Here is a 72,089-nt window from a genome sequence, read left to right as displayed (position 1 = left end):
ATTACTAAGAAGGTGTTCTTTTGAGGTTTGAGGAGACTGAGAATCTCTGGGTTTAAGGGATTTGTGAGGTTCCATAGTTTAGATCAACCTCCTCAAAGGAAAAACAACAGTTGGTTTGGACTTATTTTGATTCACAAGGAATCAGAGCATCTATCTGTAAGATCCCCATCCCCACTGTGCAACGGATTCTGGGTGCTAGCAGCAGCGGAAGTAGCACATCTTGCACGGGGCAGGGTCCTACACTCGGGGCCTCGCCCACGGATATCCAGACAGGTGACTAATTTCTCGGTTCTTCTAAAACCGAACTTAGAAAAACTTCCCTTGCCCGGAAAGCACAGGCGATTCTTCCAGGATAAAATTTTATTCTAACGTAGTCAGGGTCATTACTGACCAAACTGATCTAACCGAACCTAAAGTCACTTGGTCAGATCAAGGAAGAAACTTGCACTTGGATCATAGAGATCAACGCTTTTTTCCCCACCATCGAGAAACACAACCGTTGATTTCTTTTTCCATTGAACAATTACTTTCCGGGATTTACTTTATCTAGTGTACTACAATAGAAATTGAGTCTCAATTTACGGATCCATCAGTCCAGCCTAACCCCATCCAGTCCCATGGGTTAGCCAACCACCCAACCACTGTAGTGATGGGATCCAATTTAGAATACATCCATTTTCACATCCTCATTCATACATCCACATCCACATACATACAACCATACATCCACATCCACATCCATACATCCACATCCACATCCACATCCACATCCACATCCACATCCACATCCACATCCATACATCCATTTTCACATCCACATTCATACATCCACATACATACATCCACATCCGCATCTACATCCATACATCTATTTATAGAATATAAGAGAATTCTTATTTTTGATATAACATTTCTTTACGCATCTATTTATGCATAAATTCCATTTTAAGGAGAATAACACTTTCGAAATAAAAATAAATCTTTTATGCATCTTCCTATGCATAAATTCATTTTAAATGAGAATGACACTTTTGAATTAAAAATCAATCTTCTATGCATCTTCCTATGCATAAAATCAAAATTGACGAAAATAACTCTTTTGAACTAAAAATAGATTTCTTTATGCATCTTTCTATGCATAAAATTAAAATTGATGAAAATAACTCTTTTGAAATAAAAATAGATTTTTTAATGCATCTTTCTATGCATAAAATCAAAATTGATGAGAATAACACTTTTGGATTAAAATAAATTCTTTATGCATCTTTTCATACATAAATCCAATTTAGTAGGAATTACACTTTTAGAATAAAAGAATTTCTTTTATGCATCTAATTTATGCATAAAATCATTTGTGATGAAAATCATACTTTTAATATAAAAAAATATCCTTTATGCATATGTTTATGCATACAAATCATTTATGATAAAAATCACTCTTTTAATATAACAGAATTTCTTTTATGCATCATAAAAATCATTTATGATGAAAATCACACTTTTAATATAAAAAAATATCCTTTATGCATACAAAAATCATTTATGATGATGAAAATCACTCTTTTAATATAAAAGAATTTCTTTTATGCATCCATTTATGCATAAAAATCATTTATGATAAAAATCATACTTTTAATATAAAAAATATCCTTTATGCATACAAATCATTTATGTTGAAAATCACTCTTTTAATATAAAAGATTTTCTTTTATGCATCCATTTATGCATAAAAATCATTTATGATGAAAATCATACTTTTAATATAAAAAAATATCCTTTATGCATATGTTTATGCATACAAATCATTTATGATGAAAATCACTCTTTTAATATAAAAGAATTTCTTTTATGCATCCATTTATGCATAAAAATCATTTTTGATGAAAATCATACTTTTAATATAAAAAAATCTTTTATGCATATGTTTATGCATACAAATCATTTATGATGAAAATCACTCCTTTAAATTGAAAATAAAATTCTTTATGCATCTTTCTATGCATAAAATAAGAATTGATGAAAATAACACTTTTTGGATTAATTTAAATTCTTTATGCATCTATCCATGCATAAATCCAATTTAGTAGGAATTACACTTTTAGAATAAAAAAGTAAAACCTATTTTTACACAATTTTAGAAAATTTTGCCATAACCTCCTTTGTATGGCTGACCATTTTTCAAATTTTAACTTTCTATAATCAACTAGAATTTCACCAAGAGTATTTAATTCATTCTAATGTAAGAAATTTCTACTTATTTGAGAGAAACATTATGAAAAACTTGATTTTATCCATTAATCATTCATCTAGGATAAATAATGGTTGGATTTACTAAAGAAGAGAGGGGAATGCACGTGACGCTTGTGGGTTGTGTTGCAATGCTCTGGTGAACTCCAAGAGCCTAGAGAGGTGTAGATTTATGCATTATGTGGAGTGTATGCATCATTAGGATCACTTAGGACCAAATTTTGACCCAGATAGACACTTTAGATGTGAAGGGGTGGCTTAATATGTGAACAAGACCTTAGTTTTCATGGGAGAGAGGTAGTTCTTGCATGAGGAAAAAATCGCCCACTTCAAGGGAGGAGAAGAAGATCTTGCTGCACATTTTCTTGAGCATTGATAGCAAATATGGGCCATTGGGTAGAACTTCTACATGCCTATGCACTCTTTTCTACGTGTTTCTTTCATTTCTATGCATTTTAGAACCCTCGGAAAGAGGGGATTAGGGGGATGTAATTCTCTTAATTACACACAAATTCGTGATCTAATGGAGAAATTGAGCATCGAAGAAGCTGAGATTTAATCCATTTAGAGTCCCCAAAGGAAAATGACACAGTTTATAACAACAATCGCCTAAACAATTCAATCTACTTGAGGCTAGTGTTCTTTTTGCAACAGTTAATTAACATGATAATTAGGGAATATTAAGAAAATTGATAAAGAATTATTGAGAAACTTAAGTATAAAGATGTGTTATACTTAGATTCATTGAGTTATAATAATTAAACATATAAAAGATAAGATTAATAGGTGAATTAGGCAAATTAATTGAAAATGGTTGCACTTGATTTTACAAAGGAACTATATAATTTATTAATGGTAATTAAGATAAGACTTAAAATAGAGGAAGAAAACACTAAGAGAAACATAATTTGATTTTTGGAATTTTTTTGAATAATATTTGTTGTTTATTAATTAAATATTAAAATTATTATAAAAATAGTTAATAATTATTTAAGATAGGTTAATGATGGAAATAAAAGTAACGGTATTTATCAAAGATGTGCTTTACTTTGATCTATTTATATTAAAATATTAAGCCTAATTTAATTAGTGTTAATGGTTATAACTAGTGAATTACTAGTTATTAAGATGGGCTAGAAATTATATACTTGCATTATAATAAATAATAAGTGATTTTTCTTTATTGTAAAAAATTAAGGGTAGTTTAATGTGACATACATTAGGGCCAAAAATGAAAAAAAAGGCCCTTTAAGGTTTTGATTAAAACACTAATTAGCTGAGGTTTTAGTAGAATGAGACCTCCAAATTTGGCCGTTCCGAGGCACTTTTGGTGCATTTAAGAGACGGGCCACAATAAATGCTAACATTCCTTAAATCATGTCAAAGGTACTTTTAAGTCGTTATTCTCAATGTTATTTGAACTTTTGAAATGTCTATTGTACAAATATTCCCACCAAAACACGCCCGTTTTTCCTCTCGTCATCATTTGAGTGCTCTCTCTCTCTCTCTCTCTCTCTCTCTCCTCTTCTCTTCTATTCTTTTCTGTTATACCCTTGCAAAATGGATTATACTCTAATGTCTATCGTTAACTCTTTACTCAATGCAAGAGAACGCAGATACAAACTTGCTATTAACATAGATCATGTCTATTCATCTTGGAGAAGTATTCATCACCGAGCATTGTTGGACAAAGATGAGGCAAACAGACTATGACTAGAGGGAAGAAAGCACATTGATTTGTGGGTGGATGGAAGTATTTATCCTAATGATCCTTCAACTGGTAGAGATTTGTAAATGTTCATGACTTGATTAGATTTGTTGATGGTCTGCTTGGTTACTGTATGAAGTTATATTCAGCATCTTCTGTGTGCTCAGTCCAAATGCATTAACTGAAAGAAACTTTATTAACATCTCAGAAAACTATTTCAGAGCTTTATGATAAGATTAGAGAGCTAGAAGCTGTAAACCACTCCTTGAAAGAGAAACTAGTGAACTTGAAAGAAACCCTAGGAGGATTCAGAGAGAGAAAGAGAACTTTAAAGAATATAAGTGAGTTGTCTGAAAGTAGTGGGGCTAAAAAGAGGAGACTCAACCTTGCAAAGAAATGTGTCTCTCACAATTCGGGTATTAATATTCATCGAAATGAGGAGAGAATCAAGCTTCTCATTAAAACCATGAACAAGGCAAGACATGGTCAGAATTCTTCAATCTCCAGAGAATAAAAATTTGAGAGATCTTACTCTTAAAGAGTTGGTAAGAGACTTAAGGACCATTGTAAAACCAAATGAAATAGTAGAGACTTGTGACACTGTGGGGTACTACTTGCAAAGGTTACCAAGCTCTTTCTGGATTATGGTTTGCCACGATCCCTTTCAGTTTCTACTGCTAGGAGATTGCTATGAATCAGAAAATTCCAAGTATTTTTAGAGAGTACATACATATTGAAGGGATAATGCCTTATGGGAAGTAGAAGAAAAAGAGTACACTTGTCTACAATGCATTCAACAACATATGGGTGGATCTTAGAAAAGTATAAATTGCAATGGTGCATATATGGGTGGATCTTAGAAAAGTACAAATTGTAATGGTGCATATGTATAAAATTACTATAGAAGAATGTGGTGGTGTGCTAAAGTTCGTGTTGAAGCTGGATGAGGCACATATCCAAAAAGGACAAAAGATGGAAAGAGTAAGCATATCTATCATGAACAGGGCAATTGAGTACAGCAATGGTAGAGGAGAGGAACCAGAACATAAAATCCAGTCGGAGATGGAGCTTTGGTGGGTTGGTGCAGCTTAGATACCAACTAAAAATCATCAAACCCTCAAATAGTTGTTCTCCCACACAATGTATATGTTCATAGTTGATGGAGTGAGTTGGCAATTTCAAAGTGGAATGGCATTTGGGTGCTGACTTAAAGACTATCAAATGTATGCTTAGAATATGCAACGGGGCTAATGCAAAGTATCCTTGCATTTATTGTATGGAAGGTATGGGATCAAAAGAGTGGAGCAATTTGCGACGACCAGCAAGGAGAGTCCCAATGAGAGACTCTATAGATCTGAGTAAGTTCAAGAATAAAGAAGACATTTGGGATCCCATTCTTCCTATCTCTCTTAAGAATGTTCACATATGCACTTTGCTACAAAGATAAGAATAATTGACAAGCTTCTGTGATTGCATCTTGATTATGCATATTCTATTAAACCAACATTGTTGGTAGATCAATGTATTGATAAACGTGAAGCATTGTTATAAAAAATGGGCTTTCATGGGGGTTAGGTTCATTGAAGGAAAGATCCAACAGTTTCAGGAAAAACACGAGATGTCTTGGCAGATGTCTCCATGGGAGGTGCAAAAGCCAGAAGATTTTTAGGAAACCATAGTAAAAAACAAGTGAATGTTACGTGGGATTGTTGGAAAGAATTGTGTGAGATCACGACAAATGTTGCCAGTACACCACGGCTAACAAATCTTAGAATGGAGGTTTGAAAGCATCTTGACATCTTTTTAAATATTCTTAGATAACAGAAGACATTAGCTACATATGCGCAAGAGTACAAAAGTTCTATTTACAAATCTCATTCAAATAATCAAAGAAGCATGGGGAGAAAAAGATATCACATACTATTTGGTAAGACCCCTTTGTATTCATGATACACTCAGTGGAATTGACATATGCTATTTTTTTTTGTTATTGTGCAGCACATCCTCCATGTACACAGGCCATATTTTGTTGAGGAGCATGGACCCCTAGCAACATATAGTAACCAAGGGATGGAAAAGTCACATTACCAGGCACTCACATCATTCTGTCAGAGCACAAGACATGGTGGAGAAACTAAAAGAAGAAATGCTCTTGCAGAGTTATTCAACTGGTTTTTCAGAAGACAACTACAAAGAATGCATAAAAAAGACATTTCGGACACATAACACTGTAAAAAAGAGAACTGTTGTATTCATAACTTTGTACAAAAAGCTGTCTATTGTAATCTGGAGTATTTACAAAAAGTCTATTCCAAAGTTTTCACATCATCATCCTTTATCAGTGCTCCCCTGGAGTGTAGAAATTTCCTTCTATTATAGCCACCTAGTGTGTTTACATCGGTTTTATTTACAGCTAGAGCATACGTAGAGTATGTTAAAAAATATCATGCTTTAGAGGTAAAAAACCTAGGGCCATAACCAAAAATTCTAGTAGCGGCTGTCTTCTTAAGAAACATTATTTTGTAGCAGACTCCTGTGCTTTCTTAATACATAATGATAAAGCATGAGTTGAGTCAATAAACTTGTCATCTAAAGTAGACACATCTAAAGTAGCAAATTCATCATTATGCTCATTCTCAATATCAATGAGCCCTTCAGCAACTTCACAACCCTCTGCATGATGGCAAGACAATAGTCCTCCCTCAAGTTAAATAACTTTTGAATATCAGTAAGGAGTAAATACTCCTTATCCTTGATAGGAAAGCTTGGCAGTGAAGGAACAATATATTTATGCTATGGATCTCCACATTCATTGGGTGATTGAACAATTGTATATGCCTTTAATTTTGTGATTTCATTATCCTTGCAAGCCTCTCCTCCTCCTTAGGTCTAAGTTCCTCCTCTATATCATTATCCTTGCAAGCCTCTCCTTCTCCTCAGGTCTAAGTTCCTCCTCTATATCATTGGCCTCTAAATCTCTGAGAAAGAAAAAGTTTGAAGAGCCTTCCCTACCCAAGTTGGGATGATCACTCATCTCATTGACATTATCATTGACTGAGAAGTCAATAGAGCCATGGTAATAAAGTTCTTCAAAAATCACGATTCACTCGAACCAACTTCACTTGCCCACTTTTGACCAAAATGATCTAGCAAATCAATTCGCTAGAACTGACTGCACATTTCCTCAAGTTCCTCCTCTTCACCTCTATTTAACAATGGATAAAACTATGAATGCAGCAGCTTTGATCATTCTCTCACCATTCTCCTATAGCCTTTTGGATGAGAGGAGCATTCTACATTTTCTACTAAAAACTTTTGAAGTTTGTACATACTACCCCTCTTTGTAAATGTTTGTCTCGTTGGACAGAGGAGGTTCTAACAGGGACATGGACATACTCCTTGTTATCAATCAAGATAGAAGGCCCTGCAAGTTCCTCAAATTCATCAAAGTCCTCTTTGATAAATTGCATGGCATGATTAATAATCACTGAAACATCAATTTTTGGATTGAAAATATCCTTAGCAACTAGAAAGAAAGAGGCCTCAATTCCACTTTCAATAAGAAAATCCAACATTCTCTTTATAGGAGACACCTCTACTATCTTAGAAAGACCAGGAGCCTTGGGTGATGACTTAAATTTCTTTGATGCTATATAGGACCTGCCTTTGGTGACTTTGTAAGCCTTCCACGTGTTTTGGATACACTAGACTTTGATTGGGTATCTAGTGCACTAAGAGAAAGATTTGAGGACCCAATAGGCTTTGTTGGTGGAGAGGGTTGGCTTGTTTCCTTCACTTTCTTAGATGATTTCGTAACTACTGTAGGAGATTTGGAAAGCCCTCTCTTTTTGGAAACTTTGGATCTGGATGGAGATATTTGTGAAGACTGCAAACCAATAGGTGTTTTTGGTGAGGTAGACCTTTGAGATGAATACTTTGAACCACCCATTGGAGATGGTGACCTTGGTGAGGCATGAGTTGGTGATGGGGAAGATGCCATTCTGGAACGGTGCGATAAAGGAGACCTTCAAGTTCTATAAATCAAGCCTTCGCGCCATTATGGATACTATGGAAAAATGAAACGAGGGACAACATATGTATACCACATTTACATACCTTGTATAATGACAAATCATGGAAGGCCACGTGTGGAATATATCGTTGATGAAAGATCCAATAACAAAGTGCCATGTGTCACTAGTAGCCCCATTGGAGACAACGAATGGCAATGTGCCATGTGTCCAACGGTCAGTGAGGTATATATAGAAATGTGTGACCACATTATTTATTTTCGACTTCGAGAGAGCTCTGTCCTTGCGTGCGACCACATTATTCCTCCCAAGTGAAGGCTCGACATGCCCAATTTGAAGGTGATCCCTTGTGATCTTCTTCCTTCCGTACGGCATGAAAGGATCTAAAGTAGCATGCGGTGGACAAGGTTGTAGGGGTGAGACGAGGTTGTAGTGGTGAGACGAGGGCCTTATATTGTTTATTAATTCTCTTAATATTGAGGTTGTTAATGCGGTGTGGTATTGTGACACAAAGTTGGGGTTTTGACTCCGGTCACTTTTTAGAATCAAAACACACTTGCATGAAACCTCACAGCCTCTTCACCTCCCTTTCTCTCTCTAGGTTAAGATAAAGATAAACACATCAATGGTGAGATCATAATTCATGGAAGGAAATATGAAAGGCTCAGGAGAAGCAAGAATTTCTGCCAGTCTTGCAGCTCCAAACAAGAGGGCAATTCTTTGTTGGAAGAAAATCTTCGGACTCAGGATTATGTGAACGGAAACATACGGGGAATGTTGGTAAGGTTCATTCGTTCGAATTGGGAGATTTGGATGGAACATCTTAAAGTAAAAGAATACAGCAATCACTTACAAGAGGATTAGATACATGGGATTTATTTTTTAATAAGAGATTAAGAGAAATTAATCATTATTAAGAAGAAATAATGGCCAAAAGTCTATAAAAATAGAGATACCCAGAGAGTTGCAGTTTCAAATCCATATAGATTTTACAAAATAGGATTACATATCTACGTAGATCTTGAAGAGAGCTTCGCACCTATATAAAAACTTTCAAAAACGGGCAACTGAGCGAAAAGTTATGAGCATTTTACTACAAGACTATAAAACTGCATTCGCCTAAAAGTTAGCAAATTTGGGAGAAATTCTGATCATCAATGAAGTAAAGGATTAAGAAATTAGTTACATGAGTGGAAAGAGCATATAAAGAGCTTCCTAGCCATATGATCAATTTTAGAAACCAATACCCGAGTGATGAGTAATTACCGGTTGAAATTTGGGTATTAGACCACAAAAACTGCACTTCCCTCTCTTTGCATGAAACCTCAATTTTCACATAGCCTTTTGCCTTTCATCTCCTTCATGATTCAAGCTAGAGGGTAAGGGTTAACATTGCTCAGCGGATAATTGTAAATATTTACCTATGGTCCCCAAGGTCTTTCCACATGCTCATTACCGCTAAAACCATTGGTACTTCCAAACAAAGGAGGGTGGCAATAAGGCAAGGGCTACCTTGAGAAGTCACAGGCCCACCAAGATAATAACTCCTTATCCCACTTATCATGAATCATCAAAGAGGTTCAAAATCGCGTTAAGCATGAGGAGCTAATGCTAAATGAGACATTCACATGTAAAGAGAGTGTTTGAATAAGGGTTTGAAGACAAGAGAATGGCAATGACACAAAATGCTCTCTTTACATTCACATGTAAAGAGAGTGTTTGAATAAGGGTTTGAAGATAAGAGAATGGCAATGACACAAAATGCTCAATTGAGGAGGCTTCATTCCTTTGAAAGGGAGAGGAGGGCTCCTTTTATAGGTGGACAATCACCCTCTCTTCCATTGTTACAAATTACAACATAAAAATCTTCAACCCTTCAGTGACATAAGGGTAGATATTACCATCAATTGTCCTCTTAGGTTGTCTTCTATTGATTATTAAATTGAAGATTTTTTGACTTTGAAAGTGTGATGAGATAATAGCCAAGTCTAAGTGGCATGTAGGTGGAGATCCCACTTACACATGGCGGAATTCTCCTCTTCCATGTAGGCATTCTAGAAGAATATTTCCCTAATTATGCACCTACACACACTCCTCCACATGCCTTCCACACTCCCCAACTTGAAGCCTTATGGGTGAATACTATATTAATAATACAATTAAAATCCATGTGAGCCTGAAGGCCCACTTTTATTTTCCACATCACTAACTAGCCTATCTACCATACCAAAGTATTTATCAAGCATACTTGTGGCATTTACAATGTGTGCATCCTAAATCAAGTAAAACCATTATATTTGAAGATAGAATGGTGTTATTAGGGTAGCCGCCAAGCTGTTGCATCACCACGCCGTTATTCCATTATGGGCGCCGCAATCTTCTTGGACAAGCTTCCACCTTATTACCATTGAGAAACCATCAAAATATGTACAAAATTGAAAATGAAAGATATCAATTTTTTATGTCACAGTATCATATCGTTAGAGGAACCTTAGATACTGTAGGAGTAAAGGATCGTAAGTTCCCTAGGATTGGCTTCGGGCTCTTCTTGCGTAGCTCACTGTACCATTAATTGGTTCAATTTAGTATAGAGAAGCAGTCGGGGTAGTTATCCGCTCTGCACTTGGCTACCCAGCGTTTATGGTGGGCCTCGGAGAGCACGATACAATGAAAGTTGGTTTATGCATATACATCTGCAATATCCACAGATATTAGACAATTAGTTAATCATAGACACATCAAAGGTTGCTAGTAGTGTTTTTAGCCATCCATAAAACGGCGTGCGAATCGCCTGCATCTTCATGGGACTTTACCACCTACTCGCACCTTACGGATTGTTGCGCATGTCCTTTATTGCAAGTACCTTATGCAACCTCCTTAATGGTCTTTGGTTTTGAGATGCTGTGTGTGCTTAGCACTTTAGCAATCCTTTATTGTCATACCTTATGCAACCACTTTTTGGTTTCAAGAGATGGTGTGTGCTTAGCACTTTGGCAAATCCTTTATTATATCATATCTTATCCTTTTGTGTGCCTTTTTGAAACCACTGGTGGCCATGTACATCCTTTCTTTATTTCTTCTTGTTTGATGGTCTTCTGTTAATCTAGAAAGGATTTTGACTACTGTTGTAGGGTTTCTCAAATATTCTCAGTTTGCAATCTATGGCAAGGACAGAGAAAACTGCAAGGAAAGTATATACTAAAGATCCAAAGATAGCACAAGTTGCTGCACCTAGTCTTAAGAAGAAAAGAAGGTCAAGATGGTATTATATGAAGAGGTGTTTTTCAGAGATCAGGAAGGCCCAAGATGACACTCATCATCTTATCCCAAGGGCTGCCTTCATCCGTGTAGTAAAGCAAATATGTGACAGGATTGGTCTCTTGACCAAAAGCATTACCCCATACAAAAAGTGGCAAGGTTTTGCATTGTGGTGCTTGCAAGAAGTAGCTGAAGACTTTCTTATAGATTTCATGAATGACGCCTATATTGCTGATGCACATGCACATAGGGTCACTTTAATGAACAAGGATTTCTCAGTGGGTGGTGAGCAGGCTTAGGTATAGATTTGATAAAGTTCTCAAGCCACTGCCCATCACCACAGATACTAGGGCCTTTGATATCCTGACAATTCCTCCCAAGAGAGGTCCCCCAAAGCTGAAGAGCCTACTACTGAAGATGTTACACATGAGTATGAGACAAGAAAAGCACTTGACCAAAAAGAGATGCTTCTCGAGAGGGAGGATAATTTTTATAAAGAGGAATTTAAGAGTCTTGGTGCTAAGAATTATGATAGAATGGGCAAGGTATTTGGTCAAATGATTATCAATGTCTCCTCCAATCCTCAGAATGAATATTACTTGAGCATTTCACCTGAGGACAAAGTGATGTTAGAGAAGAGAGTTATTGAAATATATGACTCTGTATTATTATGTTGCATGAGGTAAGCATCATTCTTTAGCCACAGTTTTGTCCTTTTCTCTCCTTTTTGCATACTTAATAATGTCTTTGATTACAGGGCATACATTTCTACAATGCCCACAGAGGTTTCAAGCATCATATTTGTGGTTGATCCTCTAATATCAAGTGATATCTTTTCAAAGACAGGATCAAATATTGAAGTGTTTTTTAGTGCATATGACAGCCTGAGAAACTATTATATATTCATCCCATATAATGAAAGGTAGTATTTTTTAATAGTTTTATATTCATAACTCATGTGAGTAGATATTTTCTTACTATTGTTTTATTTGCAGTCACCATTGGAGTCATACTCATTGATGTTTTGGATAGAGAGGTTACTTTCATGAACTCCTTAGCTGGTATCCATGGTCAATGCAAAATGTAAGTATCTCTTTTTATCAACTATCACAATTTTGTTACAAACATTGCACTTGTTTGATATGCTCTTTATTGTAGTGCTTGCAAAATTGTATTAGCATATTTAGAGAAGAATTATGAAGACCTTGCAGATCTAGAGAAGCCATTCAAGTAACTTCAGCAAGAGGTATTGAGAATTTAGTTTGGATGTTTCTTCATTTGAATATGGCTTTCTTCTAATTACACTATTATTTCAGGTTCCAATTCAGTCTGACAATACTAGTTGTGGATGGAGGGTGATTGCAAATGCTTGTAGGACAATAGATTTTAAGTTGTTAAAACAACAAGTCATTGTGGATGGAGGGTGATTACAAATGCTTGTAGATTGTGGATGGAGGGTGATTGCAAATGCTTGTAGGACAATAGATTTTAAGTTGTTAAAACAACAAGTCAATGTAAGAACCCTAGAGAATCCTTTGCATTTCTCTTAATATATTTGTACATTATTTTTCTTAGAACTCCACTTTTTTTTACAGTGTAACAAATACCCTGAATCTTATATTTGGTGGATAAGAGAGAGATATATTGAGATTATATTAGACAAAGCAATTACGCATGTAGATCCTGACTCTCCTCCTCCACGAGATCAAGCTCAGAGAAAAGGGAGGAGAAGAAGCTGAAAAGACCAAAAGGCAAAGGCAAGGGTTTGCCAGTGCATTCTCCTTTAAAAATTGAGAAGATGCAAAAAGCCTCAAAGGAGACCACTGCAAAGAAGTCCTTTTCCAAAGAAGAAATCTCAACTAAAGAGGACCTCACAAAAGAAATCTCATGCAAAGAAGCCCTCTGCTCTCAGAAGCCCCTCAACTTCGGTGCTGTTCCTGCTCAAGGACAAGAGGAAGCAAAGTCTAGGAGTCCAAAAAAACCAAGTGAAGCCCAAGAGCAGGCAAAGTCTGGGAGCCCAAATAAGCAAAGTGAAGATCAAGAGCAGGCAAGGTCTGGGAGCCCAAATAAACAAAGTGAAGATCAAGAGCAGGCAAGGTCTGGGAGCCCAAATAAACAAAGTGAAGATCAAGAGCATTAGAATATTTTGTAACTTCACACATACGTAGTGACATTTTGTAACTCGCAAGATGTATTTGTACCATTTATTGTATATAAATCACAATTCATTTATGAAAGATGTAGTTATCTACTAAATGTTTGTTCACAAATGGCAATGGTCAAGAAAAATATCAATTGTCTATTCATTCATGGTTCAAAGATAACAACAGTTGGAGGTAAACAACTCATACAAGATATAGAGCATTCAGCTCTTCTTCAATTGTAGTACCATTGACCTTGAATTTATAACTAGGGGTGGTGTTGTCAAGAACTAGGGGTGGTGTTGTCAAGAAACTCTAAGGTTTCCCTAACATCTTTTAACGTCCACTGAGAGGTAACATTAACCTCCTTTCTTTCAGCATGTGGAATAACATGCAACTCAAACCTAAATGACATGCAATCTATATCAGCATGTGGAATAACATGCAACTCAAACCTAAATGACATGCAATCTATATCAGCATGTGGAATAACATGCAACTCAAACCTAAATGACATGCAATCTATATCAGAATCCAAAGATTCCTAGGTACCCAACTTAAGTTTGTATCTCCTATAATCATAACCCATAGTAAGAGATTGTCGAGAGATATTTTAAAACAAAGCCAAGGATTGAGGGCATGCATTGCACCTTATGTAGTCACCCTTATGGTCATACTCTCTAGATTTCCAAAATAGTCCTATAATGTTGTCCAAATGCTCTGCTGGGAAGTTTCTACTTAGCCATGATGCCTTTGTCCTCTATAACTCTGTGTCTTTGAAGCAAGATACAAAGACATGTAGAGGCACGAACCATGATAACCGTATCCTCCTCGAGATCCTTCCCGAAGTCATGGCCTTTTGAATATCCTAGGATATTTTATGTTTGAAGCTCTGCATCGTCGCTTCATCTGGAATGTCCCAATTAAGAGAAGAAAGGCTTGGCACTGCTAAATCCTCAATTTGCCCATACATACCTGGTTTTGGGGGAACAACGTACTGTGCGTAGTATACAAAAAGATTACCCTCACTAAGAAAAGCCGCATTCTGGTCACCATACATGAGCTCTGCAAATTCTTTGTGAATGTCTTGGAAAGTACCATTGAAGCTCTCCACAAGCTGCCACTCAAAACTTGTTGACGGAAAGATATCTGAAGAAATCTGAAGTTAAAACCTGTATTAAAAGAAAAAACATATTTGCAAAATTGAACTACAACTTACAATGTGCTTGCATAGGAATATGTTGAGTTGGAGGTAAGTACATATCCCTTGCCATGTAAACATGTTGGACCTGAGAAAACTAGCCTTCAGATGTAACCTTGAATGCAGCAATGTGTCTCTTCCAGTGGTATTTTGTATCCTCTCTTTTCGTTTTCTTCACCTTGTGAGATCCCTTGCATGAGGGCAACATAGTAACCCAGTCGTTTACAGTGAAACTCTTGGGTTCCCAAGTTCCATCATCCCTTTTGTTGTATATGACACAAGAGTTTATTGAACGAGAAGGAGGTCTTGTGGATTCCATATAGAATAGAAGCAAGAGAATAAGACAATGGAACTCAGTGAGGTCGAAAAAGAGATGAGAGAGAGCTAGAAGATGCAATGAAGCTCAGTGAGGTCGAAAAAGAGATGAGAGAGAGCTAGGAAATGAGAGCTTCTAGATGTTGAGAAGAGGAATGAAAATGGTATGGGTGCCAAAAGGAATATTGGAGGTAGTTTGTCTAAACAAAAATTTTGGCATTAACTACATGCCATCTTTTTTCAAATCTTTTAACTGCTTTTGCCAGTATAACGGATTCTAGGGACCACCACAATCCATCTGAATTTGGAGATTTCGGCTAAATTAGAGGAAAAAAGCTCGAAATGGACTCTACTACTGCCTCCAAAGTAGAGACAAGAATACCCTATTCTTGTGCACGTGGCACTCTCTTTGGCTCTTTTCTTAATCACGAGATTAGTAAAGGGCCTTTTTTAGGCGTTTTTGGCCCTAATGTTAGAGTTGATATGATTTATGGGATTATGATGGAATGCTTTTTAATTAAGATATAATTAATTTTCTTAATTTATATACATAATTTTGGAAATTTAATAAGTCAAGATCTATGGGATTTTTGATAATATTTTAAAAATAGACTTAGGTTTATTTTTCTATTTTACTTGAATTTGTGGAAGGATTTGACCAGGAAAGATCATTAGCTTAGAGTCTTAGTGTAAATTGGCCATATTTGGTAATTTACTAGAGGCTAGATGGGTAGAGAATTTAGGGCATCTTAAAGAAGAAAAAAGTCATATATTGTTTCGATTTAGAATCTTGTAAAATATGAAGTCAATAGGGTATGCCTAGCGAGTACTTCCTTTGTAAAATGGAAGTGATGTAGCGTATAGATGTGTTTCTATGAGCATGTTTGGATGTTATAAAGATATCTTAAACATTTAAATGAGTACATGTTTGAGTGGTAAAGTATGTTATCAGATTATATGAGTATTAATACATATAAATTAAGCGTAATTTGATATAATTAAAGGAAGGCAAAGTTATGTTAGGACTATAGAGTAGAGTGGGTGTTAGAGTATAATTGTGCTCAATTTAATGGTAGTTTGCCAAGGCATCTTTGGGCATTAATCTATATGTGATGCAGACATGGGGCAAAAGGGCTTGCTTTTTCTAGGCGTGGAAAGCTAGAAGCAGAGGTGGCCTGCACAGCAACAACCTGCCCATACACCAATTCTCAGTCTTGTCAAATGTCCGTTGGGCTACCTACATCTTCTAGAACTCCTCAAGATTTGTAACATAGATGCATTGCATCATGAATAGATGGCCTGTAAATTCTCATGGCAAACAGAGAAGCAGTTTGCTTTTTCTAGAGCAGACACCGAATCTTGGAAGCCTTTGCATTCCTATATTTTGTTGACCTTTTGTAGTTACCCTATTGGATCCGGGATTCATGGACATGTATTTAGAGTTGCACATATTTTGTGCAAGAGCATATGTGAATGTGTCCACATAATTTAACAAGAATTATTGTCCATAAATGATGGGATATTATGCACATTATTATCTACTTAGCTCTTACAACTACCACACCTGCCCGTTTGTGCAGCACCAAAATTAGAAATTATCAAGCTCTACTAAAAAAAGCATGTAAAAAAATATCACTCATTAATTCTCAGAAAAATATAATATTTTTTGAAGAGACGTGTTTTTTTAAATGATGTGTCAAAATTCACAAACTACGTGTTGTTAAACTAGGAGCATTTATGTATAAAAGTTCACCTTTTATGTATTAAATATCATAACATACACATTATCCAAAAATCACATGGTGAGTAGAAAAAATATACATGTTAGGGGAGAGAGGCGGATGGATCTGTATGTAAGAAAAACACTTTTGGGAATTGAAACCATCTCGGGGAGAGGACAGAAATGGTGATGGAGTTAAGGTTTTACTTCCTATATGCCGTTTCCTGCACAATGTACCACTCTTCTTGTCTTCCTTGACATCTTGTCAACAAGGTGCAGCCTTGAGGGGCCCCATTAGTGATCACTCAAACCAAGAGGACATACCATTCCCTCACACACACTCTATAGAATCGTGCAGAGGAGGACATAATACATGGCCTCACGTGCAATGAGATCCCCACCATGCGAACTGTCACTTTAGCCCCCTTTGAGAACAGACAACTAGACTCTAGTGGGAGGCTTGTGGCCCAACACGTGTTGCTCCCTTCCTTGTTCAAGAGTGGAAACCCTAACTTTCCAAGTTTGGTCCTACATAATTTCTTCCATCCACCTGCTCTGGCGATAGACATTAGAGCCCGTGAACATGGAGGATTCATGCCGTTCCCTTTCACCCACTCCCCCCTGCATCACGGGTCTGGTGCAGCTCCTTAAAAATAGTAGCATGGCATACCCCCCTTCCTCTTCGCCCGACCTGACCTCCAAGAGGAGCTCTTCGCATGTGTGGAGAGCAACTATAGAGGTACACCCAAGAAGATGGCAAAGAGACTGGTGCAGAGAGAACTCATGTGGGGACCCAAAAAGAGAAACGTTGCTGACACTTCATAGGCTTCCCTCGATGCTCAAGGAGGAAGAGGTATATTGCTCAACAACTGACCGCCGTCACATCTTGGAGGAGAAACTGTTCACACTAGTGCTGGTACATTTCCATCAATTTCCCTTCCTTCATTTCTGGTTTCAGAATAGAAGGAGATGTACCAAGCCCAAGCCCTTTGTTGGCATGTGTCATGGTCCTTGCCCCCCCCCCCCCCCCCCCCCCCCGGTTGAATTCCTTAAGGCATGGATGAGAAATAATTGGCCGATGCAAGAGCTAAAAGTGGTCCGAACCCAAAATCTCCCAAACAACAAGTTTTGGTCCAAAACCAATATCTCCCTAATAACTAGCTAATGCGAGAGCTAGAAGTGGTCCAAACCTAATATCTCCCCAACAACAACTTTTGTTTTCTATTTCGCACAGAAGCTATGGCCCTCACAACACCTTGGCTTGCTGGTTAGTGGTGGTGCTAAAAAATTTTCCCCTCTCCCTTTTCAAATGGACACATGATGTCTCCCCTCGTGGTAAGTGGCAAGTGAATTGCATATAGCCCAAATGGCATAACCATGTAGTAAATACCCCTCTCAATCTCCTAAATGTCGTCTTATACTCATCAACACTCTTTATCCTTATTTGATGGCATTCAAACCTCAAGTCAATCTTGGTGAAGACATGGGCACCCTTCAACTTATCCAAAAGATCATCAATGTGAGGTACAGGATACCTATTCTTGATAGAAACTTTGTTCAAATCACAATAATCCACACACATCCCAAAGGTCCCATCCTTCTTCTTCACAAGAAGCACCAAAGATGCAAAAGGAGATTGGCTTGGCTATACCCATCCGATATCCATCAATTCTTGCACTTGTTTCACCACCTCATCTTTCTCCACTTTGGACAATATATATGGCGGCTTGTTTGACAGGTCTAGCATTAGGCTCAAGCTCTATCCCATGATCAATAACTCTTTTCTGTGGCAAACATTTTTGCATATTGAATAAATCCTTGTACTCATCCAATAACTTTTGCATGCCCTTGTGCATATCCTTCTTGTCCGTATCATTGTCATTATCCTTCCAAAGCTATAATACATATACATGGCCCATTTGCTTAAGCTCTCTCTCAAATTGAGTAGCATTGATTAAGGTAAGCTTTGATGCATTAAATCCCATCAATGTGACACTTCGTTCACCGTGCATAAACCGCATAAAACCTTGCTTTAGATTCATAGTGAAGAATCCAAGACTTGAGAGCCAATCACAACTAAGAACCATGTTGAGAACAAGCAAATTAGCTTTGCATGTGTAATCTTTTGATAGCTCCAAACTCACATCTTGACACATCATTATATAATCCATTTTAGCCCCATTTGCCACTTGAACTTCATGAAAACTCCAAAGGTATGGGGTTTAATTTGAGAATGCACAATGACTTCTCATTCACAAACTGTGCGTACTTCCGCTATCCACCAAAACATGAGCCACTCTACCATTGACATCGACCTTAAACCTCAAAGTGTTTGCACCATTGCATCCCGCACAAGAATCATGAGATAAGGTGCACAAAACACGCTTCATGTTTGCTTGATCAAAAGTACACATAGGCATCCCATCATTGTACTCTTTCAAAGTCTCTTACAATGTACCACTGGGGTCAAAAGGAGACTCCCTGTCTAGTGCATGATCATCATCACCCTCGATGAACTCATTATAATCACCAAAGGCCTCATTATCACGTTCATCTTCAATGACTTTGGACAAGACCATATTGACAGTGACATACCACTGGGGTCAAAAGGAGACTCCCCGTCTAGTGCATGATCATCATCACCCTCGATGAACTCATTATAATCACCAAAGGCCTCATTATCACGTTAATCTTCAATGACTTTGGACAAGACCATATTGACAGTGACGTTTTCATGTCTCATTATGATCCTTATGCTACTTCTCACCACATTTATAGCAAAGGCCCTTGTTTCTCAACTAATTGACTCGGTCTTCCTTCATGAACTTGCTTTTGTTGACACCACCATTGGGTGGCTTTCCATCCCCACTCAAAGCTTTAGAAGGAGTCAAACCAAATCTGAAATTTTTCTTGGAACCACCACTAAAGACAGTAGGATACCTAGGAATGGTGGGAGTTGACGAGGCATCCCTTGCAAACTTTCCAAGCATTGAGGCATTTGAATCAGCCCTACCTTCACTCTTTGTCGACCCTCTATATGCATATTTGTCTTCATAGATCACGGCACACATAATTGCTTCTTGGAGAGTAGAAGATATTTGTGCTCTTACATCCACCCCAATGTTTGCTTTGAGACCCTTGATGTACTTTAGTATCTTGAACTTTTCACTAAATCCATCTACGGAGAGAATGAGCTTCAAGAACTTTTGTGTGTAGTCCTTGACCTTGCAAAGCCTTGTTCTTAGTCATCCCATTCACCAATCAACTTGTCATTTCTCAACTTAGAAGTAAAGTCAAGCTTTGGCAATGGAAGAGAATCAAGTGTGTGAAGCCTTTGATGAACCATTTGCACCATTAGTAACATTAAATGCAATCCCTTGATAATCATTAAATGCAATCCCTTGATAATCATTGTGAGCAATATTCTTTAAAAAAAAACTCAAGGCCTGTAGGGAAATTGCCGCCACCTTATATGGAGATTTGGAAGAGATAATGGTTACCAACACTTGCTTAGAGAGGTTAAAAATGCTCACAAATGCTTAGCAATAGTACAACAAAGCCTCTAATCATGATTCTTGCCCCCTCAAGGAAGCTAGGGTTTGTAGGAAAATGGCCCCAAATGATGCACAAAAATTACAGCAACAATTAGGGAAAATCAAGAAAATGCCAAAGATAAGCCAAAACTGATAAAGTATGGTCAATTTTTCTCCCAAAATGACCAAGAAAATTAGCAAAATGTAAATTTTCAAGATTTCTTAGCAAGATTGATGAAAACCAAAAATTAATTTTTAGATTTGGAAAAAAATAAAAAATAATTGAAATGAATCAAAGACGAGCTTTGATACCATTGAAAGGATGGGAGAAAGAGGGATACTCGTCTCGTTAATGTGGAGTCTAGGGACATGCAGACCCCTCTTGCATGGATGTCTATGACATGGGAGAGTTCTGCATGAAAGATTTCTAAGCAAGGCTTGATTAGTAATATCAAAAGTTGATTAAGAGTTAAGTACAATTAGGGTTTATAGCTATGTTATATACTTCACCCATATTCACACACTTATTGCCTTGCCCCTCACATTGGACCATGCCCATGGCCCCTTTTATTTGGTCCATTACCCTTTTTATGCTTTAGCACTTCATTACGACACTAGCTTCCAAGAAGTCCTCATTCAAGTCAAATCAGATCTTAAGAAGAAAGAAGAGATTAGTTGCCAACACATCATGAGAGAATGGTGGGAAAGGAAAGTTGATCGACCTACCAAGGAGATATTTGCTCTGCTAAAGGAAGAAGAGCGAAAGAGATAATTCCTCTTCTAAAAAATAGTCAAGGGACCAATGTGGAAAACATTAGAGGAAAATCTCAGACTAGTTGAGGGCCACTTCGGTAAAATTTTTAGTGCTCCCGTTAGTCACATCAAAGGAGAGAGCCTGAGCATGCCACGCTGGACTAAGGAAGAACTAGGAGCACCATTTTTTCATGAAGGCAAAAGTCCCGATTTGGATGGGTTGCCATGTTAATTCTTTAAAACCTTTAAAGAAGTTCTCTTAGTCGCCCTCCTTATTTGGGAAGAAGTAGAAATATTTGGAGCTCTCCCTTTCAATATCACAATGAGGGAGTTATTAAATTGATCCACAAAAGAGAGAAAAAGGACCTCATCCAAAATTGGCACCCTATTCTATGCTCACTACTGCTTATAAGATCTTTGCCAAGACCCTGGTCATTAGGCTATCATGGCACCTCAAAAATTGGGTGAGACCCAAGCAAAAGTGTTTCATTAAGGGCAGATTTATCTAAGATGCCATCATAGCTTTACGGGAAGGTTTTGAACATGCCCAGAGAACAAACCAAGACTTCATTTTTTTCGAAATTGATTTTGATAAAGCTTATAAAAACAGGCTGGAATGGGATTAAATTCTTTAATCCCTAGCTGATATTAGAGTGGGACCATGTTTATAAGGACCAAAACCCTCGTTGCAATGCAAGAGCCAGAGTTTCAGTCAATGGAATTCTCACAGAGGCCTTTGATATGAAAAGATCAATCAGACAAGAATGCCCTCATGCCCCTCTCCTATTTGCCATGATGCCCTGGTGGCTCTGCTGATAAACTCTACTATGGTTGCTGGGATCCTAAAAGGATTAACCTGCCTAGTGATGTTGGACAGATGTGTCTTCACCTCTTTGCTGCTTTTGACACCAATGCTCTAATTCATAATGATAATCAATATCTCTACCTTTTGGGAAAGCCTATAACTTTTTTGTATGGCATCAGGGTCAAAGGTTGATTACAACAAAACGGGCATAAGGACTCTTTTGGAAGAGCCTCTTGATTGGCTCCTCTAGCAAGGATACAAAGCCATTCAAGAAGGCACACTTTTTAGACCTTTGGGAATCCCTATGGGATTTGGGTTACCCTTCATCAAAGATGGCCATGGGATATGAATAAAATTGAGAGTAAATTTAAAAAGTGGAAAGGTTTTCAACATGTTGGTCTTGAAACACATCTATGGTCCTCAACCACTGGTTTATCTATGCAGATGAGACAAGAAATTGAGACAGCTTTATAACTATGTCAAGCACAGAAGCTGGTTCATGAATCCGATGAAACAATTCAAGTAGAGAAGTGGAAGAATATTGTTTTAGGAAAAAAATGCTGGCCACTAAGAAAGTGTACTCCAAGATTTGAGAGGTGGCTTAAAGAGGAACGTAGACTGATGCTAAACTTGTGTCCTTTATTAGAAATATTAATCTTCTTAAAGAGGATTTGTTTAGAAATATTAATCATCTTAAGGAGGATCTGAAAGCAATTCTAAACTCCAAGTTAGGCTTCTTAAGTCCAAATCTCTTTGTTTTATGGATGTATTTCTTTGGTTCTAAGCTAATATAGGTGCCGCCTTTTTTTAATTTAAAAAATGCACGTTAGAAGTCTGATTTTCACGCATCAAAAATGAAGGAAACAAGCTTAAACTAGTAAAAAATAATGCGTAATTGAAGACAAATAACCTGTATTTTTTAGCTTTTGCCTTGAGAAATTTACATTTATTCTATCAAAAAGGACACATTACCATGTTATTTCTTTAGTAATCATATTACTCTTTGAGAAATTACATGCAGGTTAGCAATCATTTACTCTTTGAGAAATTACATGCAAGTTGGTGAAAACTAACGTAATAATTAATGATTAGAAAGTACTTATACATTAAGCAATAATTTGGAAAAAATTGTGCTAATTTTTTGGAACTATAAATTAGCTTGGCAATGGATTGGAGCAAGGTGAATTTTGATGAATTATGGATTATCACGAGCAAGTATGCTCTATGGTTGCATAGAAATTACATTGCCTTCATTATTAAAATTGTTGTTATTCTATGCCTCTCAAAATGTATTTCCACAATTTACCTTATTTTTTTGTTGGTCCCTCAAAAAATGCGGTGGTAATTTATTGCCAAAATGCCTAAAAATGGGCATAAAATGACTCAAAAGACTCAAGGTCTTCTTGATCAGCCATAGACCAAACAAAGAATTCCCAACAGCTTGTTCTAAAATCTCTAAGTTGAACACACTATATGGAAGCTAATCTTTTCAGGGGTTACTCTCTTGCAACATATCTTGTGTGTTCAAAGAACCCAAAACCAAAACCTTAACTTTGCACCAGAAAAGTTCTACACTTAAAAGACAAGGCTATACATTGTACTTTCTGTTAACTGTCCTCGGTGTTTGTACAAGTTAACTGAATACACACCAGCTTTAGGGTATTACCTACTCATATAAACCCCTCCAGGATTCCATCCAAATTGTAGTTTAGTAGTATCTGCTGGCAACAAAAACAACGCCTAAGAGCCAACTCCCAACAACATTGACAAAATTGCATGAGAGATCTGGTCCCAGCAGGTGGCCATAACTTTCTTCGCAGTGGCTGCTGTCGCCATGTTTGCTCTGCCACTCAGTCCATCAATGCAAGATGATTTGAGATAGGAAAAAGCATCAAGCAGTTCTGACCCAATTACGCCAACTCCACGGGACTGAATACAATGTCAGAAAATGAAAGTGTTCTCAAGGCAAAGAACCATAGAGATCAGAATGCAACTCAAAGCCCCATTACACAATAGCCTGCAATGGTTTCAATAGATCATATCACCTGTTGAAACTCTTTTGCTGGTGCTGTGAAGAATTTGCGTTCTGTCCACAGGCTGATGGAACTCCTCATGTTCTTGACTGTGACTCTTGTAAGCAGGTTTGATAGAGCTCGCAATGGGGAGATTTTCTTGCACAGTTTCGATTGAAGAATTATGGAACTCACCCTCCAAAATTCGCAGCACCTGATAATCTCAGCCAGAAAGAAAATTCGTTGTGTGCACTGCATAGACATTCCTTGCATATGGATTGATGCTAGTCTAAAGATGAAGACACTAAACAGATCGACTTGGGGCTTTCAGCTTTGGATAATTAAGAGAAATAAAATAAAATCTCCACTGATACGAAGAAGAAATTCCCATGACCAATCGAAGCTTTTGAACACAACAAAAGAGATTCTTTTGAGCACCCATTACCTGGTTAAATGGTCCTACTAGATGATGATGATCAGAGGGTTTCACAATGAAGGGGAATCCAGACGCATACTCATGCTCATGCTCATGCACACACACAATCTTTACAAGATTTAATTTGTTTTATTCTTTCTTGAATTAAAATTTCTAACATAAAGACCTTTGTTCTTTATTAAACTTCACATGCTGAAAATATGGAAATTCTTTTTTTAAGTGAGGCTCCTGGGAATTTAGAGCTAAAATCAAAACAAGAAGCTTGCCAAAAAAAAATTATTAGATTTGAGAAGGTTTTGAATCTTTCCAAGAAAGAAGATGCCTATATTCAACCATTTGGCCACCCAATTGGTCCACCCATGCTTTCTCATCATGTATGTACATTGGACTGGTGTCCATGGCAGGTGTGTATGCCGGGTATTGATGCCACTCATGTGATATTGTGGACTTGGCTTTCCGTTGGGACTTGTGCCTCCGTGTACATGCCCGGAAATGCTTGGTGGATTGGTGTTCCCGTGTACTTGCCTGGAGCACGTCTATTTTGGTATAGTCTCATGAACGGGGATTGTCCATACCAATGCTGGATTGCATAGCATCTTTATGTGCTTGCTTGCAATTGAAATTGCATGCTGCTTTCATGCTTGCTTGACCAATGTGTAGTTCCGGGTAAGGGGACGCCCACTAGCGAACCGTGCGTGTGAAATTGTCTGCTGACATGGTTATGTGGCATGTGACAGGTGGTAAGTATTGGTCATAAAACTAGCATTAGGAGTTAGCACTAATTTATAAGTGAGTGTGTACACACTTCATTAAGTTTTGGGCGACCAAAACTCACTTATAAATTATGACCAGCCCGGCGTTCACACACACTGATGTCCCGAGATGGACATAACCCAATGTCCACCGCCCAAACCTTATCCCCTTTGCACAAAGGGAGTAACCAGCCATGTGTCCACTCGAGCTTGCTCCACAAAGCACCTGCCTGCCACCTTACTGGACAACTCACCACCTCACTCTTCCTCCTCTCTCTAGAGATTGGCGCCTCCTTCATGAGCTGCATTTTCTGCACATTCTCCTTCCCAACTCCATTTCCAAGCTTGCTAAGGTGTTTTGGTGTTTTTCAAGCTTCCAAGAGTGTTTCCGGATGCTAATCACTCTCCTACACACTCCCAATGACTGAAATTCAGCAAAACAGCTCTCTTTATTACTGTAATTTCTGGTCTTTTGCTGAAAACCCTAATTTAAGCCCTCCTTTCTCAAGTTGAACCATAGGGGAAGCTTTCCCAAGGTTCCCTTCATCCTCTTGAAGACTTTTGTCTCGCGAAGAAATGCAACAAATCGAAGATCTCAACACTCCAAGGACTTCCATCGGCGAAGACTTCTGCTGTCATCGACTCTACTTGCTATTGGTAAGCTTTTATGCTTAAATATGGGAACAAGTAGCAGGAGGGAGGAACCGGATTACAAGACTACATACCCTGTGTAGTGTTCTCTTGTCCTACGTGCTCTCTTGCAGATTGTTGCTACCATGTGTTGGTGGAACAATAGAGAGCAGATGGTAGGGAACATGGGCACTTGAGAGGGTAGTGTGGATTGGAAGTCTACATCGACAACCACTTGTTTGCAATATTGTATTCATATGCATTGGTATGGAAATCTGGTCAAAAATGCCCATGACACTATGTACTTGATTCTCCCAAGATCAATATACTTTATTTGAGGGAGGGGTCAGCCGTTCCGGCTCATTGTGTGTCTCTTGTCAATTCAGCAATTTACTTCTTGTATTTGAGTAAGTGTCCATCAAATCTTAGTGTATTTAAGTGTATTGATTAGCATTGTGTTCAACCAAGTTACATATGTATACACATTGAGTGTACTTGGACAATTTGGTGCAGGTTTATACTTGCTTGAAGTTGCAGGCAAAAGTTTGCACAGGACATTTGGTTGCCTAGCAGTGCACATTGGTGCTTGGTTTGCTTGCTTGGTTTGCTTGCAGGTGTATTTTGTCTACATGGCTCAAAATGCAACAGATGTATTTAGTGTGCTCACCCAGGAGGACAAGTTGGATGGATGAAACTACTCCCTATGGAGTTTCACGATCCGAAATTTGCTGGTAGCCAAAGGGCTTTGGGGCATCGTGTTTGGAGACGACACACGCCCACTTACCATACAGCCAGTAACACCTCAAACGGGAGGTGCTCAAAGAGCTCTTGAAGTAGAACCTGCTCCCACACAAGAGCAAAAGAGATGGGACTCCAGGAATGCACAGGCCATGTCCTTGATAGCCCTTTCAGTGAAAAAGTCTATTATTCCACACATTCGGTCCTGCAAGACATCGAAGCTTGCATGGGACACATTGGAAGCAATGTATCAGGTATGCAATGAGGCAAGAATTGCCTACTTGAAGAGACAATTGGATCTTCTTTCTATGGATGAGGGTGATTCCATGTCAAATCATCTCACCAAAGTGAAAGATTTTCAAGAACAATTGTTCAACATTGATGAGGTTATCCCAGACAGACAACTAGTCACCAACACTCTTAATCATAGTGGTTGAGTACTTTAGGTACGGTGCGGTATGGTATGTATACAGTACGAGTACGTATCAAGATAAGTACTTTAAGTACGTTCAAGTTTTTTAGTATATATATATGTGTGTGTGTGTGTGTAAAATAAGAAATATCTAGCATCCATACAAAAATAGCATGAAAGACAATGGTAATACTGAAATGAAAACTAATCTATTAACTACTGAGCAATGACCACTGGCTAAAATAATTAAAAAACAAGCCAAATAAGTGTTGTACATTGAACCTCATATTTGGTACGAAGACCTTATCCGTACGAGGTACGGTATGTATGGAGTGGTATGGAAAGTACTGAAGGTACTCATCGGATGAGTACGGGTACGGAATGCAACTATGCTCTTAATTCTTTACCACCTTCCTATTTGGGCTTTCACACCTCTCTCAGCCTCTTATCAGAATATGCAACGGATATGAGACAGAAAACTGAGAGTACACGCAGCAGGACTCTATGATGAAGATGCGCACACGTAGGAGAGAACCACTAGCCTGAATATCAACGCAGAACTGTGTGAAGAAGAGCAAACGCAGAAGAAAGAGAGAGAAGTTGTATAAACTCTGTTCTATACAAGATTCGATACACATGATACAAGAGGTGTGGGGGCTAGGCCCTCTATATATATGGCCCTGGGCTGCTGTGGTCGGCCAGCCCAAAACAGGCCGACAGCAGCCCCATCTGCTCACAACCAAAAAAAATCAGTGTCGGCCAGAGAAACTCACGAAGCCTAATACAAACATTAACTGGAGTTAGCTACAAGCCATCTCAAAATTGTCTTATGGAAACACAATCATAAACACTAGAGTTAGCTAGCTACCTTCATTGTCATCAAGCATCCTTGAATCCATGCTTGTATGTTCACCACTACCACCCTATGGGGTCCACCACCATCTTGTGATCCATCACCACCGTGTGATCCACCAACTCAAGCTAATAGAAGGTACTTGATCATACCACCGTGTGATCCACCAACTCAAGCTAATAGAAGGTACTTGATCATACCACCAAATTGCTGGAAGATTTGGCTCCAGCAGTACTGACGATCACTCCATTGTGCACTTGGCATTGTCTGAATCCAGCATAATGCCTGATGGTTAGTGTCCGAACCTCAAATTCACGGCCATAAAGTAAATATTTTCAATGTTTCAAGGCCTGAATAACTGCTAGGAGTTCGCGATCGTAGACCGAGACATGTAAGCTACTAGATGACCATTCTGTTGTAATACACCTCCAATTGCGATGTTACCCGCATCAGTGATCATCTGGAACGGCTTGTCCCACGAGGCAAGCGCAAGACAAGGCGCTTCTGACAAAGCCGTTCTTGAATGCCTCCAATGCTCGTGGAGTCATTTGGATCCACTGCCTTCTGGTCTTGACTCCCTTTAGCAGATCAGTGAGGTCCACACTTGGGCGCCCGCCTGCCCATACTTGGGTGCCCGCCCGTTAGTCTATCCCTAACTCAGCTCGCCAATCAGCCTGCCTAGCTCCAAGCTTCCCCAACCTCGAAGCTAGTCTTGTGTGCGTATAGCACACGGTAGATACACACTGTGCACATGACATACTCCCCTTCCTCTAAGAGCTCACTCCTGAGCTCACTAAAAAGCCAAGGTAATCCCTCTGAAGAGTAGTCAATGTCTCCCATGTAGCGTCCTCCTTAACACGATCCTTCCACTTGATCTTGTATTTCGTGATAAGCGTATCACACAATCGTCTTTCATGAAATCCAAGAATCTTTTCAGGTTCGTGTGAAACAAATGTCATATCCTCGACATCTATGATTTCTTGAGGAGTAACTAACTGGTCAGTTCTACCCAGTACTTAAGTCTACTGACATGAAATACAAGATGAACTTTCACATGAGAAGGCAATCCAATTCATATGCAACTAAACCAATCCGTCGTGTAATACGAAATAGTCCACAGTATCTAGGGGATAATTTCGGAGATCGACCTGTCCGTAAAGCCTCGGAATCTTTCGAAACTCGCAAATACACCATCGTTCCTTCAGAGAACTCTCTGGGTGAACGATGTCTATTAGAATAAAATCTGTCTCTATCTTGAGAACTTCTAATAGATTCTTTCGCAACTTGTCACATTTCTTGCATATCATGCAAAAAATTACGTGCTGCATCATGCTGAAGTCCTGAGAATCCCACTGTAACAGGTGATCTAGGTTGAAAACCAAACATAAGCATGAAAGTACTGAAACCTGTACTCATATGCTTAGTACAATTATATGCAAATTCTAACATAGGAAGATAATCCTCCCATGAACTCTGTCTTTTGGATACAAATGCTCGAAGCATATCCTCCAAAATCTGATTCACTCTTTCAGTCTGGCCATCAAATTGAGGATGATCTGAGGAACTCAAATTCAAAGTTGTTTACAACTTCTCAAAAACACGTATGGTTGGGAGCCCTTTTGAGGGTTATGGGACCCAATACTATATATTGTTCCCAATACTTGGTTGAGTATGTGCACCCGGTGGACTCTCGAGAGATGTATGTAGCACTATTGGGGTTAAACTGGGCTGCCCACTCTCACCTACACTCTTCAGACTATACATTGATTAGATTGCAGTAGTCTCCAAAAATCACTGGTAAACTTAGAGTCCCTATCACTGACTATGTCCTGTGGTAACCCGTACAGTCTAAACAATTGCTCAATAAACTGACATGCTAATTGCGTAGCTGTAATGGTCTTCCGAGTCAGTAAAAATCTAGCCATTTTTGTCAAGCAATCCACCACAATCGTGGCCTTGACTTGTTCTTGGCAATCCGGTAATAGAATCCATGGAAATACTTTCCTATTTATTACCTGGGATTTGCAAAGGATGCAACAACCCAGCCTATCTAAAGCGTTTAGCTTTATTTGCTTGACAAACTTGACACTTGAGAATATAATCTTCTACATACCCTTTCATCTTTGGCCAATAAAAAGTGTGTTTCACTAACGATAATGTCTTGCGTACCCTAGGGTGTCCAGCAGCAGAAGGAGCGTCGTGACACTCCTTAAGAATCTTGGACCTAATGTCTGGGATCTGTGGTACACAAATTTTGTCATTACGGAATAGTAACCCATTCTGAATCATCCACTGACCTCTTGCAGCCTGAATGGTAGGCTGCTCAGTCATTGAGTCTTGGTTAATCAATGAGCTCCCGTCTTGGATCTTCTGCCAAAATGGACCAAAATAACTATCAGTCCTGCAAAGCCCTCTCAATGACTGAAATAAGTCAATAGAAATCTCGGTAAACGACAAAGTATTCACCTCTCTAATTCGACTAAGCACATCTGCGACACTATTCATGGACCCCTTTCGATAACGAATTTCAAAATCAAAATCTTGCATTAACTCAGCCCATCGAGCTTTCCTTCCTCTCAAATCATCGACATCACACACATACTTGATTGACTAATGATCAGTTAATACCACAAACTTGGAGCCATATAAATAACCGGTTAATCAGGTCATCTGATCTAGGGAGAGGATAACGGTTCTTAATTGTTAGCTTGTTCAATCTCTTGTAATCTATACACATTCTCTAGGTGTTGTCCTTCTTTCTCCTGAGTAACACAGGTGCACCCCAAGGTGATTTACTTGGACGGATCTAGCCCATCCTCAAATAATCTGCGAGTTGTTTGGCCAACTCATCTTCCTCAGCTTGGCTCATCCTGTAAGGTGGAATACTAACAGGGTGAGCACCAGGGACCAGGTCAATACGATGATCTACTGCCCTTTCAGGTGGTAAGCCGGATGGCAGTTCCTTAGGAAATACATCTTGAAACAAATCAAGTATCTTCTTTAATTCTTTGCTTTCAAACACACTTGATTCATTGACATCCATAGTTGGTATGAGAAATGAAGAAAGTGGAATCAAGACACAATGGAAAGCAGTATACAAGGAAGAATCCATTATACTTCCAAAATCAATTATATGTATAAGAGGTCTCTAAGAGGGATGAATACAATCACCTAAGATACTATACTAGGTGTTCCTATGTTCAAAAGAAAAAGTATGACTAGACCAATCTATCTGGACTAGAAGAGTCTTAAACCACTCAATCCCTAATAACAAGTCTACATGCTCTAGATGCATAATATAGCATTCTAGAGTATCTTCGTAGTCTTGAATCCAGATCGGTAGCTTCTCCACCTTTCGATCCCATACTTGCCGACCCGCAGGTAGGCGTACCTCATAGGTATGATCGCCAAGTGTTGTGTCAAGACCCAATCTCTGCACAAGTTTGTAATTAACAAAATTGTGTGAGCTCCCAGGGTCTAGAAGAATGTGGATTCTATGGCCATTCACTTCTCCATAAACTCGGAGAAGATCATGCACGCCAAAAACTTTAGAGTTGAACAGACAATCAGAACGTGAACTAGGGCGAGAAAGTATAGTAACTGACGTACCTGTCAAAGACAACTGGTTAGCTGCCTTTGGCTTGGATCCTGCATTGGTCTTTGCACCCTTTTGCTTCGGGCACTCGTTACGCATATGTCCTTTTTCTTCACAGATGAAGCAACGTCCCTCCTACTTGAGCTTCAAAGCCTTAAGGAGACGTTTTTTCTTCGCTGGGGTCGAAGTTGAATTCTTCGAAGGTTGGTCCGAAGACTTTCCTTCTGTCGTGCTAGCCATCAGTGCAGAGAACTTCCTTTTGTGCTTGTTCCCCTGCTCGGTCACGGGTTTCGACTTGGAAGAGACCATTGTATCATCATAGATACGAGTGGAATGAATGGCCTCGTCCAAAGTTTTCCATTTGTTGTTTTTAACCTATAAACGGTATGAGTTGGGTAAACCGGCTACGAAGAAACCCAAAAGAGTGGTGGAATCCATCTTCGTAGCTTTCATCTGCAAGTCCCTAAATTTTTGGAGATAGATCTCATAAGTGAGGTTCTGCGAGGTCATGGTCAAAGTAGCAAACCGGGCAACAATATCATAGTCATCCTCTTTCTTGAGGAGTTCTTTCTTGAAGACTTCTTCGAACTGTGCTCAAGTCATTGGTTTAGGGTTGAGGTACCACACCCAATGAAACACCAACCTCCACGCATTTCCGGGCATGTGCACACAGGCACAAGTTCCAGTGGAAAGCCAAGTCCACAGTAGCACACGAGTGGCATCAATATATATACCTAGATGAATCCAAGAACATGCCCAAATTCACCTTTTAGGAACGTGCATGTTATATACTCATGGTAGTCAACCCACAAGACTATATAACTATCAACTCCATTATGCATAGTATGGACTAGATACTACGACATCAGTGCCCAATAGTGGGTGTAGAACTCTGTATCAAGATATGCTCTCACACACGCACTCCACACACACACACACACACACACACACACACACACACACGAGCATATATTCACACAAAGGCTTTCATACTGAGTTTTTGTCAAACCTCCGGAGATGTAGGGCAGACTCAGCCATAATAAAGCCTAGCACAACGGGAAGTAGCAAATAGAAAGAATTAGTAGCGATGTCATTGAGCCCTATTGCACTGCAGGTGACCATGTGTGTTCAGAAAATGGAGGCACGGTTTCTTTCCAGACACTAACCCACTAGCGGGCCCAACTGGCTTCCTAGTTATTGTTTGCTTCCCTGGTGCCTTCTCAAGGATTTTTTTGAACTTCTCCTTGTGATTGGGCACCCTATCAGCCAAGACTTGGAGCCCCCACGAATGGTGGCAACAACCGTCACTCATCAAACAAGACTCCCCCCCTACAAGTACTCGTTGCCTCTCCATATAACCCCCAACATCTTGCGATTCCGCAGTTGGATGGTTCTCACTTCTTGTAGGGGATCAAGTCTTCAAGCTTGGCTGGTCAATGCTTTGCATGCCGATAGATGGGCCACATCGCGCACTCATGTCCTCGCCGACGCACCGGTGCTTGGCAAAAGGCACGCAACCCCATAGCAGTTCTTCCCGAAGGTCATAGCTCCAACAGCTCAGCACCCCCGCCCCATGCCACTGTCCCACCCCCCCTCCACCTCGCAGGCGAATCATGACGCAAAACCATTGGAATATGTAACTCCTATCCAGCCTGCCTACCATTCCAGGTATTTGACTGAAGCCACTTGAGAGCCTCATTGGCCAATGGCAAGCATGAACTCTTTGTTGTAGATGGAATGATTGCACTCGGCCTGCAGCTTATGTAGAGAGCTGAATGTCAGTCCTGTTAGAAACTGTGCCAATGGCATGGTTAAGGGCATCCATGATAACAAGGAAAGAATCATTCCATAAGACTAACCTAAGAATTGAAGCCAAGGCTATGGTTTGCTTCAGCTTGCAGACCTCGTATTTTTAAGCAGAGAGAGGGGACTATTGTGAAACTACTACAAGGTACTCATTGTTTTGCACCACTTTTGATTTAGACCTAAGATCTCTCAGATCGAATGCTAACCATTTTCAAACAACTCTAAGAAGAGTTTCACTAAGTGGATTATTTAACAAAAGATTAAGACTTGTCATGTCATGTGCAACCTGATTCTAAGTGGATTATTTAACAAAAGATTAAGACTTGTCATGTCATGTCATGTGCATACCCTAATCAGGTTGCACATGGACATGATCCTATTATAAGTGAAAGTCTGAGGGTGAGTATGGACTGATTGAGCAGTGTTTTTGGGCACCCGGCCAAGGAAGTACAAGACGACCATGCCCAAGGTCAGGGTGGACAGCATGTCTATCCCTTAATGGAGTCATGGAGCAGTCCTACAGGCTGACCAGCATCCAGATGCCTATCTAAAGGCAGGGTCAGGCCATTTGTACCCATCTTGAGAGCAGAGTTTGCAGTGCCAGTTTCTATGGCAGCAAACAGGGCTTTCTAGATCATCAATATGCAACTTCCATGACCATTTTCCCCTTTGTTGCCTCCCATGACGAAAAAAAGGGCCAGGGGAAAAAGGGAAAAAAAACAGTGAATGCAGCAAAAGAATGGAGAACTTAGTAGCAGCAGAAACAAAAATACCTGACTCATGCCAGGTCGATTCATCGGGTCCTTCTTTATGCAAAGGGAAGCTGCTTTCACCATTCTGTTTAGCTCATGCATATCCAATGAGTCTGCAATCTTCTGATCTACAAGCTCGTGAATCCGATGGTGATGAAGTTTTGGCCTTGCCTGTCATCCCGAACAAACGCTTTAGCAAGCTTGTGCACATATCGCAAGTGAGATGGAACAAAAACAAGAGAAGATTCACTTGCCCATTCTGTCAAAGAAATCTCTCCTTTGGGTCGTTGCATGTCAATGGCTTTACGGCCACTGATTAGCTCCAGTAGTACGACACCAAATGAGTACACGTCTGTTTTGGATGTCACCTGGCCACACTCAACATACTCTGGTGCCACAAATCTACAACCACCATGAAAAGGTCTAAGTGGAAGCTTATGACATGGAGTTTGACCCCTTTGCAATACCTGGAAAAAAATTTAAGCCACATTTTTCTTGCTCCTTATCCTCCTCAAATCCATACCACAAGCCATTAGTTTAAGAAAGTAAAGTTATGCATGCAAACCCTTACCGAAGCCTGCCACAAGAAGGCATGAGTTTGAACCCCAACACCTATAATATAATATAGAAACCACTTTTTTTAAATGCAAAGTAATCTGTTATCTTACCCTAGCGAGCCAATTACTTGGGTCTCAATCGCTGCATCCACATTTGAATTCAGTTTTGCAAGACCAAAGTCTCCAACCTTAGACAAGACCATCAAACAGAATATGACTATTTTAAAAGTTAAAATTTAAAAGGTTTTCTATTGTGTCAGTAGTAACCCATATGATCATGTTCTTCAAAAGGTACTACAGAATATGGTCATCAACAACAAAAGCATACTCATGAATACGTTATACCATTGCTGTGAAATCATGCGTGAGCAGTATGTTGTTGGGCCTCATGTCGCGGTGCACAATACAACCAACACGACATTCTTCGTGAAGATATCGCAGACCTCTTGCAGCTCCTATAGCAATTTTGTATCGTGATGACCACTCTAGCACACCAGCATTATGTCCTGCATTCCGTAAGAGATGCCATCTATATCAATACAGCTACTTCAATAAGAAAACTGTTGCATTGTAGAGTTACAGCTGTTTGCATACAAACGCTTGCCCACATTAAACTGACCCGGGCTTGGATGATGGGAACGCCCCATGGGCAGTCAAAATGTGCCGGCCAGCCTGGCCTTAGGCGACCTTATGACTGTAAAGGGCATTAAAATTCAAAAAGCATCATTGTAATGAATAGACAAGGCTACCTGAGACGTGCCGATCTAGGGATCCATTGCACACATACTCGTATACAAGTGCGCGCTCGTTGTTTTCTACACAGTAACCTAGCAGCCTGACTAGATTCCTGTGTTGTGCACAGCTCAAAACCTCAACTTCTGCAGTAAACTGGACATCACCTTGAAGGCTCAAAGATTTCAGCTTTTTTATGGCAACAATCTGTCCGTCGTTTAAAGCACCTTTGTAAACAAAACCGAATCCACCTTCAGCTATTAGATTATCAGCTGAGAAGTCATTAGTTGCAGCTTTGAGCTCCTCCCAATCGTATACTTTTGGGGACTTTCCAAGTTCTGGTGATAAAAGCTTGCAGATGGAACATAGCGGTGGAGGCTGCGCCAAGGTTTTTCCCAGAAAGCTATCTATTCCCTCCACTGGGTTGTTTGACTTCTGAGATACGAAATGTATGGTATGACCCGCATGTTGCTCATCAGCATCCTCAACCACAGAATCAGAGATAATTTCCTGTGATGCAAAATTTACAGATAACTGAGCTTCCTTGCCTTCCAGAGGTGCTGGCTGATGTGCGTCTGTAGCCCTGCTCTCAGCCACCTTCTCATTAGAATCCAAACTCATTGGATACCCATAAGCTTTAATCAGTTCACTAAGTGGAGCTAACTGTTTCCTCGGATGCACAGAGATAATATCTACTTTCTGCGAAGACTCTGAAGGTATTTGATCAGAAGAACAAGAGATTGAAGGGGCAGAATATGAAGAATTAGTTGTATTCAGGATTTCATGACCTGCAACTCCCATGGGAGATGATAACAACTTAGTTGATGTAGATATTATTTCCAATTCTGATCCATCTCGATCTGAGGAGCCAGTACGTGCAGGTGATCTTCCACTTCCACTTCCACTCACATGACCACACGACCATACTGGCGTAACTCCGTCCGATGAGTTGAGCATAAACAGGTCAATATACGAGTTCTCTCTTGAATGTGAAGATGAAGAAGACATGGACTCAGACACTGGTGAAAAGTCACACCCCTCTTCAATCCTTCTGTCTGCATGGAAAGAGGAGGGTCAGGAGTGCCTGCGTACTTGTACTTGGCTACCAACTGAACACTACATTTTTAGCATACAGGGAATCGTAAGTGCAAAGAGGTTCTTGTCAAAAAGTGAACACAAATACCTATCAACAGAGCTCATGTCATGGTAAGGAAGTTAACTAGCTTACCACTATTTGCATCTACATAGAAATGAGACTTCAGAGAGGTTAGGAAATCTTCCCTTCTAGACATAAGACACGGAGTTGTAATCCTGGCTTCTCCTGCAGTATAGGACATGTTGTGTTATCAAAAGCCAGCACTTTTAAGTGTCAATTGTGGAGCTTTAGATCGTAAACTTGAACCATTGCAATCAAACCTGTAGAATTGGATAGGTCGGAACATGGAATGCTATCGCCATCACATGTAAAGGAAGTTGCAACTGAATCTGGGGTACTTGGCATGGCTATTGCTGCAGCTTTGAGCTTCTGAAGTGGCAATCTCGGGTTGTCATGAATATACAGAACATTGCCATCTCGAAGACGTTCTACCTGATTTTTCTCAGAGAATGCAACCACATCACATTCAAGATGCTCTTTGTAATACCTTTTATCGTTTCTCAAGTTCCTGGTTCACATAACAAGCCAGACCTATCCTATTAAAAATGGTAGAGCAACATCTCATTCCAGAACACTAAGGTCTCACACAGCCATTTCTTGGTAGTAAAGCAGAAACTGGTTCATCACCATGCCAAAGTTTAAGGATTGAGATGGCCAAAGTGCTTATGCAATAACTTTATAGTTTCCACATTGGTTTGGGATACAAGAGTTGAAATCTCATATAAATTGTTTCTCCAAATGCCCCGTCCCACAATCACAACCCCTCATGATCCATGATGACCACCTCTTCCTTGGTGAATAGAACCCGCAGGTCATGATTATTGATTGCAAAAATAGACAATAGGTTCTTTCTTAGATTTAGGACAAAGTTTTAGATATCAATGTTCACCTTCACTCTGTTTTGTAAACTGACAATGCTTAGTGATTTTAAAAAAAACACTATTGGGGGGATTACCTATCAAGAATAACATGTGTGGCTTTCATCTTTGAGGCCTCTTTCACTAGAACTGCTTTCATGGGAGTCCCTGCTGTTATAGTGATGTCCAAGTATACCTGTTGCATTGGATATGATAAAAGTGCATGTTAAGAGGCATCAGCACATTTTCAAAGCATCGCATGCTTGTTGTATGGACCATTTACACATTCAGCATCAGCCTTGAAGAACACTGGTCGAAAGCAGCAGAACAATACAAAAGGAACTGATAGATACTGATAGAGAAAACTGATTTACCCCCCGACTGTCACAAAAATCTGCTAGTGGTCGGAGTTTCTCCTCAAAACGAACCAGCTTCTTACTCATCTCTGCCTCCAGAGCTGTTTTATTTGTGCCGACAAAATCTGACAGATTCGCTTGTGATTTGTACCCCACTGTACATAACCACAATTAGAATGAGATTGCAAAAGACAAGGCACTTTTCCTCAAGCACACTAATAATACCCCCATCCTACGAATCATGCACATGAGAGAGGATTGATCAACAACATATTTTACGGAGAAACATTTACCACTCCTTTCAACAATTCCTTGCCATTACATGTCTTAGATAGTCCATGATGAAACTCACCTCACCGCCCCGCCCACGCCCTTTTTTAGATAAGAGATGATTAACAACTGATTAAGGATGGCAGATATAACACGCGCACACACTAATAAATGCTTAAGCACATAAGGACATGATTGGTGCACTTCCCAATGTCCCACACCTCTCCTTTGGTGCCATGTGGCAGTTGGGCCAACCAGCCAATTTGAAACGTGGATATATACGTGTAGTATATTCATCAAAGGCATCTACATTTTCTCATCGATTAGAACCTCCAGAGCGTCTCTTTGTAGTACAGGCTGGTCCAAGAGATTTACAGTAGTGTGTGGGCTGTGATTTGACGTCTTCTTTCTCAGCCATCATTTGTACTTGAATTTCAGTTGCACTACTTTTTCTTGTACATAATAAAGACATTAGTTTAAGACTCGTGTGTGTTGTGTGTTGATTCCACTGCATTCTTTTCTATCTCTGAAAATCCTGGCACATCAACCATTGAAGGATAGCATGAAAACGATTGGTCTAGTTTAAAGGGGCTTTTGAAAGAAAATTGGTACTAGATGGGAAGTGTGCATGGACTTAAATAGCATAGTAAAAGAGAGAGCAAATACAGCTACATCAGCTTTTTGAACTTAGGACCATAAATTCAAGGACTAGGAATGTGGAAGCTTTGAGTGAGAAGAGCATTCAAATTAGCGTGAACTATAAGGCAATGCAGAAATTCAAGTACATCAAATAGGATAGAGAGTCCCAAGAAGAGAAACCCACACGCCGGACATGACTGTCCGAGCGGCTTCTCTCTTCCACCTCTTCTCGTTTTGAGGAGACATTGTGTTTTGTGTCCAGACAGTCTGATTTGAGCTTGGTGTTGATGAAACTTATGGTCAGTCCATATAGGGTCTCCATACACCACGCCCAAGGATCATCTGACCTAGAACCAAAACCCTAAAGAGGTTTCATAGACCCAACATCGTACGCATCGCATGACCGTGATAGATTGTGGCCAGCAACTCACCTGTGATAAATCATAAAGCTTGTCACTCGTAGAATGACATGATGCCCGGACAAACAGGAAGGTCTCTTACCTTGTTACCATTGCTCCTCAGAGTTACCACAGGTTAACTATGCCAAAACATAGAGTGTCCTAGACAAAAACCCATGAAGCCTAGACAGAGTTACCACAGGTTAACTATGCCAAAGCATAGAGTGTCCTAGACAAAAACCCATGAAGCCTAGGGAGATCCTACATGGGAATACACTCTGGCATCCCATATCACCAAAGCACACTCCACATAAAACCCTGTAAAGTGTGACCATAGGTGGAATGGCCAACTTTCCCCCCTACAACCCAGCCTTGAAGCAACCGAATTCCTCTCTAACACCAAGGTCAAACCGTAGGTAAAATAGAGGGTCGATCTAATCCATGCAAAGTCAAGGATGAAAGATACCACCATGTTCACACTCGAATCCTTCTCCTTGGCTGTCTATAAGCCATCCAAAAACCTCGGCCTAGGCATCTTGGATTATGGCCCTCACCACAAGACTGCCCAGCTCGGCACCCTGTCCTTGTCCAAGGTTATGCCAATTTCCAACAAGACTGCCTGCCACCCGATTCGCCCCCTCTGTCTCCTCTTTATGGGCGCCACGGCTGTCCCTTTGTTGCACACAAGACCACCCATCACCAGGCTGTCCTCTGCTGAGATAACAAGCCTATGGGTACCTTGTCTCATGATTACAACATGGACAAAAACACAGCCCCAAAGGATATCATGATTACCTTCATGCCTGAGACAATCACCAAGGGCAAAAAGCTAGGGTTTCATGGACAAACAACCTGCTGTTAGCTCCATTGTAAAAACATATCTAATTCATTGCTCGTGTTGGTTCGAATACTCTCTCTCTCTCTCTACCTCTCTCTAGCGTTTGTGCACCCTCTCTCTCTCTTTCTCTGCCAGCATTTTCTCACTAATGCAATACTGCTTCCGCGTTGTCAACTTTGACATGGTATCAGAGCCAAGGCACGTCAATGCCTAGGGAACCGGAGCGCGAGGAGAAGGCAGATCTCGGCTGCGTTTTTCAGCCGGCAGGAGAGCGATTGATTTGCTGCGTTTTCATCGCGAGAAGCACCCTTGGACCAGCGTTTTTGCTATAAGAGGGGGGCTGATCGGATCTAGCAGCGTTTTCATCGCGGAGAACCCCTTCAAATCTGCGTTTTTCAGTCTGTAATCGACGGAGGAGTGCTGCTGATTTTCAGCGTGAAGTTGGACGAGATTTGGGCTGCGTTTTTTGGAGAGGTGGATCGGATTGACGAAGGAGATGGGTCTCCTGTGTTCGAGCAAGGACGACAAACTGAATGGCGACAATTATGCGCATTGGAACTTGATTATGAGGCTATGGTTTAGCAGAAAAGGCTTATGGGACATTGTTGATGGCTCGGAGTGAAACCGGCCTCTGATAGAAACCAGAGTGCGGTAGACTAGCAGTCACCCGTCCACTTGTAGTCTAGATATGAAAACAAAACAGATTGGAGCTAGAGTGCCCAAATCTGAAAACAAAGCAACACCTGTTGGCCCCAAAGCTTGGCGCCCCTTGAGGTATTTCTTTATTCAATTCCAAAAATATGAATGGCTGAGTACAACAAAAATCAGCCAAGAGATTACACCTGTATGTCCAATCTGACGGCCCACAATACCTCTTAGCACAGAGGGTCTATGCACACAGATCTGTGTCTCCAAATAACACACTGTGCCTCCCTCTGATCAGCCAAGACCACTAAGCAGGGCAGCCATGAGCATACATCTGGCATAACTCAAGTGCATGATACAACATCTCAGCTCATACATACATATGCTGTCCAAACTCTGTCTCAACCCTTGTCAATCTGCCATACCCCTCCTCTCACAAGGAGCCAAATAGCTCATATCTGCAACAGACATCAAGCAGTAGAAAGAGAGATAGATGAACAGAAACGGAGCTTACCAAATTCAGCTCCTGAAACAGCACTGGAGGAAGCAACGGTACCAATCTGTACTTGCAGGCACTTGTTTCCACAACCCTGCTTCACACATGTGTTTGTACTTGTCTGTACCCTCCTCCTTGTGTTCACTTCTATGCTGTCTTTGAAAGTACAGATCTGAAAAACAGCCCCGTACCCGTCTGTACTACCTCGGGATACGTGCCAAGAGTTGTACTTGCAAGCGCACCCTGCTGTCCACACTTGTACTCGCTTGAATCTGCGTAATCAGACCTGTCCAGCACCTGTCCAACGCCGCCTGCAGCAGTACTTGCTGTACCTGACTGTCCGTACAATGTACGGCAGTCGTACAGTGCTGTACTTGCTGTGTACTTGTCTGCACAGCCTGTACAGAGCCTGTGCACAGCCTGTCCAGCAGGGAGAGAGACCCGCAGCCTGTCCGAGAGAGAGAGAGAGAGAGAGTACTTGCAGCAGATCTGGCCGTACAGTGCTGTACGGCTGGTTTGCACTCAGAAAAACAGCAGCAGCAGCTCACAAAATCTGCAGTCAGTCGACTCTTCTCTTCAGCTTCTCCACGCATGTACACAAGCGCATCCCCTCCACGACTCCTTTTCCCAAAAGCTAGAGAGAGGGGGAGGAGAGAGAAGCACTCACTCCAAAAGTGGAGTGGCCTCCTCCCCATAAAAATCCTAGGGCCCCCAAACTTTAAAAGTTCCCTAGGGCCACTATGGCTTAGGGGCAACTTTAATAAACATTAAAGTTTAATGTTCTAGTTCCCCCCTTCACACCTAGGGATGTCCACACATCTTTGACTCTATCCGGGCACCCCCCATGTGAATCATTCAATATTCTGACTCTGCAACCACCATGCCCACACTTGTACTGTTCCATTTTCACAGGGCCATGACATACCCCCCTCTTGAAAAATGGCAAGCGTCCTCGATTGCATTCTGGTGATGCATCAAAATATCCAGAGTGAAATATACAATATGGCAAGATCAGCGTCCCAATCTCTCTAAGCCATACACATGTATCAACATTCACTGCAAACCAATGGCATAGTAATAGTCCAAGTTGTATACCCCTGTGAACCATACATATCCACAAAATCTCATGTGACTAGTACACATATATCATAGAAGTCCCATAAACAGATGTACTGTCAACCTCAGTACCTTCGGGTGAGATAAAAACTGCACCAAGCGACCTCTAGATGTCATCTGAGCCTGTCTGTATCAAGGGAGTGGAGGTGCTACCCCCCTCTTGAGCATCAGGTAATGCTCCAGACCCATGCTCTGCTGAACCTGAATGAGCCACAACAAGAGTCGGCTCTAACTCAAAGGCATCGAGATAAAGCTGCAAAACCTGAGGTGAATCTGTTAAGTCACCTTCCTCCATCCACTTCGCATCCATCGGTGAATAATTCTTGAACTTCACAAGATAGCAACGGGAAACTTTACTTCGTACCTTCCTTTCTTTATGTGCCAGTATCTGCTCTGGAATCAGAACCTCATCAAGTTCCTCAACTTCCGGCTGAGCCTCATCTGATACATCCTCAAGCACATCCCCACGGAAAGGTTTAAGGAGACTCATGTGAAAAGCATTGTGAATCCTCCAGTGATCTGGTAACTTCAAACGATAGGTTACCTCACCAATCTTTTCCAAAACCTGAAAAGGCCCATAATATCGCATGCTCAATTTAGGGAATAAGCGCTCTTTACCCTTCATCTTCTTGAGTCTAGCCTTTTCAAAACGCAAAAGAACCCAATCACCCAATGCAAACTGTAAATCACGTCTGTGACGGTCTGCGGCTTTCTTTTGCTTCTGCTGAGTTTTCTGGAGGGCCAACCTAACTTTCCAATAAGCTTCATCCAAACTCTCCACATACTGATCAGCCTCAAAGATCTTATCCTTTGTATGCAAAATGGGTGGTACCTTCTTCCCTCCTTCTACAATCTCAAAAGGCGCCTTGCCTGTCGAGGTATGTACAGTGTTGTTATATGCAAACTCCACCAAAGGAAGATACTTTTCCCATTGTTGCTTGTGCTTTGACACATAACACTTGAGAAGATCTAACACTGTAGAGTTAGCCTCTTCTGACTGACCATCTGTCTGTGGGTGAAATGACGATGAAAACTTGAGAGTTGTACCCATGTTGTCAAACAACCCTCTCCAGAACAAACTCGTCATCCGTGGATCACGGTCACTAATGATAGACGTAGGCAAGCCATGATACTTGAAGATGTTCGCCATAAACAACTTCACCATATGATCCACTTTGATTGTCTTCCGCACGGGAATGAAATGAGCCTGCTTACTGAACCTGCATATGATAGTCCAGATGCCATCATTTCCCGTTTGTGTCCGTGGAAGATCAAATACAAAATCCATGGCAATGCTCTCCCAAGGTCTATCTGGAATAGGTAAAGGCTGTAATAACCCTGGTGTCTTTTGACGGTCAAACTTTACCTTCTGACATACGATGCATTGCCTCACAAAGGCATCAACATCTCTTCTCAAGGTTGGCCAATAAAAGAAAGTCTCCACTGCTTTGACCGTGGCGTCAATACCTCTATGACCTGCATACGGTGGAGCATGACTTTCAATCATAACCTTGAGGCGCAATGGCCTGGTAACACACAGTCTGCCATGCATCAATAAAAACCCATCTCTGAGAGTATAGTGCTCATGCCGCTCACCCTCAGACATCTGATCATACAACCTTTCAAAATCCTCATCATGGGCATACTGCTCTTTCATTTCATCAAGCTCATGATGATAAGCAAGTGAAACTGCAGAGACCTGTGGCTTGCGTGACAAAGCATCTGCCACTACATTCTTTTTGCCTTCCACATGCACAATCTGGAAGTGAAACATTGACAAAAAGTTTGCCCAATGCATATGCTTCTCTGAAAGCTTAGTCTGCGTGAGGAAGTAACGCAAGGTTTGATGATCTGTCTGTACAGTGAAATCAGCCCCAAGCAAGTAGTGTTTCCATGTAGAAAGAGCGTGAATTACAGCCAACATCTCTTTCTCATAAACCTGTAAATGCTTCTCAGCATCTTGCAAAACTCTACTCTCATAGGCTATCACATGTCCCTCTTGCATGAGAACTGCACCAATGCTACTTCCACATGCATCACACTGGACAACAAAAGCCTTTCGGAGGTCCGGTAACACCAATACTGGATCCGAAGTAAGCTTTTCTTTGAGCTTTTTGAATGCTGTAATTTCCCGATCAGCCCATCTAAACGGAGTGGCCTTCTTCGTCAAAGCATGAAGAGGCGAAGCAATTTTAGCAAAGTGCCGTATGTACCGCCTGTAATAGGAACACAATCCTAGAAAACTGCGTACATCATGCACGGTCCTCAAAGCTAGCCAATTAAGTATTGCTTCCACCTTTGCTGGATCCATACGGACTCCATGCGCAGACACAATATGTCCCAAGAAATGTATCTCCTGCAAGAAAAACCCACTCTTCTTGCCATTAACAACCAACCTATGGTTTCTGAGTTCTGCAAACACAATGGCCAAATGCCTTCTATGCTCTTCCTCAATTTGTGAATGCACAATCATATCATCAAAGAATGTGCCCACAAACTCTCTATGAGGCCTGAAAATCCTGTCCATCATTCTGTTAAATGTGGCAGGCGCATTTGTCAAACCAAAGGGCATAACCAAGAACTCATACAACCCAAACGTGGTTCGGAATGCTGTCTTATGCACATCCTCGGGTCTAATGCGTATCTGATGATACCTGCTTTTCAAGTCAATACGACTAAAAACTGTGGACCCCTGTAAGCGGTCCAAGATGTCATCGATCCTCGGTATGGGGAATCGATTCTTGATGGTATTCTTGTTCAGCGCCCTGTAATCAATACACATGCGCCAAGAACCATCCTTCTTCTGCACTAAGAGCACAGGTGAGCAAAAGGGTGATGAGCTAGGCTGAATTAACCCCTTATTCAAAAGCTCCTGCACCTGACTCATAATCTCTTCCTGTTGGACTGCACTAACACGGTACGGCGGTCTATTCGGTGGAGTACTACCAGGAATCAGATCTATGGCATGATATTCTGGCCTCTCAGGAGGTAATTCTCCTGGTAATGACTCGGAAAAACAATCTTGAAACCCACTTAAGAAATCAGTCCTGTCCTTATCTAACATAGACAAATTAGACTTAGACTCATCATCCTATGCATCCTTTACATAAATCAAGTACGCGGAAAGATGCTTTTTCATTACTGATGAAATCGCCGAAGCGGATACAATAGGAACAGATTCCCCTTTGAGTTTTACATCCAATACATGCTCTTTCCCTCTATGAGTCAGAGTGATTTTCCTATTGTAAGTATCCACCACCGCATGTACCCTGTGGCACCATGGCATCCCCAACAAAACATCACAGCCATCCAAAGGCATGATGAAGAACTCTTCGCTGTCCACATAATTCTGCAAATGAAGCCGAAGCTTCCCAATAATAGAAGTAACGGGTTATGCATACCCTGGACAAGCCATATTAGCCTCATGTAACGGCCCCATCTCCTCTGCGCAAATCCCTAATCGGCCAGCCAAATCTGGTGAAATGAAGTTGGCTCTAGCACCTGTGTCAAAGAAGATCAAGGCATTCTGATCTCTCACTTTGCCCCATGCCCTGCACAACTCTGTAGCTTCACCACCTAGCTGCTCCCCCACAAGATCAGGAACTAAGCCTGCAGAAAGCTTTTGTTTCTTTGGCTTGGGCTCTCCTTTACTGTCAGAGTTCTTTTGGGACTTTCTTTTGGGACAATTGAATGACATATGCCCCTCTTCAGTACAGTAGAAACACTTTTGAGCATCTCTCAAAGCCTGTCTTTCCTCAGAAGTCCTCTTGGGCATTGGCAACTTCTTATATTTTGTCTCTGAAGACCCTTTAGCATCACGAGAAGCATGCCCAAATTTTTCAGCTTTCTTGCTCAATTTCTTACTGCCTTTAAACCCAGATGAACCACCTGTGAGTAACGCATTAGCTGTCATAGCATTTTCAATCATCTGTGACATGTTCGTTACTCTTGTCTTTATACAATAATCTCGTACCTCTTTGGGCAGCCCACAACAATACTTCTCTACCTGCTCAGATAATGGCACGGCACGGTAAGAAGTCACTGGGAGTAAAGCTTCCCAAAACTTCTTGTTATAATCCTCCAAACTATCACACTTTGAAGCATCCAATTTGTGCCATGCGGTCATAACATCCACCTCAAACGTAGATGTGAGCCATACGGAAGAGAAGACCTGTTTGAATTGGACCCAAGTAGTGGGTGCTATGCCTTGCAAAAGAAGAGTAGACCACCACTGCAAAGCATTGCCCTTGAGAAAAGTGGCAGCTTTCCTCACCTTAGAGGACTCTATGTAATTCCCACCAGAAAAAGCAGCATCAAACTGCTGTAAAAAGGTAAGTGCTTTCAATTTATCCTTGGCCCCACTGAATGTGTCAAACTTCACTGCAGCTCCCCCTTCCTTGTAATCCTTCGCCTTTCCCATAGGCGTTAGATTATCATATGGAAGTGGTTTCGCAAGATTGCTGCCCCCAACATTCATACCCATCATTGGGTCAACATTTCCCATTCCCACACCAGGCATACCATACATTCCAGCCATGTTTCCAAACATTCCATTATGCATACCTGGCTGCATGCCACCAAACATATTGCCTTGCATCCCAGGTTGCATGCCTCCAAACATATTTCCTTGCATACCGGACTGCATACCACCATACATATTCCCTTGCATGCCAGGCTGAAAATTGGCTCCAAAAGGCCCGTACATACCCATGCCTCCCTCAGGGTAACCCCCAATCATAGATTGGAACACCGAGCCACCACCAAAATAACCTGGATGCATATTCTGCTGAGGAATAGGTGGCTGTCCATAGAAGGAACTCTGAGAGTTTGCACCATAAGCATGCTGCATGTTCGGAAACTGGCCAAAAGATGGTTCCTGTGGGATGGCACCACTATGACCCTGAGGAAGATTCTTTGAACGAACCTTCTTCTTCTTTTTCTCGGGCTCTGTGCGGGGCTCTGTGCGAGATCTCATAAATTTAGCAAATCTCACTCTATGTGAGCTGCATAAAAGTATCCATAACACTAGCCAAACGATCTTTGAACCGAGCATCATCATCCTCTTTACCATGCACATCTTCTGGCTGTGTTACATCCTCATAAGGCTCAACATCTGCAGCCTGTTCTCCTGCAAAAATATCCTCAGATACATCTTTCTCAGGAGAAGTCTCTTGCTCTTCTTCTTCATGATAGAAGTACTCATCCTCTGTATCAGACATGTTTGCTGAATTTTCAACGATGGCTTTCTTCGAGGTAACCACGAGCTCACCCCCTTCAGAAAGTTGATGATTGGTCCCGGCAACGGAACCTTGAAACCGGCCTCTGATAGAAACCAGAGTGCGGTAGACTAGTAGTCACCCGTCCACTTGTAGTCTAGATATGAAAACAAAACAGATTGGAGCTAGAGTGCCCAAATCTGAAAACAAAGCGACACTTGTTGGCCCCAAAGCTTGGCGCCCCTTGCGGTATTTCTTTATTCAATTCCAAAAATATGAATGGCTGAGTACAACAAAAATCAGCCAAGAGATTACACCTGTATGTCCAATCTGACGGCCCACAATACCTCTTAGCACAGAGGGTCTATGCACACAGATCTGTGTCTCCAAATAACACACTGTGCCTCCCTCTGATCAGCCAAGACCACTAAGCAGGGCAGCCATGAGCATACATCTGGCATAACTCAAGTGCATGATACAACATCTCAGCTCATACATACATATGCTGTCCAAACTCTGTCTCAACCCTTGTCAATCTGCCATACCCCTCCTCTCACAAGGAGCCAGATAGCTCATATCTGCAACAGACATCAAGCAGTAGAAAGAGAGATAGATGAACAGAAACGGAGCTTACCAAATTCAGCTCCTGAAACAGCACTAGAGGAAGCAACGGTACCAATCTGTACTTGCAGGCACTTGTTTCCACAACCCTGCTTCACACATGTGTTTGTACTTGTCTGTACCCTCCTCCTTGTGTTCACTTCTATGCTGTCTTTGAAAGTACAGATCTGAAAAACAGCCCCGTACCCGTTTGTACTACCTCGGGATACGTGCCAGGAGTTGTACTTGCAAGTGCAGCCTGCTGTCCACACTTGTACTCGCCTGAATCTGCGTAATCAGACCTGTCCAGCACCTGTCCAACGCCGCCTGCAGCAATACTTGCTGTACCTGACTGTCCGTACACTGTACGGCAGTCGTACAGTGCTGTACTTGCTGTGTACTTGTCTACACAGCCTGTACAGAGCCTGTGCGCAGCATGTCCAGCAGGGAGATAGACCCGCAGCCTGTCCCAGAGAGAGAGAGAGAGAGAGAGTACTTGCAGCAGATCTGGCCGTACAGTGCTGTACGGCTGGTTTGCACTCAGAAAAACAGCAGCAGCAGCTCACAAAATCTGCAGTCGACTCTTCTCTTCAGCTTCTCCACGCAAGTACACAAGCGCATCCCCTCCACGACTCCTTTTCCCAAAAGCTAGAGAGAGGGGGAGGAGAGAGAAGCACTCACTCCAAAAGTGGAGTGGCCTCCTCCCATAGTCACAGGGGACGGCGGGGACGGTGCCTAGGAACGCGGGGACGCCGACACAGGACGGCGCAGGGACGGGGACGGACGGACGTCCCCTGACTGGCGTTTCAAACCGGGGACGGCGCGGGGACGGGGGACGGCCTGTGCGGGGACGGCAGATAGCCGTTGCGCCTGCGCCCGTTTCTGGCCGTTGCGCCTGCCTGCCACGTGCCTGCCACTGTAGCCGTTTATGGCTGTTGGGCTTGGGCTCTACTAGCCGTTTATGGCTGTTGGGCCTTGGCCCTCTCTCTCTGTTGCCTATCTAGAGCCCACCTCTACAAGGCTACAAGCTGCCACACACAAGTTCATTGCTCATTGCTCAAGCTTCTTGAATCTTCTCAAGTTCTCTCGAGTCTCTTCCAACTTCCAAGTTCCAAGCTCTAGGGCCTAGGCTCTCACCTCTCCCTCAAGCCTCTTGAGTCTTGACTCTTCCAACTTCCAAGCCTCTAGGCTCTCTCTCTCTCTCTCTCTCTCTCTCTCTCTCTCTCATTCCTCAAGGCTCTCTCTCTCTCTCTCTCTCTCTCTCTCTCTCACTCCTCAAGGCTCAAGAGTCAAGCGGCAAGCCATCTTCAACCATGGCATCCTCCTCACGTGCCGGGGCTTCTCGTAGAAGGACAACGGGATGGACATGGTGGGAGGAGGTAAACTACACCACATCCGTTCATGGAGGCGGTTCTCGGCCATGGGTATGCAAGCTTTGCCCGTACCGGCGAACGGGTGGCGCCGACAAAGTGCGAGCCCACCTCTTGCATGAGAGTGGGCATGAGGTGAGGTTTTGCACGAATGTCACGCCCGAGAAGAGACGGGAACTTCTTGACAAGCTTAGCGTCTACGAAGCGGTCGAAGCGACAAGAAGGACAACACGAGTGGCCGTGGATCCCGCGACGATGGGGAGAGGAACTCAAGCCTCTACCATGGAGTCATGTGGTGGATCGGGATCATGCACACCATCACCTTCGCCATCAAGTCGGAATGTTACTCCATCCACGACACCGGCACCCTCCATCTCCACGGCCTCTCAATCATTACGTGGCCCACGGCGACAATCTACACTTGGGGAGAATTGGAACCCCAAGTTGGAGGAGGAGGTGGATATGGCGGTGGCCCGCTTCTTCTTCCACGACCACATTGCCTTTCCAGCGGCTAGGTAAGTGCAATCGATCATTGCCAATTCATCATTCATGTTTTCATCATCCTAGTCTCCTTCTCATTAGTAAATTACTTTCTTGAATAGGTTGGAATACTTCAAGGTAATGGTTAAGAAGATTGGGGAGTATGGCTCAACCTATACGCCCCCCTCATCCGAGAGCTTGCGCACTACATTGCTCGACAAGGAGAAGCGCATTGTAGAGCAAGCGGCCGACAACACAAAGCGGCAATGGGAGAGGAACGGAGTCTCCCTCATTGTGGATGGATGGAGTGACACCCGCAAGAGGAGTATTCACGGCATGGTTGCATATTCCCGTGGAGAGATGTACTTCATCTCATCTCATGATGCATCCGGCACTGGGAAGAGCGCGGATGTGCTTGCGGCGGAGTGGGCTACCACCATGGAGATCGTTGGCCCCGAGCATGTAGTGGGCTTTGTTGAGGATGGGGAGCCTTCCAATAGGGCGGCGGGAGCTATTCTCCAAGGTATGTATGGACATGTCACGGTGTCCTTTTGTATGGCTCATTGCCTAAACAACCTCCTCAAGGACATCGGGGTATTACCATGGATCAGCCCGCTCATTGAGGAGGCCAACACCATGGTCTCCTTTGTCCTCAACCACCAAAGACTTCGGCATGAGTTCAACAAGAGGTCCTGTCTCTCTCTTCTCAAATATTCCGACACCCGGTTCGCCTACAACTTTCTCATGTTGGGCCGGTTGAAGGATTGTAGTGGTGCTTTCAGGGGGCTTTTCCTTAGCGACGAGTTTGTCGCCATGCAAGAGTCCCATATAAACACTGGCCAAGAGTGTAGGCTACGGGCGGATGACGCCTCTTGGTGGGAGCGTGTGAAGACCACAGATGCTATGGTGAGGCCCATAGTCCACCTGTTGAGGATTGTAGACGCTATGCAGCCATGCATAGGCAAGGTCTACGAGGCCATGGATCGCATGATAGAGAAGTTGAAAGACTTCGTGCCTGACGAAGACAGATACGAGGAGATCCATGCCTTGTGTCTAGGAAGGTGGAATTCCTACTACTCTCCATTGCATGCAGCAGCTTATGTGGTGGACCCAGAATTCCAAGGCAACAAGCAGGAGAGCGACCGGGAGGTGAGCGCCGGATGGAGGATCATCTTGGATCGTCTTGTGCCTGATGCATCGGTTAGGCGCAAGATCAGGGACCAGCTTTCGATGTACAGGTCGTTTCATGGCTCCTATGGCTGTCATGATGCACAGGTTGACCGCTCCAAAGTTGGTGCTGCTCTATGGTGGGAGGACTTTGGTTCAGATGGACCGGAGCTGCAGCAGCTTGCCATCCGCATACTTAGCCAGGCCGTCAGCTCCTCTTGCTTGGAGCAACTTTGGAGTACCTACAGCCACATTGCCTCTAGGAAGAGGAACCGACTCGGGGTAGAGCGTGCCAATGACCTTGTCTTCGTCAGCGCGAACTTGCGAATGCTTTGCAAGAGCATGACCAAGAAGGCAGATTCCTTCACCGAGTGGGAGATGAGTCAACAAGAAGAGCAACGGGAGGATGAGGTGCAGGAGCAGCATGCCAGTGAGGATGAGACTGAGGATGAGCTTGATGCTTCTTTGGCAGCCGCACAAGCTACCCATGACCATGAGGCGAGCACTTCACGTGGATGATCATTCATGGATCATGATGCATGGGCCTTACTACTTAGCTCTAGCCTCTAGCCTCTAGTCTTCAGCACTTTTTTGTCATTGACTCATTTGAGTCCGTCCTTGTATTTTGCCTCCTTAAGGCTCCTGAGTCCTGACTCTTGAGTCATGACTCATTTTGTATCTACTTAATTATTAATATGACTCAAAATCTTAGCATTTTAGTGTAAATTTGTGCTCATTTTGATGTGCTTCCAAAGTAGAATAAGTGCAGAGTAGAAAATTTTAAAAAAAAGTATTTTTTGAGTGCCGTTCCCTCCCCCGTCCCCGTTCCCTACTTATGGCCGTCCCCCGTCTCGTCCCCGTCCCCGTCCCCCGTCACCGTCCCCCGTCCCTTGTGACTATGCCTCCTCTCCATAAAAATCCTAGGGCCCCCAAACTTTAAAAGTTCCCTAGGGCCACTAAGGCCTAGGGGCAACTTTAATAAACATTAAAGTTTAATGTTCTAGTTCCCCCCTTCACACCTAGGGATGTCCACACATCTTTGACTCTGTCCGGGCACCCCCCATGTGAATCATTCAATATTCTGACCCTGCAACCACCATGCCCACACTTGTACTGTTCCATTTTCACAGGGCCATGACACGGAGGAACGTCCCCGAAGGGATAGCAATCGGTTCACACGTCTTCAAGAGGAGTTTCTCAAATCTCTTGTGGATTGGGATGCTCACAATGCGAAGGCCATGTCGGCGATTGCAGAATCTCTCACCAAGGAAATTTCCCTTGCCATACAGACTTTGAAGACTGCCAAGGAAATGTGGTCAAAGCTTGCAAGAATGTTTGATCGAGACTCAACAATGCGAGCAGTAACCCTTCTCGGCTAGTTGTTTCCATCAAGTTTGAAGCCGGGACCTCTATGCAGTCATTTCTAATGAAGGCAAAGGTTATCCATGATCAGTTATCGGCTATGAATAGTGCATTAACTAGTACCCAGTTAGCTGCCTTGGTTCTTACGAAGTTGCCTGAGGAGTACGAGATGGTCTCGAGGGCATTACGCTTACAAGTCACGAAGGAAAAGCTGGAATTTGATGATCTCAGCTCTTTTCTCATTGAGGAGGAAGCAGTGCTCATTTCCCAAGGCAAGATTCGAGTTCCGAAGGATGTAGAATCGGCACATGCTGCATCGGAATCCAATAAGAAGTCTAGGAGCCGTTGTTATAAGTGCGGAAAGCGAGGGCATTGGGCTCGGGATTGCAAATCCAAAGCTAAAGCTCAAGGCTCGACAAATGACAAAGGCAAAGGCAAAGCTGACGAGGATGACAGTGACAGTGATACTACCAGGGATGATACGGCTTCTGCTGGTGTGGTGAGGACTACACTGGCACATGCTCCAGCATTCTAGCTTGGTGGATGGATGCTACCACATGCTTCAGCCAAAGAGAGGCATGTGAGTGGCAGAGAGGGGCAGACTGTGCTCCCGTTTTGACGACTTGAACCCGTGTGTCGGAGTTCAATTTCTGGGTGTTTGGATCCGTGTGTCGGAATTCAAAGCACTACGCATCTGGCAAGGAACCAACATGGCGTATAAAACACTATGGATGTGCTGCAGTCATTCATTGTTGTTTTCGGGATTATGGACAGGATGTGTACCAAAGTTCATTATCTTGTGGAGTTTTTTGGACGTGATGTGTTCATAGTTCATGAATGGGGATTCTTGGACGTAGTGTGGTCTACAGTTCAATGTTCTTTGAGGCAGTTGGTGCTCAGGATGGCATTTTTGGTGGTGACAAGCTGGTGGTTGCAAATCCGAGGTGTACCTAGTGGTTGGCCATTGCTGGGGTGTCCATGGTAGCTTCTTCATCAACTTGGTATTCCTACTTATGACCACTATGAGCTGCAGAGAGGGTGTTAAAATTGTTTTTTTGCATGCAGCTCAAGTGAGGTCGGCCAAGTCCATTTGTGGATATATAAGCACCCTAGCTCCATTGTAAAAACATATCTAATTCATTGCTGTTGTGTTGGTTCTCTCTCTCTCTCTCTCTCTCTCTCTCTCTCTCTACCTCTCTCCAGCGTTTGTGCACCCTCTCTCTCTCTCTTTCTCTGCCAGTGTTTTCTCTCATCCTCTCTCCCTTAGGGTTTTCTCACTAACGCAATACTGCTTCCGCGTTGTCAACTTTGACAGCACCATAGGTGCTTTTCTCCCTTTCTGTGACCTTTGCACATCCATGCTAAGGCTGCCCCAAAACTCCGTTATTTATTTATTTATATTTATTTATTTATTTATTTAATTTGGGGGGGGGAGGGGGGGGGGGGGGTAATGCATCAGGTCCCATGGCTTTCTTGCCAAATTCAAATCGCATGAGGCTACTGTCTTGTACATTTGGCATGTCTGGAGTTCGAGCACTTGTCAGATCCATGCTCTCATATCAATGTAAGGTCTCCACAGACCACGCCCAAGGATCATCTGACCTAGAGCTGAAACCTTGACAAGGTTTCATAGACCCAACATCATATGCATCACATGACCACGATAGATTGTGGCTAGCATGTAACAGCCCCCTTGCAGCAAGCTCCTAGGACAGTTGCATCATGGGGTTGATGTGGCCTTGATTTAGGTATGGAAAAAAGGCATCTAGACAGGCCATTGAAGGAAAACAGTAAAAAGCTAGCACTGCAGTACATTAAGCGCAAACATCAGCAGTTGTCTCCCCTGCCATTGACATTGGGCGGCAAAAGTAACCACATTCTGCAACATGCGAGAGTGAAACAGCAACCAACAGCAAGTTGTAATGACAGTTGGGTCACTAAAGTATTCAAATCAATGTGAACAAAAGTTGCACTCCTTTATAAAGCTGCCCAATGGCACTAGTTCCTCTGGCCAACACAACAAGTGCATTATGGAGCTAGAAAGACCCTCATTCACATGTTATGTTGTGTATTGTTGACTAAACAAATGCAAATACGTCTTGTTTGTTCTTATTGTCTAGATCAAAATGCTTCATGTGCAATGGACGTAAGCTGCGAGCATCAAAAGAAAGCCAACCTAAGAGGGTCTTCCACGTCTCTCTGTTATGTCCTTTAGCAATCAATAGCAACTCTTCATCAAGTTTGGGAGAGATGGTACAGCAGCTTGTTGTGAAGCAGAGGAAAAGTTGTCAGCGTACCCCAAATAATAACACGGTAAGTGAACACACCAAAGCTTCCTATGGCATCCCTAATGAGTTCCTTCTACTGGTAAGCCCCTGGGGCGTCTTGGTCTCACGAACTGAATGCTGACGGCCATTAAGTCACCTCCATGTTCTCATATTTGAAGCATTGTGCAAGTGCAACCCACACACCCATTATACTATATTAAGACATGAACCTGATTAGTGCGTAATTGTGCACAGCAACTAATTTCAGCAAGTTAGCATAGATATTAGGAGCCTTCTCAAGTGCGCCACTGAGAGCTACTGCGGACCTGCACCCCAGGTGCAGCGTGAGGCGGAAGCAGCTCTGGAAGAGCGGAGCTATTCACTTTCATAGAAACGAGGGTGGGTGTAACGTCGCGACGTACTGAGACAAGCAGGAATGAAACTGATTGGAAACACAGGTGAAACTTACTTGGAGTGTTAATGCGGTGAAGGATGCCAAGGACGGTGACAGAATCCCCGGGCCTGATGATATTTCGGAGAGCCCAGATGAGGCAGATGTCAGAAGGGTCCTTGGTGGCGTCCTCTCCGATAAGGACTTTGTTGAGACCACTGCCATCGTCGCCCAGAACTGTAAGTCTATCTTGGTGCAAAGAGTTGTTGGGGGATGCTGGTGTGCTCCTTGAATCTGTATGGAAGGAACGCGCAGGGCTCAATTTATTGGCCTGCATGTAGACACGGGAGAAAACAAATATCAAGAAAAGAGAAGCACAGGGGTTGCATGTCGCCGGAATGTGAGCAATTGGAGACAGCCTGCACTGCTGTGCAGAAGCAAATCCACAGAGTTGAGAGGGCTCTTACCATTCTAAGTTATGGATGTCTAGCTTCCAAAGGAATCTCTGCAAGGAATGCGCTGTAGAAGATTGCACGGTACATTTACAGCAAAAAGAGCAGAAAAGAAAGGGCCCGCCTAAAACTGCTACTAAGCGCAACCAAATTAGCAATCACTTAACGATAAGCTCTACATCCAACCTAATCTCTGCATGCTAATTTCGGAGAATGACGCACCATTTGACATGCAGGCTAATCCCTAGTCGCATGCAGATTATTTGACACTCTCAGGACAAGAAAAACTTTGCAAAACCCTTATTTGAGCGCAGACTCAGCCTAATTTCTATACAGATGATGAAAACTTTGTCCTCTACAGCAGAGAGAAAACCTGCGTGCAGGAGATGGCTATGTAAGGGGGTGATGCATGAGGGCTGCTCGCCGTAGCCGGAGATCAGCAGAGAGAGAGAGGGAAGGAATGGGAGAGGACTGTGATATACGAAAAGACATAGCTGTAGCCAGAGTATGAACGCAAAAAGAAATTGGAGATGGGGGCGACAGCGGCCGTGCGCACAATTCTCTGTATATTCTTCAACAAGATAAGCAAGTCCGCCAAGAGGGCCTACTTTGGAAGAGGTTCTAATAAATAGGATCTTTACCCCCTAATCCGGCATGTCATGCTGCTGCCCGCCGTGAACCCCCATAGCCAGCACGATAACCCGAGCAAGTTAATCCTACAGGTTAACCTCCATTTGAACCCTCATCCGCCATTGAAACTTGCAGGTGACATTCGTTCACAAGTGCAGAAAAAACTCGAGTGCTGATCAGAACAGAAACCCTAACCCTAGCCCTGGCAGAAATTCGCATTTGCGCACACACCCCCCCTCTTGTCGGCCGCTGTCGCGGCAAGCATAGCCTGGTCGTCCCCGGCGCGCCGCATCCGATCCGTTGACAAAGCAAAAAACACTTCACACAGAAGGCCCTCGAGTCTCTCCAATGCTCCGTGGCTTAGACAGTCCTCGTCGTGCTTTCACGTCCCATCATCCAATGGTGCGCACGCATTCCCTTCTTGCCTTCCATCAGAGAGCACACCAAACCCATTGGTGTCCACGCGTTCCCCCCCTACCCTCAGACAACAGAAAGTCAAAACCCTAACCCTAACGTGCATCGTGAAAGCCCATCAGGCTTTCCCTTCCCCATTACGACACAAAGGGATCCAAGCATTGCACCATCCCTGCAGCATATTCGGGCGGCATGTCTAGGACTCATTTCCTGCAGCAGATTCCGCCGGCGCCATCGCTAGGGTTTCTTTCGTGTAGCAGACGCCGGCGCCACATCTCGAGTTCTTCAATGCTGAGGGGTCAGCGTTCCATCATACTTGCAGCACTTTTCCATCTCGGCGGCATAACTAGCGTTTTCCTCTGCTGCACATTTCAACACCACAGCTAGGGCTCCTTCCTGCTGCACGTTCCGCTGCGAAATCCGGCACCATAGCTGGGGTTTTCAGCGCATTGTAGCTACGATTTCTTTCTTGCAGCAGATTGCGATGACCATCTACATTATCTTCAAGGCCTTCCAGTTGATCGGTGGCTTTTCCCTCTAGCTGCATTTTGGCTCCTGCTATTTTGAAACTACCGGAACTTCTGTCTGTCATCAGTTTGCCTAGATTCTACTCCTTTACTTCTACAGATGCATATAAGTTCTCAGCATCGTCATTTTCATTGTCTTCTTCTTTACAGTTTTGGCCTCCCACCTCTTCCTAGTTGTGGGAGTTTCACGACACGAGAGCTTCTGTAAACTATGGCAGCGAGCTTCATTACACAAAATAACTTCACGCTTGAGAATGGTGGGGAATTTGCTCACTCCCCTGCTACAAACCATTCGCAAATTCCCCACCATTCGCAAGTGGGGATTCAAAGGTGGAGAAGCGGGAGAAGGGGGTAGATAAAAGAATGGGAAAGAGAGTTTCACAGGAGAGAGGTGGCAAAGTGGAGACGTAGTTCAACGGTAGCTTATAAAAACCATGGCCGAGACATAATACTCAACGCTAGCTTATAAAAGCCATGGCCGACACATAATACTGGGTCACTGCCTCGCTAGAGAGAGAGAGAGAGACTCAAAGTGGCATCGATGGCCGAGACATAACACTGGCATTGCCTTGCGAGAGAGAGAGAGAGTGTGTCTCTCTCAAAGCGGCATCGATTTTTGAGAGAGAGAGAGAGAGATGCATTTGTTTTTGCTAATGCACGAGACAGAAATGATGTGGGTAATTCGGTCTCTCAGAGAGTGATATGGCTGTGAATAAGACACTACAATCCCAAACAAATAAGACACAAAATCACAACAAAGTTGCCCTTCAAAATGCCACCTATAGAAACGCTTTTGCCATTACCTTCATTGCTCTTTTTCTTGAGGTGGTTTCCCTCCCCCTTCAGGCAATGCCCTGAGAGACCCAATTCATTGTTTAACACTTGGGCACAGTAGTGACCAAGTACTCCAGTACGGGAGCCCACTTACTGTGGGACAACTTGCTTGTTGTTAGGCGCACCCACTAAAAAACTATGTGATTCTAATGGGTATTCAAAAAGCAATTGGCATACCCATCATGAGCCTTTTTTATTAAAAAAAAGGTTTAACATGAGCCCTTTAAAAAAACGGGTTGTCCTTCAAATTCAAGGGCTTACTGAGAATTTGCAATTGCACAGCCACGCTGGACAGTTGGATGTTTCACAACACTCCATGAAGTTTACAAGAATCCATCACCCCTCCCTCTATCCTAGAAGGGGTGTGATTAAAGAAATGAACCCTCTCAAAGCAAATTTGTTATTTTAATACCATCATGATAACAATTTTGATTAAATTCCTCAAGATTGGGTGCCCGCACGGTAAGCTAGATTAGTATGTGAAGTAAAAGTTTTCTCACACATCCTTTAAGGCTACTCCCTTGTATACTAGGTTAGTGTAGAAAGTAAATGACGTGAATTTAAAGCTCTTCTTAGTTCTTACAAGACTTGGTATGTTTGGGCATTTTTAACCGCACTTGCAAAGTCTTGTAAAGACTATTATCTAATGTTAATGGGTGTTTAATGTAGGCCATAACTTTCAAAGTCCCATGTGGAACCCAAGAGTAGCAGAAGCTTCCCATGGCCCACTTGAGTGGGCCATAAAACTTGTGGAGGCCTTAACTACTTGGAATTCAACCCATTCTCATGTAATAGATTTGGCCATACATTTTGGCTTGGCCATTAGCCTAGATAACTAGGGCGTGGGAAGGTGCATCAACCGGGTTATGGGAAAGGTTGTAAGAGTAAAATAGTAATTTCTTTGGCAAAGAAAATTCTTGATTAATAATTAAAATGGTAATTGGAAAATTTATGATGGATCCTTTAAAGGCACCTCCACCCCATACAATTATGACCCTCCTGAACCTAAACGCCAATTGGAGCATGCACCATACTTGATTGGAGTGAGCTAAAATATTGCATGATAATCAAGGAACTTCTTTTGCTTTTCTCCTCCACACCCCCCCTCCTCCCCAAGTTCCAACCTTTTCTACATCATTATGCAATAAGCATCACATGGGTGTGGGGAATCGAGATTTGAACTTCCACCCTTGAGGCCACCCCTTTAACTTGTTGTAAACAAGGGGGTAGGGGTGGGACTCGCTCAAGAGAGTGAGTAAAGTCCTTTGCTGAGAGACCTCAAAGTGCTTTGTGAAGCATCTCATACAACACATTCCAAAGGAAGCACACCTAATTACACCCTAATAATCAAGAATGGTTAAGACAGGCAAGTGGCATAGTAAGTTGGAAAATAAAGACTCATGAGGGTGAAACAATAAGGAAGAAACAAAAGCACAAGAAAAATCATCAAAAAATGATAACGATAATTCATAACTCTTAGTGTAAAAATGACAAAGTTGACAACAAGTAAATATAGGTAAAACAAATGTGGCAAATAGCTATAAAATTTTGGCAAAAAAACTGAATAAGGGTTGGCAAAACATGTCACAAAGAGGCACATGGGATGGTCACCAAGGGATGGTCACCAAGAGAGCTCAATGGAGTGAGTTTTCTTGGCTACCCTCTCTCTCTCTCTACTTTGAACATTCTCTCTCTAACTCTTTCCACCACCACCTCCTAGCCTAGCCCAGCTCCCTCCACCACCAACCTTACTCCTCCCTTTCTCTCTCTATCTATTACCATCTCTCTCTCTCTCTCTCCAACCGTCTCACATCTCTCCGTCTCTTCCCTCTCTCTCCTCTAGCACGCTCTCTTCTCTCCCTCTCCTCTCTCTCTCCAACTGTCTCACATTACTCTCTTCTCTTCCTCTCCTCTCTCTCTAACCATTTGACATCTCTCTGTTTCTTCTCCTCTCCCTTCAGTTTTTTTCTCTCTCTCCATCTCTCTCCTACCATCTCTTTCTCTTTCCCTCCCACATGCAATGGTTTTGTTGCATGAACCCCAAGAGAAACCTTAGAGATGAAGCCAACCAATTAACTTTAGAAAAACAACCAATGCCTTCCCTATCATGGTTGTGTCACTTGATACATAGTACCAATGATAATAAGGGAGCCATTGTCATCTAGGATGGTCTCACAAATCTTAAGCAATAAAGGCTCAACTCCATCTACGTGGCATAGACTTAAAACATGAGAATTTATACCCAATGTAAACACAGTAACACCTAAGGTCTTAATGTTACAAAATTTCTCTTGATCACTAACATGTATAGAGATTCCATGGTGGTATAATGTCATCAGGGTAGCCATAAACAGAACCTCCTGTGGAAAACCTCACTACAATACAATCACATCATGTGCTTGTATTGACACCTTTAATATTAAAGGTCCGGTTTTCCTCCTTCACGCTGTGTAACAAATTAAAAAGATGTGCTAGCTCCTCTGGACACTCCTAGTTCTGAAAGGATCCCCAACAAATGCTCTCATCTTTGAAAAATCATGTCCTGCTACACCATGTTGAGAAGAGTTACACCATGTTGAGAAGAGTTACACATTAATTGAGAAGAGTTACACCATGTTGAGAAGAGTTACACCATGTTGAGAAGAGTTACACATTAATTGTCATTACATGATATAAAAGACACACGTTTACTATCATTACACGTGTTGCACAATTGATTAGTACACTTGTGCGCCGAGGCTTCTATAACAATAGAGGAACTAGCACTTTGATATTGCAACATGCTCGGAACACCAAGGAGTACTATAGAGGGCGTACGGACGAGACACTCCTACAAAGCATACATTTTCTAAGTACATGCACTACACATATACATTACTTTGTCATTACTATTTGGTAAAATCATACCTGGAAAATTCATTTGGATTGGTGTCAAAACACCTAGGCTAGGTGGATTATTATGTCAAAATGGTGCATTTGGCACTTCACCTCGTGCCAAGCTTATCTGGACCCATAACTAGTATTCATCTACGTTAGTATTCCAACTCTGTAATAATAAATCCCCTCACCTCTTGCCAAGCATCTCTGGACCCATAACTAAATCATCTACGTTAGTATCCAAACTATTTAATAATAAAACTAATCAACACATGAGTAAAAGAGCGCCCTGCTTATGTTGCCGCATGATCCACTTGGTCAATTTTTAGGGTTGCCTCGATGGGCCGAATGTTATCCTTGGAATCACTTTCATCATACTTCGATGCAGAGACATCAGAGTTATCTTCTTCCCCTCATGCCTTTGCTTCTACCTCTTCTTTTGTGACATCCTTCTTTGCTTCTACCTCTTCTTTGTGACATCCTTCTTTGGCATTTTTGCCCCTTTATCATCATCATCCTCTTCATCTTCATCAGCCCCTTGACCTTCCATAAGCCCTTTGCCCTTATCTTGAAGATGTGATTGGTTATGTAGAGTTTTAGTCTTCACAATATAAATTACCATTTGAGAAGATATAAGATACAATATTAGAAATTATCAAAATCAATTTCGAAAAAAATGAAGTCTTGGTTTGTTCTTTGGGCATGTTCAAAACCTTCCCATAAAGCTATGATAGCATCTTAGATAAATCTTCCCTTAATGAAACACTTTTGCTTGGGTCTCACCCAATTTTTGAGGTGCCATGATAGCCTAATGACCAGGGTCTTAGCAAAGATCTTATAAGCAGTAGTGAGCATAGAATAGGGTGCCAATTTTGGATTAGGTCCTTTTTCTCTCTTTTGTGGATCAATTTAACAACTCCCTCATTGATATTGAAAGGGAGAGCTCCAAATATTTCTACTTCTTCCCAAATAAGGAGGGGGGCTAAGAGAACTTCTTTAAAGGTTTTAAAGAATTAACATGGTAACCCATCCAGATCGGGACTTTTGCCTTCATGAAAAGTATCAATGGTGCTCCTAGTTCTTCCTAGTCCAGCGTGGCAGCTAGGGAGGGGAACATTTCTGTCTGCATTTGGAAATTCTGGCACATGCTCAGGCTCTCTCCTTTGATGTGACTACGGGAGCACTAGAAATTTTACCGAAGTGGCCCTCAACTAGTCTGAGATTTTCCTCCAATGTTTTCCACATTGGTCCCTTGACTATTTTTTAGAAGAGGAATTATGTCTCTTTCGCTCTTCTTCCTTAGCAGAGCAAACATCTCCTTGGTAGGTCGATCAACTTTCCTTTCCCACCATTCTCTCATGATGTGTTGGCAACTAAACTCTTCTTTCTTCTTAAGATCTGATTTGACTTAAATGGGGACTTCTTGGAAGCTAGTGTTGTAATGAAGTGCTAAAGCACAAAAAGGGTAATGGACCAAATAAAAGGGGCCATGGGCATGGTCCAATGTGAGGGGTAAGGCAATAAGTGTGTGAATATGGGTAAAGTATATAACATAGCTATAAACCCTAATTATACTTAACTCTTAATCAACTTTTGATATTACTAATCAAGCCTTGCTTAGAAATCTTTCATGGAGAACTCTCCCATGTCATAGACATCCATGCAAGAGGGGTCTACATGTCCCTAGACTCCACATAAGAGTATCCCTCTTTCTCCCATCCTTTCAGTGTGGTATCAAAGCTCGTCTTTGATTCATTTCAATTATTTTTTTGATTTTTTTCCAAATCTAGAAATTAATTTTTGGTTTTCATCAATCTTGCTAAGAAATCTTGAAAATTTACATTTTGCTAATTTTCTTGGTCATTTTGGGAGAAAATTTGACCATACTTGATCAGTTTTGGCGTATCTTTGGCTTATCTTTGGCATTTTCTTGATTTTCCCTAATTGTTGCTATAATTTTTGTGCATCATTTGGGGCCATTTTCCTACAAACCCTAGCTTCCTTGAGGGGGCAAGAATCATGCTTAGAGGCTTTGTTGATACTATTGGTAAGCATTTGTGAGCATTTTTAACCTCTCTAAGCAAGTGTTGGTGACCATTATCTCTTCCAAATCTCCATATAAGGTGGCGGCAATTTCCCTACAGGCCTAGAGTTTCTTTTAAAGAATATTGCTCACAATGATTATCAAGGGATTGCATTTAATGCTTACTAATGGTGCAAATGGTTCATCAAAGGCTTCACACACTTGATTCTCTTCCATTGCCAAAGCTTGCCTTTACTTCCAAGTTGAGAAATGACAAGTTGATTGGTGAATGGGATGACTAAGAACAAGGCTTTGCAAGGTCAAGGACTACACACAAAAAGTTCTTGAAGCTCATTCTCCATGTGGATGGATTTAGTGAGAAGTTCAAGATACTAAAGTACATCAAGGGTCTCAAAGCAAACATTGGGGCGGATGTAAGAGCACAAATGTCTTCTACTATCCAAGAAGCAATTATGTATGCCGAGATCTATGAAGGCAAATATGCATATAGAGGGCCGACAAAGAGTGAAGGTAGGGCTGATTCAAATGCCTCAATGCTAGGAAAGTTTGCAAGGGATGCCTCGTCAACTCCCACCATTCCTTGGTATCCTACTGTCTTTAGTGGTGGTTCCGAGAAAAATTTCAGATTTGGTTTGACTCCTTCTAAAGCTTTGAGTGGGGATGGAAAGCCACCCAATGGTGGTGTCAACAAAAGCAAGTTCATGAAGGAAGACCGAATCAATTAGTTGAGAAACAAGGGCCTTTGCTATAAATGTGGTGAGAAGTAGCATAAGGATCATAATAAGACATGCAAATGTCACTATCAATATGGTCTTGTCCAAAGTCATTGAAGATGAACGTGATAATAATGAGGCCTTTGGTGATTATAATGAGTTCATCGAGGGTGATGATGATCATGCAACTAGACGGGGAGTCTCCTTTTGACCCCAGTGGTACATTGTAAGAGACTTTGAAAGAGTACAATGATGGGATACCTGTGTACTTTTGATCAAGCAAACATGAAGCGTGTTTTGTGCACCTTATCTCATGATTCTTGTGCGGGATGCAATGGTGCAAACACTTTGAGGTTTAAGGTCGATGTCAATGGTAGAGTGGCTCATGTTTTGGTGGATAACGGAAGTACGCATAGTTTGTGAATGAGAAGTCATTGTGCATTCTCAAGTTAAACCCCATACCTTTGGTAAGTTTTCATGAAGTTCAAGTGGCGAATGGGGCTAAAATGGATTATATAATGATGTGTCAAGATGTGAGTTTGGAGCTATCAAAAGATTACACATGCAAAGCTAATTTGCTTGTTCTCAACATGGTTCTTAGTTGTGATTGGCTCTCAAGTCTTGGATCCTTCACTATGAATCTAAAGCAAGGTTTTATGCGGTTTATGCATGGTGAACGGAGTGTCACATTGATGGGATTTAATGCATCAAAGCTTACCTTAATCAATGCTACTCAACTTAAGAGAGAGCTCAAGAATATGGGCCATGTATATGTATTATAGCTTTGGAAGGATAATGACAATGATGCGGACAAGAAGGATATGCACAAGGGCATGCAAAAGTTGTTGCATGAGTACAAGGATTTATTCAATATGCAAAAATGTTTGCCACAGAAAAGAGTTATTGATCATGGGATAGAGCTTGAGCCTAATGCTAGACCTGTCTCAACAAGCCGCCATATATATTGTCCAAAGTGGATAAAGATGAGGTGGTAAAACAAGTGCAAGAATTGATGGATATCGGATGGGTGCAGCCAAGCCAATCTCCTTTTGCATCTCTGGTGCTTCTTGTGAAGAAGAAGGATGGGACCTTTGGGATTTGTGTGGATTATTGTGATTTGAACAAAGTTTCTATCAAGAATAGGTATCCTGTACCTCACATTGATGATCTTTTGGATGAGTTGAAGGGTGCCCGTGTCTTCACCAAGATTGACTTGAAGTCTAAATGCCATCAAATAAGGATGAAGAGTGGTGATGAGTATAAGACGACATTTAGGATTGAGAGGGGTATTTACTACATGGTTATGCCATTTGGGCTATGCAATTCACTTGCCACTTTTCAAGCCTTGATGAAAAAAGTACTTTAACCCTTTCTCCATAATTGAATTGATTGACTCTTTTGCATGTTCACAGCATCATATGTATGCATATACCACACGAGAGTTGTGCAAACATGTATACAATGTGTGTGGCCCTCGGAGAAGTGTATCCACCATTTGAATTGGAAAAAACTTCAAAGAAAAAGTTTAAAAAGAAAAAAAATGATAAATTTAAAAAAGTGCAAGTAATCAAATTCCAAAAGACTACCAAAAAGAAAGCATATTTTTTAAGAAAAAATAAATAAAAGCAAGAAAATCAATAAAAAATAGAATCAAAGTATCATATACATACATGAAAAGCAGCACAAATTCAAAAAGTAAAGAAAATGATGAATCAAAAAATATAAGACAATAGAGCAAGGATGACATTGATTTTATAAAAGAAGCGAAAAAATAAAATAAATACGTTTTATGAACTGTTATACAACAAAAATTTAAGACAAACAACATACATTTTTTAATAAGATTTTTGAAGAAAAAGTTGACAAAAGAAAGTAAAGTCCAAATCAGGCATAGCACTTGACTTCAAAATCTCATCATCGGCCATCTTTGATATAGAGTGTGAAGAAATCATGGCATGAAATGTTAACAACCAAAAAATCATAGAACGCCCATAAAATAAGTGTTTCTTGCAAGTCTATTGCAAAATTAATGAGCAGATTCCTTGTAGATCGATAGAAAGGGGCAATGATCTCTTTGGGCCTTGTGTGGATGAAAAGGGGCCATGGGATGGCATCCAAGTGTGGGCTCATCGGGGACGATGGATAGAAAGGGGCAATGATCTCTTTGGGCCTTGTGTGGATGAAAAGGGGCCATGGGATGGCGTCCAAGTGTGGGTCCAAGTGTGGGCTCATCAAGGACTGGCGTTAGGGCAAGGAGGAGATAGCCCTAACCTTGGGTTTTTGTATAAAAAGGCATTAGGGATGGAATGAACATCACTTGTTTGGCCCTCATTTTGGCTCTTAGGCATCATGGTATTGTTTAGCATTTTGGTTCTCTTAGTCTTGTATAGCATCATTTTTATCATGCTTTAGAGAGTGGGTGTATTAGTCTTTCATTAGCTTCATTTATTCTTGTTTAGAGAAGGATTAGGGGGAGACTACCATGTAGCCTTTCTATAAGTGGTGCAGTGAGCTGGTGGGGGGAAGTTCCACCTTCTCCCCATGGCCTTGCTCTCCTTTCTTGCCTCTTCCTCCTCCTCTGGTACTCATAATGTAAGAATGAAGGACCCAAGTAAATGCTTTTGTAGGCACTGAGCCTTATCTTTTGACCCTAAATACGAGGGTGTTCATACCTAGTGTGTTCACACAACTAAAGACACTTGACTCGACTCAAGACTAACTCTGAAATACCTAGCAAAATCCTATTCGGAGTGATGGTGGAGTTGCATGCATAACCTTCAATAGTCTTGTACTCCAACACAATAAAAGACCAGACATGGACCGCGCAATTGGCTCAATGGCTCATGAACATGGCTTAGAGAAAAAAAAGCATGGCTTAGAGTTTTATAAAGCATGGCTCAATGCAAAGGACTCAGAGGTCAAGTCCTGCTTGGGGGACAAAGATAGCCTACATCGGTCTCCAAAACAAACCCCTCCCCCCTTGCCCCTCGTCTAAAGCAGGGGAAAAAAGGGAATGATGGAGAGGAGCCTTTTATAGAAACAAGGCGTTACAAAATCCACAAGGATTCAAAATATATAGCATAGATTTTGGGGGCCTATTGGGGGCAGAGAACCCAAAACTGAACAAAAATAAAACCTAAAAATTGAGGAAAACTCCCCCCTTAATACTGATGAAGATAATTTTTCGGTGTCGTTTCCAAGATTCTGACACTTGATGGTCAAGTGTGGGATGTGTACTTGCAAGGAGAAGATACTTTGTGATGGTGCTTGTAGTACTGATGATTGAAATCCTTTTCGGCATGATGGTGGTGGGGCCAGGGCAGAGGACCCAAGGAAAAGGATAACTTCCTCCATAATGATTTATCTCAAAGGATAAAGGCTATGATTAATTTTTACCTTGCTGCACATGTGCTTGACTGTTAAAGAAGTTGGTGGAGCAAAGCATGACAGAGAGGTCTCAACATATATAACATGAATTTGATGCTCCTTGTATTGCTTAAACATGAAGGTTTGAAACCTTAGAAGACTACCAAGTTTTGAAATAGAGTAATAAGGTTTGAGCTATGGATGGCTAGAAGGTGGAGCCAAGTACACGGCTAGAAGGCTGGAGCGGCCATTGGAGAACAGCAGGCAGAAGAGAGGCGACTGAGGAGAAGTGCCTGAAGACGTAACCAAGGCTGTCTGCGAGGGCGGTAGCGGGAGGATGCGCAAGGATGACAACAATCACATAGGTGCAGAGAAAACGCAGAGATTGAAGTGCTGCATGCTGTTCGTCGTGGAGCAGCAGGCCACTTAGGAAGAGGTTGCAGTGGCTTGAGGAGGGTGGTGGTGCAGAGCATTGGGTCATGAGGGCTTCAGCCATGCTGACAGAGGTTGCAGTGGCTTGAGGAGGGTGGTGCAGACACTGGGTCATGAGGGCCTCAGCCATGCTGACGGACCGAGAAGCGGCATGGTCGGAAGCGCCCCAAGCATAGGCGGGTTGCTGGTGACTGGGCCCGTCCATGGAGGGTGGCTGGTGGCATTGCAGGGAAGTGTGCCGGCATTGGTGGCCTGCTGGGCACTAGCGCCGCCATTTGCAGCCGGTGGGAAGGGGCGGTGCACAGCTCTCGGGCAAGCGAGGTGGCGGTAGGCTCTGGGGCGGCAGGAAAAAAAACGTAGATCAGAGTAACGCAAGGCTGGTGATGGCGATGGCAACCCAGGCTTTGATACCGTATTGGATATCATAGGAGATCACACATGGAGCTATGGAGGACGAAATATCATCATCATGGTGGAGTGTGTAAAACACATAGAGAAGTACTAGAGCTCACGTATGAGAGAGAGAGATTGCACAACTTGAATGGTACTCATAATGTAAGAATGAACTAAACTCCAGACTAACTCCTCCTAAATACCCAATAGTAACATCTATACACGATAAAGCAAGGGTGCCTACCCTATAAACCTACCTTTAAGTGGAGAAAGGAGAGGGAAAACTTTTGAAAAGGAGAATAAACATAGCCTTTACGTAGAGAAAAGAGAGGGAAAACTTTTGAAAAGGAGAAAGGAGAAGAGAAGACGGTCTTTGGGGGTTTATTTCCCACAAGTCTAAATGCATTGGGGCCAAGGATTTTATATTCACGTGATCACAAGATTTTTTTTGTTAATAACACTTGTGAACATGTTATTCACATGTTCACATGTTTTCATGTTCTCAAAATAGCAGGTTACCAGGTCACTGGTAACCTGCCGAAGCCCGCCGGGCTTTTTGTTTTCCCGGCGGGAAAAAAAGTTAAAAAAAACTGGTCAAAATATATTCATGTTCACAGTCATTCCTACCATTTTTGGGCCTTCTGGACTCATTTATGATGTCAAAAGTTCAAAATTCTTTGTACAAAAAAAGTTATCTCTAAATTTATCACCTTAAGCTTGATTATCATCAATTAGATCTTATTATACTTCCAATTGAGTCTAATTGACATCAATTAATATCCAATTGAGTCCAATTGATATCAATTAAGTCTAATTGGGTGTCAATTGATCGATTGAGCTCAATTGACATCAATTGACACCCCATTGGACTCAATTGGGCTTAATTGGACTTAATTGGATTCAATCAATTGACACCCAATTGGACACAACTGGGCTTAATTGGACTCAATTGACATCGATTAACACCCAATTGATGTCAATTGAGCTCAATTGACATCAATCCTAGTCAATTGATATCCAATTGATGCCAATTGAGCCGAATTGACACCAATTGCACTCAATTGGTACCCAATTGATGTCAATTGAGTTCTCAATTAACATCAATTAACACCCAATTGAGTCCAATTGACATCAACTAATACCCAATTGAGTCAAATTGATATCAATTAAGTATAATTGGGTGTCAATTAATCAATTCGACTCAACTGATATCAATTAACATCTAATTGGACTCAATTGACATCAATTGGGTGCCAATTGAGTCCAAGTGACACCCAATTGATATCAATTGCATCCAATTGGGCTTAATTGACATCAATTCACACCTAATTGATGTCAATTGAGTCCAATCTGGTTCAATTCACACCCGATGTCAATTGGGCTCAATTGACATCCAATTGATGTTAATTGGACTCAATTGACATCAATTAACACCCAATTGATGTCAATTGAGCTCAATTGACATCAATCCTAGTCAATTGACACCCAATTGATGCCAATTGAGCCGAATTGAGCTTAATTGATATTAATTGCACTCAATTGGCACCCAATTGATATCAATTGAGTCCGATTAGACTCAATTAACATCAATTAATATCCAATTAAGTCTAATTGATATCAATTAATACCTAATTGAGTCAAATTGATATCAATTAAGTTTAATTGGATATCAATTGATCAATTGGGCTCAATTGGTACCAATTGACATCCAATTGGACTCAATTGATATCAATTGGGTGCCAATTGAGTCCAAGTGACACCCAATTGATATCCATTGCATCCAATTGGGCTCAATTGACATCAATTCACACCTAATTAATGTCAATTGAGTCCAATCACGTTCAATTCACACCCAATTGATGTCAATTGGGCTCAATTGACACCCAATTAACTCAGCCCAATTGATATCAATTGAGTCTAATTCAAACCCAATTGAGTCTAATTACATCTAATTAGACTCAAGTGACATCAATTAACACCCAATTGATGTCAATTAAACTCAATTAACATCAATTAACACCCAATTGATGTCAATTCAGCTCAATTGACATCAATCGTAGTTAATTGACACCCAATTGATGTTAATTGAGCCAAATTGGGCTTAATTGACATCAATTGCACTCAATTGGCACCCAATTGATGTCAATTGAGACTCAATTAACATCAATTAACATCCAATTGAGTTTAATTGACATCAATTAATACCCAATTGAGTCAAATTGATATCAATTAAGTCTAATTGGGTGTCAATTGATCAATTGGACTCAATTGACATCAATTGGCTACCAATTGAGTCCAATTGACACCAAATTGATATCAATTGCATCCAAGTGGGGTCAATTGACATCAATTCACACCTAATTGATGTTAATTGAGTCCAATTAGGTTCAATTTACACCCAATTGATGTGAATTGGGCTCAATTGACACCCAATTGATATCAATTTGGCTTAATTGATACCTAATTGATATTAATTGAACTCGATTGACATTAATTAACACCCAATTGATGTCAATTGAGCTCAATTGACATCAATTGTAGTCAATTGATACCCAATTGATGTCAATTAAGCCAAATTGGGCTTAATAGACATCAATTACACTCAATTAGTACCTAATTGATATCAATTGAGTCTAATTGAGCTCAATTAATATCAATTAGTATCTAATTGAGTCTAATTGATATCAATTAATACCTAATTGAGTTAAATTGATATCAATTAAGTCTAATTGGGTGTCAATTGATCAATTGGACTCAATTGATATCAATTCACATCCACTTGGACTCAATTGACATCAATTGGGTGCCAATTGAGTCTAATTGACACCCAAGTGATATCAATTGCATCGAATTGGGCTCAATTGACATCAATTCACACCTAATTGATATCAATTGAGCCCAATTGATATTAATTGAGTCTAATTCACACCCAATTGAGTCCAATTGCATCTAATTGGACTCGATTGACATCAATAAACACCCAATTGATGTCAATTAAACTCAATTAATATCAATAAACACCCAATTGATATCAATTGACTCCAATTGGGTTTAATTGACACCCAATTGATATCAATTAAGTCCAAATAGATACAATTAGGCTCAATTGACACCTAACTGATGTCAATTGAGTCCAATTGGGTTAAATTGGATGCAATTAGGCTTGATGTCAATTGAATTAAATTGGATGCAATTTGCCCAATTGATGTCAATTGAGTTCAATTGGATGCAATTAGGCTCAATTGACACCTAATTGATGTCAATTGAGTTCAATTCATACCCAATTATTGTTAATTGTGTCCAATTGAGCTCAATTAACACCCAATTGATGTCAATTGGGCTCAATTAACATCAGTTAACACCCTTTTGAGTCCAATTGATGTCAATTGAGTCCAATTGGGTGTCAATTGATATCAATTGAGCCCAATTGATCAATTAATATCTAATTAGACTTAATTGATATCAATTGGACTCAATTCATTCAATTTAGCATCAATTATAATCAATTGATACCCAATTGATATTAATTATAATCAATTGGGTATCAATTATAATCAATTGATACCCAATTGATATTAATTGACATCCTTTGATGTCAATTGAGCCCATGTGACATCAATTGTGTGTCAATTGAATCCAATTGATGTCAATTAAGCCCAATTGACATCAATTGTGTGTCAATTGATACACAATTAGCTTCAATTGGGCTCAATTGACATTAATTGACACCCAATTGATGTCAATTAGGCTCCATTGACACCCAATTAGACTCAATTTGACTCAATTGACATCAATTGACACCCAATTAGACTCAATTTGGCTTAATTAAGTCTAATTGGACTCAATTAGACTCAATTTGGCTCAATTGATATCAATTGACACCCAATTATACTCAATTTGACTCAGTTGACACCCAATTAGACTCAATTTTACTCAATTGGCATCAATTGACACCCAATTGATGTGAACTGATGTGAATTGAGCTCAATTGCATCGAATTAGGCTCAATTGACATCAATTGACACCCAATTAATATCAATTGATGTGAATTGATGTCAATTGAGCTCAATTGCATGGAATTAGGTTTAACTGACACCCAATTAATATCAATTGAGTGCAATTGAGCCCAATTCAGCTCAGTTGTAATCAATTGACACCCAATTGATGTCAGTTGCATCCAATTTGGCTCAATTGAAACCCAACTGATGTCAATTGAGTCCAATTGATGTTAATTGGCACCCAATTGATGTCAATAAGGTTCAATTGATGTTAATTGACCCCCAATTGATGTCATTTACGTCCAATTGAGCTCAATTGACACCCAAATTATCCAATTGAAGTCAATTAGACTTAATTGACTTCAATTGTGTTAATTGGATATTAATTGATATCAATTAACACCCAATTGCTATCAATTGAGTCTAATTCGGCTCAATTGACACTCAATTTACATCCAATTGGGTGTGAATTGAGCTCAATTGTATCATATTAGGCTCAATTGACATCAATTGACACACAATCGATCACACAATTGAGTGCAATTGAGCCCAATTGATATCAATTGTGATCAATTGACACCCGATTGATGTTAATTGCATCCTATTGGGCTCAATTGAGCACAATAGGATGCAATTAACACCCAATTGAGTGTCAATTGAGTGCAATTGAGCCCAATTGAGCTCAATTGATATCAATTGACACCCAATTGATGTCAACTGAGCTCAATTGAGCTTAATTGATATCAATTGACACCCAATTGATGTCAACTGAGCTCAATTGAGCTTAATTGACATTAA

The 72,089-nt window shown here is 41.4% G+C and overlaps 1 protein-coding gene across 4 annotated transcripts; it reads right to left on the bottom strand.

The window, feature by feature from the left end:
* Nucleotides 1-23,182: 23,182 nt before the first annotated feature.
* On the bottom strand, nt 23,183-57,163 carry LOC147634604 (uncharacterized). Of its 4 annotated transcripts, none has more exons than XM_086803728.1 (13): nt 55,079-57,163; nt 54,690-54,942; nt 37,375-37,511; nt 37,099-37,196; nt 36,404-36,651; nt 36,216-36,308; nt 35,005-36,042; nt 34,601-34,761; nt 34,367-34,443; nt 33,953-34,100; nt 33,720-33,869; nt 23,758-23,938; nt 23,183-23,641 (listed from the first exon to the last, which is right to left on the bottom strand). In XM_086803728.1, exons 1-13 carry the CDS (start codon nt 55,079-55,081, stop codon nt 23,604-23,606), a joined length of 2,625 nt encoding a protein of 874 aa, XP_086659854.1. In that variant the 5' UTR covers nt 55,082-57,163; the 3' UTR covers nt 23,183-23,603. The 4 variants fall into 4 exon arrangements, with proteins under 4 accessions (XP_086659854.1, XP_086659853.1, XP_086659852.1 ...); XM_086803726.1 differs by having other exon boundaries at nt 23,250-23,555; XM_086803727.1 differs by having other exon boundaries at nt 54,690-55,084.
* Nucleotides 57,164-72,089: the final 14,926 nt, after the last annotated feature.

The sequence above is a fragment of the Cibotium barometz genome, chromosome 10, assembly GCF_041138505.1.
Source record: "Cibotium barometz isolate CiBa-2024 chromosome 10, ASM4113850v1, whole genome shotgun sequence".
NCBI lineage: Eukaryota > Viridiplantae > Streptophyta > Polypodiopsida > Cyatheales > Cibotiaceae > Cibotium > Cibotium barometz.
This window is presented reverse-complemented; position numbering and strand designations above follow the sequence as displayed.

Coding starts and splice junctions, on each gene's coding strand:
- LOC147634604 (XM_086803725.1), bottom strand. CDS start 54,948: ATGCAGGCCAATAAATTGAGCCCTGCGCGTTCCTTCCATACAGATTCA. Junction 36,652..37,098: donor ACACATGTTATTCTTGATAG/GTAATCCCCCCA, acceptor TATGTGAACCAG/GAACTTGAGAAACGATAAAA. Junction 36,043..36,215: donor CTATGTAGATGCAAATAGTG/GTAAGCTAGTTA, acceptor CTTTCCATGCAG/ACAGAAGGATTGAAGAGGGG.